At 52.0% G+C, this 70,867-nt stretch overlaps 1 long non-coding RNA gene across 3 annotated transcripts; it reads left to right on the top strand.

Moving 5' to 3' along the window:
• Positions 1-14,758: 14,758 nt before the first annotated feature.
• LOC131482260 (uncharacterized) lies at positions 14,759-58,335 on the top strand. 3 transcript variants are annotated; one of them, XR_009246837.1, is made up of 3 exons: positions 14,759-14,997; positions 49,292-49,378; positions 58,056-58,335. It is a non-coding gene; the product is annotated as an uncharacterized LOC131482260 (long non-coding RNA). The 3 variants fall into 3 exon arrangements; XR_009246836.1 differs by having other exon boundaries at positions 57,984-58,335; XR_009246838.1 differs by having other exon boundaries at positions 49,292-49,416.
• Positions 58,336-70,867: the final 12,532 nt, after the last annotated feature.

Genomic DNA, 70,867 nt, shown 5'->3' with positions numbered 1-70,867 from the left:
CTGCTCAATCGGCCTCAGGGCTGATTTAATTAGATGGCTGGATTAAAAAGAAATGTATGTGTTTGAAAATCAGTAACGCAGAGAGGGAGATGACAGAGAGAGTGATCGTCCCATCACTGATCCACTGCCCAAATGATCACAACAGCGTGGACTGAGCCAGTCTGAAGCCAGGAACCAGGAACTCCACCCTGCTCTCCTACATGGGTGGCAGAGGGCACAGACACTTAGGCTGTCTTCTACTGCTTTTCCCAGCCTATCAGTAGGGAGCTGGATTGGAAGAGGAGTAGCCAAGACTCGAACCGGGGCCCCTACAGGATACAGGCAGGGATTTAACTCACTATGCCGTGATACTGTCCCCCAAGTTCTGGATTTTAAAAAAAGTATTAAAAAGTCTGAAACCGCAGCCCACAAGCCTGTTTTGGTGTCACTGCTGGGATGGTTTTTTATATTTTCAAGTAGCAGAGGGGGGAAAAAAAAAGGTAAAAGAAGAATATTTCATGACTTGTAGAAAGTTTGGAAATTCAGGGGCTGGCATGGTGGCTCAGAAGGCTAATCCTCTGCCCTGTGGCACCCATATCCCCTCTGGGTACCTGTTCATGTCCCGGCTGCTCCAATATTTATTCACTGCATATCTGCCAAGTGGATGCACTAAAAAACGAACATATGAACAGGTTGCTTGGTGGAGGTTCAGTGCCCTCATTCCCCAGATCCTAACTGCACCAGAGCCAAGACCTGAGAGGGGACGTGGTGGTTACAGCCCACTGGGAGCCCAGGCACTTCTGGACCATTGCTGCACAAGACAGGCTCAGACATCAGGAAGTGACCGTCACCAGGCTGGCTCAGCTGGGATACATGCACACCTCATGGAAACATCACTGCCTGATTCTCAGAGCTCGAGATGTCGGGTCACCTGGCCGGCCTGCTAGGGCTGCCCCTCCGACAGTTCTGCAGATTGTGGGGGCTTATTCTCTGCAAACTTATGTCTTAGGGTCCCAGAGGCTGGAGGTCTGAGGGACTGGTTTCTGGCGAAGGCCATCTGGGCTCGCAGGTGGCTGTCTTCTGCCTGAGACTGCATGTGGCTGGGACTGGACGTGGACAGTGGTCTTACTAATTAAGGCCCCGCCCATATGGCCTCATTCCCTCTTCTTGTTGGGGACCCACCTGGCACCAGCGATGGGCGGGTCTTTCCTCCCCAGCCTGGTACTCCCCAACCCCTCAGCCCGAGTGAGCCCTTGCGCATCTTGCTTTTGCTTTTCAGCAAACGTCTCCATTTCAGAATCATGTTGGATTTACACAAAGGTTGCAAAGACAATTGGCGGGTGCTATTGTTCAATTCTGTCAGTTTTCCATTGTTTACGCCTGACCATGGCTGTTTGTTACATCCAGGGACCCAGCGTCCCCTCAGTTAGTGCTTTGGACACATCTCCATAGGCTGTGCCTGCTGGGGTCCATGCAGTAGGTGTGGATGGCTCGAAGGTGTGAAGAGAACAGCTCCCCTGTTTGGCAGGGCCAGGGGAGCTTCCAGCTGTTTGGCAGGGCCCGGCGGATTTCTCTCTGAGCACCTTGATGCTGTTTCACCCCGTTTGCATGGACACTCAAGCACCCCACTAAGAATTCGCATTGTTGTTTGCCCCTGTGAGATGGCTTTTGCAACCGATGTGAGCTTGAGAGTTATGTCACTGATGTCTTGGTGAGTGGGCCTTTGACAATTTACAAACAGGAGCACAATTAAGCCCACGCCATTTCTGGACACCTTATTGTGTGCTAACCATTGCCTCAGTATCTGGCCCAGACATGTAGCTCAGCTTCTGGGAAAGGGCTTGATAAATATCCTAAATATTAATACAAGTGATGGGAGTGAGAGCTGAAACTACTATGGCAATAAATATAGTTATTGTTATCTCAAAGGCTAGCCTGTCTTTGCAATTTTTTTGGAGCATAGGAAATAAAACTGTTTTAGCTGCCTTTATAATATTTAGCTAGAGGAATTAAGGATGCTTTTATTAAGGAAATATTCTTTTAATTATTGTTTTATTGTTTATGGGGTTGTAGAGCCTAGAGTTGTAGGGGGATTTAATATTTGAAACTTTTGTCTTGGATTTTACATTTTTTTCCCTTGTAACCTATTTTCCCATTCAATAATGGTAAATTGTAGAAATAGAAATGTAGTAGGAATGTAATACTGATTAGCAGGTAATCAGTATTGGAGTATTGGAGTCCTGGCTGTTGCTCCATGACTACTACTGAAGAATGAATAATGGCTTGCTTTGGAGAATAACAATATAGTATTTTGCAGAATTATCTTTAGGGGTACCTGCTTAGCCCTGAAGTGCAGACGGAATGACCAAATGTCTGCACATGTCCCCTTAGTTTGAAGCAAAAAATAGAACAATTAGTTGTTCATGTAGAAGCTTGTAATGTGTCTGAGTAAATAAGAAGGACAGTCTTCTTCTTGAGCTATGGCAAGAGGGCACCAAGTGACAGTGTCCGTGTCTTTCTTTATCGCTGACCCCACACACCCTTCCCGAGCTCCGAACTCAGCTGGAGCTGGACTCCGGCATGTGCCGAAGGTCCTTTTTCTGCCCAGGACATCGGATAGCATCCACTGGCTGTCATCTTCTTGGACTCCTCCCGGCTGGGGCTTCTCGTGTTTGGAGGAAGGCTGGCTGGGCTTCTGTTGGGTGTCCCTTACGGGGATCCCATGACAGTCATGACAGAACGACCTTGAGGTGCAGTGCCCTTCCTGCCCAGCACATCGAGGGCATCTACCGCAGGGTGGCTTATCACCAAGGACGCTCACCTCTGTTGCCTGGCCTAACAGTTCCTCTTGTCCTCTGTTCCCCTTTGCACACTGCCCATGCAGCCCACACGCATGGGGTAGGGAGACGAGATTCCTCCTAGAAGTGTCCCTGTGTGTACAAATGCTCGGGACTCCCTTGGGAGGGTGCATGTATACACACTCAGTCCTGCCTGTCAGTGTGGACCCACGGAGGAGGATTCTGTGCCTCCGGTTGCTGCCTGCCATTACACTGCTTATCTTGTCACTCACCTTGGCCCGTGTGAGGCCCATGGAAGTGTGTGCAGCTGGTCAGGTGTCTCTTTGTTACTGTCCATCATTGTGTGCTCCGGCCAGCAGAGCCAATGACATGGACATGGAGAGGGTCTGGGGATGAAGCACCGACAGGAGACCAGTGAGGGTGGAAGTCTCTGCAAAGTCTCACTCTATTACTTCTTCACCTCTCCTTATATTCTCTTCCCCCCACATCCCCATTTAGCAGGGTATTGGCTACAGATAAGTCCAACCAGTCTAGGTGTTTTTAGCCATAAACCCAGTTCCCATTCCTGCCCAGGCCAACCAGCACTAATCAACTCCTTAGCCCGCAACAGGTCCCACTTTTTTGTTTTAAAGCAGACTTAAATGCACCTGTCTTAGGTTGTGGACTCTCAGGTCATCAGCCTTACCCGTCATCGGGAATCTCCGTAGCATGATGGAGCCCCTGTCTTAGATTGGTCAGTGCCCAGTCCATCTTACACATCACTGGCTGCCATTCAATGCGTTGTCTGCTGCAGCTGCTCGAACCATACTTGGGGAGGCTGGTAACCATGTTCCACGGCTAGGAGTATCTTTAGCTTGGTAGCAATGAGCAGACAGCAGTTCCCGGGCTTAGGAAACATTTTGCACTTGCACAGGTGTCACACACATAAAGACATATGATGGGGAACAAGAGGCCCTGACCAAATCCCACAGCATGTGTCACTCCTCTGCCAACAAATCAACCCACTGTTACAACATAAACATGTCCACCCACACGTGTTCATTAATATAGTTCGATTGTTCCATAGCTCAGATGGTCAGTTCTGCAAGCTTGTTCATGGTCTCAGTGTCCTAGGGTCACTGCTGCTGTGGTGGTGGCTGCCGATGCCACAGCAATGCTGGCTATGATGATCGATGTTAGGCCAAGTCTCTTTTACGCCTTATCGGGCCAACAGAGGCCTCTCCGTTAGCCCCGACAGGCACAGGCAGGATTCCAGGCAGCCACATGATAACAGTAGTATCACCATTGCCATTCCAACATGCTGTTAGAGAGCAGCTAACCTCAGAGCAATTCACTTCAGAGACATTTTCTGTATGTAAGAGAAAAGCAGGGGGATAACACAGGCAGATACAGGCTTAAAATTCAAGGAGCTGAGGTTCACCCATGTGAGCGAGTCCTCAAATCCAGAGGAGTGATTGAACTAATAATTTGCATAGGAATAATTGCCTCCCTTAATAAGAAAAAGGGGGGGTATACAGTGCATACCCATTACCCACAAAACTGCCACTTAGAAAAGGCGGGAAATATCGGGACCTTGGTGCTCATAGGAGGAAGAAAAAAAGAGGGCTGCTTAACAATATACTAATATATAATATATAAAGGCCTAATATACTTGCTTGTCCCGTCGATCTTCCGACTCAAATGCCATCACCATGGCCAGACCCAAGCTTCCACAAGACTCCACAGCAGGAGCTTGCTGGACAAGCCTCTCAGGAATCCACCGTGGGCCATTTTCGTTTTCTGGGAAAACACAAACCGATCCTCGCCCCCATATGAGGCCGGGATCTGGGCCTTGCCGCTGACCAGTCAAGGGATCCTTCCACATCACGTAACCCTTCTGCTCCCGAGACGGATTCCAATGATGATCTGCAGCAGACTGTCCTTCAGCATCCAATGTTAGAAAATTTAAGATAAATAATACAAGGTTCAACTGATCTCGGGGAGTGTTATACTTCCCCCCTTTTTAAAATAAGGTAATCCTTAATAGTACGGTTGGCGCGTTCCACAGTGCCTTGTCCTTGAGGATTATAAGGAATGCCTGCAATTAGTTGTATATGGCGGGAGGCAGCAAAATCACAAAACTTACTCCTGCCACAGCAGGAGCCATTATCAGTTTTAATAAGTTTGGGAGTTCCCAAGATGGAAAAGCATGCACAGCAATGGGCTAGAGCGTGCCTGACTTGTTCCCGTCTGAGGAGTGGCCAGAACAAATCCAGAGCAAGTATCGACGGGAACATGCACATGCTTTAGTGTCCCAAACTCTGGGATGTGTGTCACGTCCATTGGCAAATAATCTTAATATGATTCAATCAAACCTGATTAACTGTCTCCACAAAACGGGAGATAAATCCGTTGGCATTCTTGAGGCCTCGTAAGAATATCAAGGGAAGTCCTAAAATTTGAAACTTGAATTCTTGGATGCCTTTTTAAAGATGGCTAAAAATATCTGAAACAAGATTTTTTGTTGTTGAAGTTAGCATAACACATTATAGATTAGACCACGTTATTGACGTGAACTCACTCAAATACCTTTAAAACAAATACAAAACCTTTACCAATTTAAATCAATGAGATATTTGATAAGCAGCTGAAAAGACCGGAATCATGTTAACATGTAAAAATGCTTTGTATACAATGAATACCACATTAATTTAACTTATACATTGAAATAATTTAATAGTGCATTAGTGTTTAATTCTATGCCAAGTTATTTATGATAAAATTTCACATTTTTAAAAATATCACAAATGAAACCTTAAGCGTTACAAGAGACAAAAATCTTCTTTGCGCAGTTTCTCCAGACTTTGTCTGGCCTGGGGTTCCTTTTCCTTTTTTACCCTGGTTTGGGGTCCCCTCTGTCATCTTATTCTGGTTTGGGGTTCTTTCTTTCTTACCCTGCTTTGGGGTTCCCTTCCCCTTCTTATGGGTAATTTTTCCAGGAAGGGTTGCACCACCACTTGAGGGGATGACACAGCATGTTTTACCAAGCACCAGAGGAAAAAGGTGGCTACAAGGAGAGCAGACCATGGGGATACATCACAGACCGTTTCAACGAACTTCGGCAAGGCCTTAAGCTTAGTGTCGGTGCCTTGTGAGTGGAGCAGATCTCAGGTTTCCTTAATCATCTGCACTTTTATGAGTTGTTGCCTCATGATAAATTTTACTTATGCCCCTGCGAAATTTTTAAACTTGCCCTCGGATTTCCAGGGTCCCTCGGATTGTCCATCGTGCCCCAGGACAGGGAGAGGGTCTGGGGATGAAGCACCGACAGGAGACCAGTGAGGGTGGAAGTCTCTGCAAAGTCTCACTCTATTACTTCTTCACCTCTCCTTATATTCTCTTCCCCCACATCCTCATTTAGCAGGGTATTGGCTACAGATAAGTCCAACCAGTCTAGGTGTTTTTAGCCATAAACCCAGTTCCCATTCCTGCCCAGGCCAACCAGCACTAATTAACTCCTTAGTCCACAATAATTGTGTTTCTTCCTTTTTTTTTTCTTTAAAGGATTTAGTTTTTTTTGAAGGGCAGAGTTACAGAAAAAGGAGAGACAGGTAGATAGATAGACAGATAATCTTTTGTTCACTGGCTTACTCCCCAAATGGCTGTAACAGCCGGAGCTGGGCTGATTTGAAGCCAAGGAGCCAGGAACCTCTTGTGGGTCTCCCACAAATGTGTCTGAGTTCAAGCACTTGGGTCATGTGCTGCTGCCTTCCTGGGCCATTAGCAGAATGCTCAATTGGAAGTGGAGCTGCTGGGACTCAAAACAGAGCTCATGAGGGATGCTGGTGCAGCAGGCAGGAGCTTAGCCTTGTATGTCACAGTACCAACACCCATTGGTTTGTGTCTTGGGAGCCTCCTGACTCCCTGGTGCATCCTTCCTATGCCCTGGAATAAGCATTATTCAAGAGAATCCTGTTTCCCTCTAGTGGGAGAAGAAGGGGTAAGGGGAGGATAGGAAGCAATTGCTACCCATGTGGGAGACCAGGATTGGGTTCTTGCCCCTGTCATTTGGGGAATGAGCTAACAAATGGGAACTCTCTCTGTCCTCCTCTCGAATCAATAAACTTAAAAACAAGTGTTTGGAGTCCAGGTAAGTGCTCAGAAGTGCAGGTGACTGAATCTCCTAGCTATGTGGCTGTGGCTGGGAGAACCCATGCCAGGCCAAGCTTCCTACAGGGGATCCCAGCTCCTTGTTCACCGCTGCCAAGCAGTGCGTGAATCCTGGGCTTGCGGGTGGCCAGAGCGACAATGGAGTTGGCTGTGCCTGCTGGCCACCCAGTGGTGAGCTCTGAGGTCTTGGGGGTCTGGAATTACTGCCTAGGAACATCCATGGGTAAGGCCGCAGTACGTGTAGATGAGGAATGAATCCTGAGGGACACTCAATAACAGGGCCACTGCACTTGCTGGTAAGCGAGGGGCTGAGACCTGGTGGTTTGGAGGGGAGGGACCGGAAGATCTTCTGGGTTAGATTCATGCATCAGCCCACATAGGAGTCCTGAGTAGGACTTGTTAGCATGGAACATTGGTGATCACCACACACCGGTCCATGTGAAAACTGGGGCTGGGGGCCTGTCTAGCAGGACTAGATCCCAGTACCTGACTGAATGTCAGAACAGGGGATGGGTCACATTAGGCAGGGCCATGACACTAACCAGCATGCAAGAGAACCAGGTCCAAGGGTAGAATCTGTTGGGGATATGTGGGCGGCCAAACCCTGTGGAAATGCAAGTCCCACTGATTAGCTCAAGAGTTGGGGTGGTAATGGGCTGAGCTAGGTGTGACCATGGAACCTGCCACACTCACAGGTACAGGGACTGAGAATAGTCTGTGCAGGTCCAGGCTGCAGCACCCACATGTGCATCCTAAAATGGGGTGTGGGGCAGGCCGGGCTGCAACATTTACCAGCTCATACGAGGCCAAGATGGAGGAGCAGACTGCCAGGCAAGGGCCTAACACCCGCTGGCATGCAAAAGATCTAGGTCTGGGAGTGGGCTGAGTGGGGGTACTTGGGAAACTCCCTTAGTGGGTCATACATAGCTCCTGCTGGTGAGCACATGGTCCAGGCCTGGGAGTCAGGCAGGCTGGGCAAGGTCGCTCCAACTGTTGGCTAATGTGTGGGTTGGTTTTGGAAGGGGGCAGACCGGGCAGGGCTAAGCAAACCTAAGCTCACCAGCAAGTGCCAAAACCAGGCTGGAGCATAGGTCATGCTGGGTTAGGCTGTCACACCTACTGGTTTACATGAGCCAGGGATGGGAACAGATCGAGTAGGTCCAGGTTCCAGCACCCACCAGTGAGAGTTAGGACTGGGGGCTGGTTAGGTCAGGCCAGGCTACAGCATCCAAAGGCAAAGGCCAAGACAGGTGGGAGGTAATGCCGAACTGGGTCAGAGCAACCACTGGCATGTGCGCGATCTATGGCTGGAAACAGGCCCGGTTGGGGAGTTAAGGGGACGCCCTGGCTGTGTTGTGGTTCCACTGGTGAGTGTAAAGGCCAGAGTGGGCACTGTTGTCTAGTCTAGACATGGCTGCAGTGTCCCTTGGTAGAAGTGTGGTCTGGGTCTGGGGTGTGCCAGACTGGGCTAGATTTCAGCACCCACTGGTGCTGCTTGTGAGAGCCGGGGTAGGTGTAGGACAGGCTAGATCTTTGCCCTTGCTGAGCCAGGTGTGAGCAGTGTCTGGGTGTGGACCAGGCTTGGCTTGGCTGTAACACCCAACAGTAAAAAACTGGGATGGGTGAAGACCAGCCAGGAAAGCCAATGTTCTTGCTAGGACAGGAGGTGGACTAAGTAGGGCTGGCCCATGAACCCACTAGTGTGCACAAGTTCTGGCATTGGGAGAGGTTCTGAAGAGCCTGGGCAACTCCTCTGACACAGTCCCAGCAGGCGAGCGCATGAACCACGATAGGGAGCAGTGTAGACCAGGACAGGGAATGGTACCCACGGCATACATTTGGAGTAGGTCAGGGGTGAACCAAGCTGAGCCAATTCATATCACCTGCTGGCGAATCTGAGCACCAAACAGAGTGTGGGTTGGGCCGGATTGGTCTGTAATACAAGCCAGTTCACGTGAGGGCCAGGATTGGGGGCTGAATGGGCTGGGCTAGGTTATAGCCCCCACCAATGTGAGTTAGAATTGGGGGTGGGCTGGGCCCAGCCTGTCTACAGTACCCACTGGCAAATGTCGAGGAGAGGCGGGCCACACCAGATTGTGCCGCATTGCCCAACCAGCACACATGAGACCCAGTGGGGGAGAGGGCGAAGCTGGTAAGTGGGATGCGAAGGGATCTCCTGCTGAACCATCACTCCCACTGGACAGCGTGAGTTGAGATGGAGGCAGACCAAGCCAGGCAGGGCTACAACACCTGTGGGCCTCATGTGGGCTGGATCAGGCGAGAGTCAGGCTGGGTTGACTGTTCCTACTGGTGTATGCATAAGTCAAAGTGAGTGTGGGTTGGTTGGGCTTTGCTGCAGCATTAGCTGGAAGATGCCAGCACGGGCGGGGGGGGGAGCAAATTCTGTCAAGTTAAACTGCAGAGCCTCCTGAGGAGTGCAAGATTCAGGAGTGGGTCCAACAGGGAAACAGTAGGCATCTCCCTCTTAGGTTGCCACTCTGACTGGTAAGAACCAGGACTGGGGCTTGGCTAGAGAGATAGTGGCACCCACCAGCAAGTGTGTGGGCTGGATAGTGGGGCTGGTTGGGTTGAACTAGGCTTCAATGCCCATTGACATGTATGAGAACTAAATGGGATGTGGGACAGACAGGACCAGTTTGCTGTACTTACTGGCAAGCATGGGAACCAGGACAGGGGGCGGGCCTTGGGGGTTATTGTGGATCATTCTAACTAGGCTATGGCTCCCACTAGTGTCCGTGAAGGCTAGGTATGTGGTACGCAGGATTGCGCTGGGCAGCAACATCCATTGGTTTGGGTAAAAGACTGTTTAGACAGAACTGACCCAGCAATTGCAACCACTAGCACGTATATGCACTGACTGCGGGCGACGAACTGTGCTGGATCCTGTACTGGTAAGCACAGAATGAGGTCTGGGGTCACCCCAGATGAAGTTTTTCTGGGGACACCCCCAACTGAGTTGCTGGACTCAGAACCCCAAACATGGACAGAATTACAGGTTCTATGATCTGAATGTGGTGTGCATGTGTCAGAGCTGGCCTCCCCAGAGGTTCAGACACAAAAGTGGACAGCATACCCAGGTGCACATGGAGGAGATGGCAGACACTGGAGCCTGCAGAGGACACCTGGTACCACAACAGAGGGTGGAGGACAGAACAAACTGATCAACTAAACTAACCGAGCCAATTGTTGGCAGTGAGTGGGCAAACAGAGACTCAAAGGTGGACTATGTCAGCCAGTGGATTCTGGAGAGATTTCATTGTGCTTGGAGTGGCGAGACTGACAGTAATTTAGAACTGTTGAACTACCGAAACCTCATGAGCAGTGCCCTCAGAGCATTCCCCACATCGACACCTTGGGGTGGCGTTGGATGGCTGTCCTCCATCCCAGGGTACAGAGGCATTTGGGAGGCTGGGTGATGCTTCTCTCCTTGTCTCTCCCCTTCGCCCAGATACAGGAAGGAAAAAAGAGAATGTGGAAATGGTGATCTCACCCACTTTCCTGTAGCCCTTGACCCTAATCACCCTAATAAACTATGTAAAAACCATCACAAATAAAAATAATTAAATAATTAAAAAAAGAAAGTTTTACATCTCTGTGAGTATTACGACTACTTCCAGCTACAGCCTTCCTAGGGCACTTCAAGAAGTCTGTAGGAAACGGAATTAAAGGTAAGTTTACTTCAGTCCAATAATTTTGAAGTCAAGGCATAGTTTTTTTCAAAATACACATTTTCTATGAACATTTTAAAAAGGATTTATTTGTTTTTATTGGAAAGTCAGATTTCCAGAGAGGAGAGACAGAAAGATCTTCCATCTGCTGATTCATTCTCCAAGTGACTGCAACAGTTGGAGCTGAACTGATCCAAAGCCAGGGGCCAGGAACTTCCTCCAGGTCTCCCACGTAGGTGCAGGGTCCCAAGGCTTTGGGCCATCCTCAACTGCCTTCCCAGGCCACAAGCAGGGAGCTGGATGGGAAGCGGAGCAGCTGGGACATGAACTGGTGCCGCTAGGGGATCCTGGAGCTTAAAAGATGAGGATTTAGCCACTGAGCCATCACAATGGGCCCAGTCTTTTCTGTTTCATAGCCAAACTTTTGTTCTCATCCCTGGGGACCCTGTCCCTGCCACTGTCAGCTTGGCTCCAGACCCGCTCCAGGATCCCTGAGTGATACGGAGGGGCTGCAGGAGGGGCCCTTCCAGCACCTTCCTTTCCTGGTTTCCCTCCTCTCTCCTGTGCCCCTATGGGCAGTGCCACCACAGCGCTGTGGGTAATCACCAGGAGTACAGACCTCAGCCTCAGGCTGACTGTCTCCCTGGGCAGGATGCTTCTGCTGACTCATCCAGGATTTAATAGGCACCTATGATTGGTGCAAGATGTAACAGGCACTGGGCACCTGTGCCCCAAGCTGTGGTTTCTACCCAGGCTTCCTTTCAAGCGCACCTGCCACTCCCACCAGGCTGTCGTCAGTGCCTCCACACAAGCACTCAGCCCAGCCTTGTTCTCTGGCCGCCCACTGTGTTTACAGACCAGGAAATGCTAAGGAACTTTCCTTGAATATAGGAAAAAAAAAAAAAAAAAAAAAAAAAAAGAATCAGCAACCTGGCAGTGTCCTGGTGTGTTTTTATCTAAACCTGGCTGTGCGCTGTCTGGCTCTGTGCTGTTATGACAACATGGGCTTGGGGGAGAGCTGCCGTAGGTGGCAGGGGCGCTTCCGGAAGCTTCTTCTAACTTAACATACAGACTTGACACAAGCTGTGTAATACACACCATCAGACCCAGTTGCTTCCCCCCTTCAGGTCCCGGATGCAGACCACAAAGAGGGGTGAAGAAACCAGTGTGGGCGGAGCGGGGTTGAACCGGCTGCAGCCAGCATCTCACCTCTGCAGAATCTGCAGGAATATTCAACCTGGATACCCACCGCTGTGGTCTCACCCGTGTCCCCAAGGACACCTGATATCCCCTCATGCTAGGGCCAGAGGGTGCCAGGGTCCTCTCGCAAAAGGAGAGCAGTGCTTTGAAAACCCACTATGGGGACCTGGTGGGATAGGGTGGTGGTTAAAGTCCTCGCCTTGAACACACCGGGATCCCATATGGGTACTGGTTCTAATCCCGGCAGCCCCGCTTCCCATCCAGCTCCCTGCCTGTGGCCTGGGAAAACAGTCAAGGACAGCTCAAAACTTTGGGACCCTGCACCTGTGTGGAAGATCTAGAAGCTCCTGGCTCCTGGCTTTGGATTGGCTTAACTCCAGACATTGTGGCCGCTTGGGGAGTGAACCATCAGATGGAAGATCTTCCTCTTTGTCTCTCCTCCTCTCTGTATATCTGACTTTCCAATAAAATAATTTTTTTTTTTAAAAAGGAAGAAAGTAAAAGAAAAAGAAAAAGAAAGAAAACCCACTATGGGGTGCCTGCTGCAGCATTATGGGTAATTGCCAAGAGCACACGACCCTAAGGCTGGCAGCTGATGAGTGGATAAGCCAAGTATACGTATCACTGCCCACGGCGTGTTGCTCAGCATGAAAGTTGTGGGGCAGAGACGTCCAACGCAGTGTGCCAGGGTGGATGGGTGCTGGGTGAGTGTCCCAGACACCCCTCGGACGCCCACACCCCACATCAGGGAGTCCATGTTTGAGTGCAAGTTCCGCTCCTGAATTCAACTTCCTGTTGATGTGCACCTGAGAGGTGGTGGCCCAAGTAACCAGGTCCTTGCCACCCATGAGGGAGACCATGGGCTCCTGGCTGTGGCCTGGCCCAATCCCACTGCTGTGGGTACTTGGATGGTGAATCGGACAAGTGGAAGAATTCCTTCTCTCTCTCTTCCTCTCCCATTTGAATAGGTGAAATAAAGCGATTTAAAAATAAAAGATTATAATAAGTGAACAAAGTCAGGCACTAAAGCCTGCATACTATATGACTGCATACAAAATGCCTGGAATAGTCCAACTTAGAGAGACAAACAGCAGATTGTTAACTGCTGGGAACTCTGGAGCGGGGGTGGGGGGGGGAGCACTGGAGGAAAACAGCTAAGGGACAAGGCTTCTTATTTATTTACTTGAAAAGCAGAACTACAGGGAGAGAGAGAGAGAGAGAGAGAGAGAGAGAGAGAGAGAGAGAGAGAAATAGCAAGATCTTCCCCGCACTGGCTCACTCCCACACAGCTGCAGTGGCCAGACCAGGGCCAGGAGCCTGCAGCTCCATCCAGACCTCCCACATGGTGGTAGGTGAGCTGTGTTACACTGCTTCCCAGGTGTATTATCAGGGAGCTGCACCAGAAGTGGAACCACTGGGACTTGAACCAGCACTCATTATGTGTTGTTGTTATAGGCGGGTTAACCCGCTGACCCACCACACCCCAGGCAGACCCTGGGATACAGTGTCCTTCAGCGCTGATGGAAATGTTCTAAAATTGCCTCTGGTGATGAGTCACAACTCAACGGATAAACCTCCCTTGCCATGCAGGCAAGCGGTCGATTTGTTTGGTATGTGAACAATGGCTCAGCAATGCCAGAAACAAACACCACCCCAGATCAAAACCCTGTCATGTGGCATCTTGGGTAGACTTGGAGTTCAGGGCTGCTCCCATGGAAACCCCCACGTGGGTGGAGCAGCTTATGGCCAAAGCAGGACCAACCTAAGCAGCTTGCACAGGGTAAGGGTTCAAAGCCATGGTGTCTAGCAGGTGTCCAGCAGGTGTCCAGTGCAATGGCTCAGCTGTCACTTGGGATGCTTGCAGTTCAATTCCAGCTTCCTGCCAATGCACAGGGAAATGGCAGGTGATGGCTCAAATACTGGGATTCCTAACATTCATGTGGGAGACTTGAGTGGAGTTCTGGGCTCCTGGCATTAGTTTGGCTACTCTGCTTCTGATCTACTCCCAGCCAATGTGCCTGGGAAAGCAGCAGAGGACAGCCCAAGAGCTTGGGCCCTGTACCCTCAGGAGAGACCTACCTGGATGAAGCTCCTGGCTCCTGGCTTTGGACCAGCCCAGCTTTGGCTGTTGCAGCCATCTGGGGAGTGAACTAGTGGATGGAAGGTCTCTCTCTCTCCTTATCCCTCTATAACTCTGCTTTTCAAATAAATAAATATTAAAAAATGGAAACAAATCAGAACTGCATTCCGCAGGGAGCTAGGCACATATGTCCCCGCAGTCTCCGGCTGTAGGTGACTGGGGAGTGAGTGGGAATACAAAGGGACAGGCTGTCCACAAAGCAGGAGTGGTCACTCCTGTATGCCTCCTGCTGTCATCTTTCCCCCAGGACACCAGATTTTCCATGTGCTGATTCACTTTCTAGTAGCCTCAATAGCTGGAGCTGGGTCCATCAGAAGCCAGGAGCTTCCTCCAGGACTCCCACCCGGGTTCAGGGGCCACAGGCTTTGCAGCAGGCTCCACTGCTTTTCAAGGTGATAAGCAGGGAGTTGGACTGAAAGTAGAACGGCTGCCTATAGGCAATGCCACAGGTGCCAGAGGTGAAAGCTTAGCTGGTCCCAAGGATAAACTTACTTAAAAAGGTGTGGTTTTTTTTTTGTTTTTTTTTTTTTTTTGTTTTTTTAGAATAATAAAGTGTGTTGGAAAGAAGAGGTGAAGGCAGGCACTTGGGCCTTGCTCAGGGATGGAGTGGGCCAGTAGGACAGGGCCGTGCATTCTGTGTTCACAGGAAGAGAGAGCGCCTCCGTGTTGCCACATCCCGCATTAGCCCGCCCTAGTTCATCCCCCCTCAGAGATTTCCGACCATTAGTCTCAAAGGTTGCTGAAGGGTGCAGGTTAGGGCTCTGGGGCTCGCCAGCCCAGGTTTGCAAATCTCTCCCGAGCCAGGGAACTCCCGCTCAGAGCCAGTGGCTGTCTCCTGCAGCTTCATCGTTGCCGCCACAGGTTGTCGACTTCTTTGCACAGGAATCAGCCACGGAGGTAGCCACATCATGAACATGTGCATCGAGGCCAGACCACACGCCCACAGGTTCTGGCTCCTGAGATCTCTGATGTTGGAGACCCTGATGTGTCTGAGGATAACCTGAGACAAAGTCATGGGCTGCTTGCTGACGCCAAAAGCCACGTACGTACCTCCAGTCCACACCTGCAGTGGCTGCTGTGGCCTGGTCTGGGGAGGCCTGCGGTGCCGACTCTGCCAACTAAAAACCCTCAGTGGGTCCCAGCCCAGCCTGCCGCCAGCACAGCACACCACGCCCAAGGCAGGTGCCAGTGCAAGGATCTCAGCCTGCCATGGCGTGTGCCGGCAGGCCCCTCAGCCTACCCCTCGCCCGCTGGCAGCCTGGGCAGCAACAGGTGCTAGCATAAGCAGAAAACATCCTTCAAATGTTTAAATGAACATTTATTTGCAGGGTCATTTCCATAAACCTGTGCAGCCTGGGCAGTTCCACCCCAGGTCATTGGCATTTCCATTTCCTGATCTTTGCTGTTAGGAGTGTTCATGTCACTCTTGAGTGGCTCTCCATAAAATAAAGTGCATCTGTGTAGACCCCCAGTGTGTGGTCCCCTGCATGGAGGCTGCAGGATGCTGGCAGGGTCCTCTGGGCCGCGGTGCCTGGCCAGTGACCTGTTCAGACTGTCCCTACACTAGGGACAGGTGCATGGAGCGTTTTACCCACTCGCACCTCCTGCTGTTGGGTGACACCCCTCTGTTCCTGTTTGCCCATGGGGAGAGGAAACTCAGATGTGGCTGGCTGAGAGGTGATCAGGCAGAGTCATGCTGTGTGGCTAGCACCCTGCAGAGCTCTCACCCTTGGCCACCCAATACAGTAGCACAGGGAAGATGACAGTGGAGCCAGAAGACTGTGGTGGGGATGGAAGGGTAGGATGCAAAGTTCTACAGCGATAAGGTCTGGACACTTGGCTGCAAGTCTGCTGGGCCTGGCCTGAAAGGGCCTTCTTCATGGCCACACCTCCTACAGCAGCCGAGATGGGACAGGGAAGCTTAGCTGTACCTGGAGGCAGTGACCTCAGCTGGAAATCACCCGAGAGAGCTTTCCGCTGCCTGGACCTGCTGGCCAAGTTCCTTTCCCTTTGGTGCCTGCCAACAGGGGTGATGGCTTGGCAGGTACAGACACAGCCCTGTCAGAAGGGACCCTGGTCACCGGGAGTGGGCCTGGCTAGACAGGCAGTGGCACCTGCTGGCATGGGTGAGGGCTAGAGGGTGGAATAAGTTGAGTTGAGTTAGGCTTCAATGCCCAGTGGTATGTTCAAGAGATGGATGGGATGTGGGACAGACCGGATCAGTCCGCTACACTTGCTGGCAGGCATAGGAACCAGGGCTGGGAGCTGGTCCAGCGGGGGGTTATTGGGAGTCGCTCTGGCATGCAGCTCCCGTGGTGTACATGGTGGGCTGGGTTGGGCAGGGCTGTAGCATCCATTGGTTTGCATTAAGAGATGGGGCTGGAGATAGATCTGACCTAGCAATTGAACTATCAGTGCGTGTGTGTAGGCTGAAGTGAGTGACAGAATGAGCCAGACCCCATGCTGGTGGGAGCACATGGGAGTCAGCTCTGGGATCCTTTCGGATGTGATTTCTTTGAGGATCCCCCCAACTGAACCGCTGGACTCAGAAGTCCAACCATGGGGAGAGTGGCAGGACCCGTGGTCTGACAGTGCAGTGCGTGTGTCTGAACGGGGCCTCCTTAGTTACTGAAGATGGAGCAGTGGACAGCACGCCCAGATGCACACGGAGGATTTGGCAGTCCACTGGAGCCTGCGGAGGACATCTGGTACCACAACAGAGCAAGGAGGGCAGAACAAATTGGTCAATTACCCCAGAGAAGTTTGACAGCAAATTTCTGGGTGAATGGAGACTCTAAGGTGGACTGTGTCAGCCAATGGACCTTGGAAGGAATTCTTTATTCTGAGATCTGTGAGATCAACAGTATGTCAGAACTATCGAAACCACCTGAACAGAACCCTCAGAACATGCGCCACATCAGGGACCCTGGGTTCCTGACATGGTTGGGAGGCTGGGTGTGGCTTCTCCCGTTCTCTCCCCTCCCCCCCCCATATGGAAGAAGATAAGGAAGGTGGGAATATTGCTCTCACCTGCTTTTCCCTGCCCTTGATCCTTCCCGCTTCGATCAACTGTACAAACATCATCAAAAACAAACAAGCAAAAAATAAGTAAAAATTTAAAAGAGGGTCCCTGGTCAACAGCAGGGGCTCAATGAGACTCCTCTGTGGACAGGGAGCCCCTCTCTGCTTAGCACCCAGCCCACCCTGCCCATGGCCAAAGTCCCTGAGGATGGCTGTTGTCCCTAGGCTGCCTTGTGTCCCCTCACCCTCGCACCCCAGCAGAAAGTCATATGGGTTGTTGAAAATTGTTTAATAAGGGCAGGAAGAGGTGTGCTCTGGGTTGCAGGCTCTGAGAGGCGGGGGTTCCCGGGCAGCGACTGTAGCCAGTGACCTTTCCCCTGCCTGCTGGGAAGCTTGTCTGGCTGTCCAGCCAGCACAGGTGATTGCCAGGTACTGGGACCGTCGCTGGAGCCAGCTCTCTGGTTCCCGCTCTCCTGGCAGCGTAGCAGCCTGGCTGATGCCACTGGGTGAAATCACGGCTTAGAGCTCCTGGCCCTCTGGGGCCACCCGGGCAACATGGGCCTCTGGGGCGGGCTGGGCAGTTACTCACCCCGTTCCCCAGGCCTGCAACACACTGGCTTGTTTTTCTTCTTTCCCCCTCTCTCTTCCTCCTGAGAATGTGTGAAAACAGCCAGGTAAAACCAAAATCCGGAATCAGATCACTGGATCAGCACCTGCTGGTTGTCCCCAGCAAGACTCCAACCGTGAAGCTCTTCCCCCACATTCCCTCAAGGGGTGCAGCTTCATTTAAGTTTGCCAGGTCGGCTGAAAGCCCCCACCCCACTGCCCCATTGGGACACAGCCTCGAAAAGGTGTCCTGCAGGGCTCAGGGCCAGGCTGCGGGTTTCATGGGGCCTGGGAGTTTTGTTTTGTGGTCTCTTTCCCTCAGTAAAACAAAATTAAAAACTAGATGAACTACACTGGTAGAACCAGGGTGCAATAATTATACGATATATTTATACGATATATATATATATATATATATATATATATATATATATATATATATATGATTTATTGATTTATTCAAAAGGCAGAGCAATGTAGGAGAGTGAAAGAAAGAAGAGGAGAGAGAGAGAGAAAGGTCTTCCGTCCTCTGATTCCTTCCCCCAAATGGGTGCGACAGCCCAGGTCAGTCTAGGATGAAGCCAGGAGCCTGGAACTCCATCCAGTTGGGCTGCAGGGGCCCAGGCACTTTGTCCATCCTCCACTGCTATCGCGCATTAGCAGGGTGCTGGATCAGAGCAGCCAGGACCCATACTGGTTTTCTGATATGGGATACAGGTGCCAGGAACAGCTGCCTAACTTGGCTCGCTGCCCCTGCGGCCCTGGGATCTGTTTGTGGTAATGATATCCTAATTTAATCAAGAAACTGAAGCCTGTTTGTGGGGTCTTGGCAGCACACGGCTCTGTGCCCCTGGCTGGCAGCAGCCAGGCTGGCGCTGCAGGTGCCTGCCTCTGCAGGATGCTTTGTTCCTGGCTAGTGTCCCGTGCCAGGGCTTCCTGTGCTGTTCATTCATATGTGAAATTGTGTTTCTTTTCCTCACAGACCTTGGGTGGGTGTCCTTGCCACCCCCAACCCACAGAGGGGGAAACAGAGAAAACAGTTGACTCGTGGGCGTGAACTTGGAGTCCGCCACGCCCTACAAGCCCTGCTTGCATGCTAGATGCCTCTTCACCCAGATTTAAAAGGCTTTCCTGCCCACAGGTCATTGTCAAAGTCATACAAAGCTGCCGGGAGGCCTCTGTTAATCAGTAGCTGGTGGCGCTGGGCCCAGTGGGCACTGCTGGGAGCAGTAATCCCAGGAGAGCCAGGCTTGGCCTACCAGCCCCTCCCATGACCCCACCCCGGTTCCCCTACCTTGCTCACTCCGGCCCTGGCTGCATCCGGCCAGGACCTGCTCTGGACTGGAAGCCCCCCACCCCCGTGTCCCTTCCTTGAAACCCTGGTGCCATAAATGTACAGATCAATCTTGTGGCACCCCCTTAAATGTCTGATGAACACGCCCTGCCTCTCACTCTCTGACACAGGATGGCTCTAGCCAGGCCTTCACCAGGCCCAGCCCCACACCTGCTCTCATGGACTCTGGAACTAGCTTGGCACAGAAAGGAGGGATGTTCTAGGCTGGCCCTGGGGAGGGGTGGCTGTCTCTGCAGCCAGAAGTCCAGGCTGCTTGGGAGGACACGGTGTCCACAGAGGGACCCAGGGTGCAGGTAGCATTCTGTTCCAGGAAGCACGCTGAGGGCCAGTGACACCTGGCGTGCTGTACACAAGAGGCAACGCTTGGAGCGTGGACCAAGTGCTACAAAAGCAAAGATGCAGAGGCAATGATGTCCTCTTGACCTTCCGATGCAGGAACGCCTGACAGAGGAGACCAAGCAAAGAGGATTATTCGAGCTGGCTTTTGTGGCATGAAGAGGAGTTTGCTGGGCCAAGAACTGGGGTGCAATGGTGTGTTAGGGACAGAGAACAGAAGGAATCAAGATGCGGGAGCCCAAGATGGCACCTGTTCTGTCCCAGTCCACTAGGGTGCATTCACATCTCTTTCTCACAGCTCTGTAGCCTACCCCCAGGTCTGTGTCCCCAGGGTTAGGGTCAGGCCTGACACATCAGGACTCTTAGAAGGTATTGATAGAGTGCAGTGCCTGTGGAGCTGTCTGTGCAGCTGGAGAGAGGAGCTGAGGCCAGAGAGCTGAGGAGGCAGTGTGCAGGACTGGGGGGCTCAGCAAAGGGGCTGCACCAGGCTGGTGATGCACGCCTCCTGGGCCATGGTGCCCCTCGGCTGCACCAGGCCTGTGCCTGCGGGCGGATCAAGGACAGCAGAGGAGAGGAAGGAAGGGTCGGGTTGGCAGTCCGGGCTGGTGGGCCTCGCCCCCGAAGGCACGAGGCAGCCGCCCCCACCCTGGGTGCAGGAAATCATTCACTCGGTGGGATCAAGGAGGAAACTCACCTAATCCTGTTCGGAGGTGGGGAAGAGTCTCCTGTTTGTAACAGTCTATTTTTCATGACAGTCACAGCTGCATGCTTCTGGAAAAAAGGGTTTATTGTGTTCTCAGTTCTGGAGGGCGTGGCATCAGCACTGGGATCGGTGGATGACATCACCTCCGGGGAGCCCCCAAGGCAGGGGTGTGGCCAGGTTTGCTCAGGAACTGTTCCCACCCCTGCAGAGAGCAGAACCCCCGGGGGTTAAGGCAGCCCATATCTCAAAGGTCCCACACCTCTAATGCATGCACCGTTGGGGCCAGTCCACCTCTAAACCACCAAGGCAGTCGATCTCTTCAGGGACAGCAGGGTGGGTGTCCGCCCTGGCCCCTCCCCTGCTCGTCCAAATGCCCCCAGTGCTGGGTGTAAGAGTCGCCGACCAACAGGGAAAGAACACCTCAGCTGAATATATAAAAAAGAATGTAAATGGCCTTTTTTCCAGGGAACCACAGTCATGGGCTTTCCTTCCCCGTGTAGCAGAGAGATGTGAAGGGGAGGGCTACAGATGGAGAAGAGCCAGGGAGAGAGGTGCAAGGGGATTTTGAAACCCCCCCCCCGACACGGAAGCTGAAATGAGAGTCACTTCAACTTTGGCCCTTCATTGGTGGAGCAATGATTTCACGGCCTTAAGCAGCTGCCACCAGAATTCCATCCTTCTGGGTTGGGCTCGAAGCAAGCTCTGCCCTCCTCCAGTTACCGGGGCAACCATCACTGGACAGCAGAGTAGAGCCCTGCTTGGGACTGACACTGTCCAGGCAGTACAGAGCCCTCCTGTGGAGGACTCGGTGAGTGGGTCCGACTGTGGCTTTGTGGGGCTTGGAAGGACATGCCGAGTGAAGCCCACTGGGGCTGGCACTTAGACACCAACATCCCACACTGGCAGGGCTCCTGGGTCCCAGGCCCGGCTCCTGATCCAAGGGGTCCTGATCCCAGCTCCTGAGTCCCTGTCACACAGTTGGGGGATTGGTTGGGAGCGCTCTTAAGAAGTATTTTTAAAAATGTTTATGTATTTATTCAAAAGGTAGAATGTAAGAGAGAGAGAGAGAACTTCCATATGATGGTTCAATGGCTGGGGCTGGCCCAGGTAGAAGTTAGGAGCTTGGAACTCCACCATGGGTCTTCCACGTGGGTGCAGGGCCCAAGCTCTGTGTCGTCTTCCACTACCTTCCCAAGCGCATTACCAGGAAGCACTGGTGCTGGGACATAAACCTGCATTCTGATATGGGGTGCCAGGATCACGGATGGTGTCTTAATGCGCTGTGCTACAATGCCGGCTCCTTTCTATTAAATGCATTTGGAAACTTCAAAAATAAAATCAGCTAACAATGAATTATTCCCTCAACCAAAAACCAAGCTGCGAACCCCCTTGTGTCCCAATCGGAACTGGGAGTGGAAGGAAAGGACGCACCCGCGGAGGGGACACTTGTGGCTAAAGAACTAGGCAGAGCTGGGTGGGCAGGGACTTAGTGTGAGCGGCAGCAGCGTCCCGACCGCGCGCCCTCTGGTGGTCACCGGGGAGCAGCTGCTTGTGGCGGCTGCCTAGGGCTGGGTCCTTCGGCCTCCCTGCCTTGGGTGCTAGGATTCCCCAAATAGGTGTCCTCTGATCCTGCACTCTCCGGGAACTGGGAAGGTCCCAGAACTGGAGTGGGGAAAGATGGGGTCACTGGGCAGGATTGTACCCCTGACCCCTCCTTTGCCCATGGCCACAGTTAGCACAGGATGGAGACCCAGTCCTTCCCCGGCCCTACTGGCCCCCTGGGCTCTCCCAGGACACATCCAAGAAAGGGAAGGAGATTGACAGCCCCACACTAGCCTGGAGTGGCGCTCCTGCTAGGGCCTTGCTGCTGGGGTTAGGTTCAGAGGGATCATCTCTGTCCGCCCCCTTCTCCCCCAAGCAGAGGCATGAAGCTCAAGATCCTGCCCTAGGGTGGACGCTGTCTCCTCCCCGGACCTTCAGGTGCCTCTGGGAAGAAAATTAAGAGAGACCTACAGTCCCTCAGTGCACTACTGAAGATTCCACTTTGTGATGGGTCTGGCAGGTTAACATGGCCATTTGGCCGCCTGGCTTCGGATCCCGCGCCCTGCTTATGGGCCTGGGAAAACAGCAAAAGATGGCCAAAGTGCTTGGACCCCTACCACTCTGACGGGAGGCCCAAAGGAAGTTCCTGGCTCTTGGCTTAACCCTGGCTTAGCCCTGGCCATTGTGACTATCTGGGGATTCAACCAGCAGGTGGGAGATCTCTGCCTCCACCCTCCCCCTCTGTCACTCTGCTTTTCAAATAACTGTTAAAAGCCAAAAAATCTTTAAAAATCTGAGGCCGAGCCCTGGCTGCCATCATCTTTCTGGATTATCTTCTGCTGCCCTGCCGGTCTGTAAAGCAGTGGCTCCCAGCCCCAACCTGGACAACAGCCTGCTCTTAGTGTAAAGCCGTGCACAGTGTAAAGGCATGGATTAGGGGACTGCAGCCCCTGGCAAGGCAGCCGGTGAGGCGAGACCCTCAGGCGGGAGAGCAGCAGGAATCATGCTGCCCCCAAGCCAGGGATGAGTACTTGCCTGCACTGTCCGTGGTTTTAGGGTGAGCCTGCCCAGGGCTGTGAGGTCAGAGCGTTTGAGCCGCGCTTGTCTGGGGTTTGAAGGCTCCAGTGGCCCAGCGTGATGTCTGAGTCGGTCCTGATGCTCCCGCTTCATGCCATGATGTCCCCTGGGGAAGGGACGTGTTGACAGCACACAGGTTGTGCGGGGGGCCATGGGGCCTTGAGGCCGGCAGAATGTGCCAATGGGACAGCATAGGGCATCTGAGCTCAGGGAGGGCGCTGACCAAGAGAGGGCCCTGGGGCTGCCAGGACAGAAGCAGAGTGGAGGCAAGGGACCTCGCATAGCCTTCCCTGTGCCCGGCCTTAGAAGGACTTGAGTGAATTGTAGGTTCTGGTCTCGTGGAAGATTGCCATGCCAGTGTGCAGTATTTCCTGTTTTTCTCTGAAATATCTCAGCCATATTTTCTGTTTTAAAAAGAGTGATATATCTAGGCATGGCATAGAAGGCCAATCGACCCGCAGGGCCAGCATCTCATACGGGTGCCCATTTGTGTCCCAGCAGCTCTACCTCTCGTCTAGCTCCCTGCTCACGGCCTGGGAAAGCCGTCAAGGATGACCAAAGTGCTTGGGCCTCTATATGGGAGACCCAGAAGAAGCTCCTGGCTTTGGATTGGCTCAGCTCTGGCTGTTGTGGACATTTGGGCAGTGAACCAGCAGATGGAAGATCTTTCTCTCTGTAGATCTGCCTTTCCAATAAATCAATACGTCTTTATAGATAAGTAAATCTATCTCAAAACCACTTTGTCTCAGAGGTAACATAAAGAGCCTGGGAACTGGGATTCAAGGACAGAGTGCCCTCACTGCGCTCACAACGAGCATGCACGCGGCTCAGCTCCCGGTTCTTACTGTTTATCAAGTATTTTTTTTTTAATTCTTTGATTTTATTTATTTGAGAGGTGTGGTAGGGGAAGAAGAGGGAAGAAAAAGCCTACCCAGTGGTTTAGTCCCCAGACGAGGTGGGACAATCCTGGTATGCGTTAGCAGGAAGCTGGGAGCTCGGGCTGTGCGTTGAACCCAGGCTCTCTGACACAGGATGTGGGTGTCACCACTGGGTGGAGCCCTCATCCCATTATATTTTTTATGTGTTTGAAATTCCCCATACTCAAGTTTTGGGAGGGGAGCAGCCTTGTGCATCAGCTGAGGCTGCTGGTGCAGCCTTTTAACAGACTGAAAATTCTCCTTCACTCTGCCTTTCAAATAAATACATTTTTTAGAAAAATTTAAATTAAGGGGATTATCTTCTTCTTCTTCCCTTCCCCTCCCCTCCCCTCTCCTCACCTCTCTTTTCTTCTCGTCTCCCCTCCCCTCTTCTCCCCTCCCCTCCCCTCTTCTCCCCTCCCCTCCCCTCTCCTCGCCTCTCCTCTTTTCCTCTCCTCTCCTCTCCTCTCCCCTCTCCCCCTCCCCTCTCCTGTCCTGTCTCCTCTGCTCTCCTCTTCCCTCCTCTCCTCCCCTCCCCTCTCCTCCCTTCCCCTCCCCTCTCCTCGCCTCTCCTCTTTTCCTCTCCTCTCCTCTCCTCTCCCCTCTCCCCCTCCCCTCTCCTGTCCTGTCTCCTCTGCTCTCCTCTTCCCTCCTCTCCTCCCCTCCCCTCTCCTCCCTTCCCCTCCCCTCTCCTCACCTCTCTTTTCTTCTCGTCTCCCCTCCCCTCTTCTCCCCTCCCCTCCCCTCTCCTCGCCTCTCCTCTTTTCTTCTCCACTCCCCTCCCCTCCCTTCTCCTCTCCTCTTCTTTTCTCCCCTCCCCTCTCCTCCCCTCCTCTCCTCTCCTCTCCCCTCCCCTCTCCTCCCCTCCTCTCTCCTCCCCTCCCCCTTCTCCTCCCATCTCTTCTCCCTTCCCCTCCCCTCCCTCCTCCCCTCCTCTGCCCTCTCTAGAGGGGTCTGAATGACTAAGGGGGCAGCGCGAATGGGTTCCAGGCTGGGGCCTTCAATCTGGCCAGTGAAACTGTGGGGTCTCTTCACATAGCACCGTGGCTCCTCACATAGCATTTGGTTGCTGCTTGGTGTTCAGAGCAACCTGCTGTGGCCTCCTCTGGAGAAGGTTGGGCCCTCAGGCCTGTTCCCCAAGGCAGTGCCCAACATCCACTTCAGCTTCTGTTACTCTGGACCTGCTGGTATATATGGCCCCAGCAGCCTAACCTCCCTTTTCCGCTCTTTTAAAGCTCCAGAAGCAGGGACCAGTATGGTCGAAAGAGAATGGTTAGGGGCCAGCATTCTGGCATAGCAGGTTAAAACCATTGCCTGCAATGTCAGCGTCTCATATGGGCCCGGTTCGAGTCCCAGCTGCTCCACTTCCAAGCTGGTGTCCTTGAAAAGCGGCAGTGCTTGGGTCCCCCTTGTAAGACCTAGAAGAAGCTTCAGCCTGGCTCAGCCTTGACCATTGTGGACACTTGGAAGTGAACCATAAGATGGAAATTTTCTCTCTATCTTTCTCAATCTCACTCTGTTTCTAAGTTTTCCAAACAGAAATAAATTCTTAAGAGAGAGAGAGAGAGAGAGAGAGAGAGAGAGAGAGAGAGAGAGAACGGCCAGGCCAGAGGATCAGCCTTACTTCCTTGGCTGGCCCAGGGACACTGCTGGGAAGAAGGAATTCTGCATGGCCCTGCCCACCGGCCTCCCAGAGCAGACTGTGACAGTGGCTTCTTAGAGGCTAGAGTCCTCGCCTTGCGTGCACCAGGATCCCATATGGGTGCCAGTTCGTATCCCAGCTACTCCACTTCCCTTCCGGCTCACTGCTTGTGGCCTGAGAAAGCAGTCGAGGACGGCCCAAAGCCTTGGGACCCTGCACCCATGTGGGAGACCCATAAGAAACTTCTGGCTTTGGATTGGCTTAGCTTTGGCCATTGCAGCTACTTGGGTAGCAAACCAGCAGATGGAATATCTTTCTCTGTTTGTCTTTCACTGTATAAATCTGACTTTCTAATAAAAGTAAATAAATCTTAAAAAAAAAAACAGAAAAAGAAAGTGGCCTGTTAGGGCAGCATTGGGCAGACTCCAGAGGGCAGTTCAAGGTCTCGTCCAATGCACCCAGCCGGGGGAGAACCAGACTCCATCAATGACAGTCGGTGTTAGAGGTCTCCTATGTGGCTTGTCTCTGCCAGTCTCCCAACAAGGCTGGGCAGGGGCAAGACTGACTGCTACAACCAAATACAGGCTGGGTGCTTGCCAGGGTCAAGGTGCTGGCATTCAGGGAAATTGGAAAATAGGGTCTCTCATTTATCTATTCAAGATTTATATGTTTATTTATAAGGCAGAGTTATACAGAGAGAGGCGGAAACAGAGATTTTCTATACTGGAATGGCTGGTTCAGGTTGCAACCAGGAGCTGGGGGCTCCATGTGGGTTTCCCACGGGAGTCCAGGGACCTCAGCACCTGGGCCGTCCGCTGTTGCCTTCCCAGGCACATTAGCAGGAAGCTGGACTGGAAGTAGAGCAGCCTTGACACAAACTGATAGTAGGTTCTCTTTTTCTTTAAAACACTTATTTTTATTTGAAAGACAGAGTTAGAGAAGGAGACAGAGAGATCTTTCATCCACTGGTTTACTCCCCCCCGACCAGTGACTGGAGCTGGGCTTATCCGAAGCCAGGAACCAGGAGTTTCTTCCAGGTCTCCCACATGGGTGCAGGAGCCCATGGCTTTGGCTCATGCTCTGTTGCCTTTCCAGACCATTAGCAGGCAGGACCTTGATGGGAAATAGAGCAGGTGGGACTCAAACCACACCTGCTTGGGATGCTGGTGCTTCAGGCAGCTCTGTGTGTTATGCCAAGGTGCCGGCTCAGTAAGTTCTCTGTTGAAGCAGTGTTTTGCTGCATTTTATTTGTTTGTTCATTGATTCATTCGACAAACATGTATTATGGTCTTAGCTCTGTCCCAAGCATCGTACTTGTCAGTGATTGGCCAGGCACAAACGATGCCCTGCAGGATCCCAGTCTGGGTGTGTGTGGGGCTGACGGAAGACACCCATTGATCAGCAATGCACAGTCAGGGCAAAGAGGGACCCGTGCGCAGGACTGTGGGCTCCCGCTGGAGGCTTTGGAGGAGGAGGGGGTCCCTGAGTCGAGTGGCGAAGGATGAGGAAGGGGCCAGTGTTGTGGCGCAGAGGATTAAGCCTTGGCCTGCACTGCTGGCATTTCGTATGAGCACCCATCTGAGGCCTGGCTTCTCTCCTTCTGGTCCCGTTCCCTGCTAGTGCCCCTGAGAAAGCAGCAGCAGATGGCCCGAGGGCTTGGGCACTGGTACTCATGGGAGAGACCGGTTGGATTTCCTGATTCCTGGAGCTGGCAACTGTGGTCATTGGGGAAGCGAACTAGCAGACGGAAGCTCTCTCTCTCCCTTTGAAACTTTGCCATTCAAATAAACAAAAATAAAGACTGTGTGAGCACTGGGGGGTGGATGAGGCCGACAGTCTGGGTGGAGGAGAGAGCAAGAGCAGAGTCGGGGCAGGAAGAAGTGTGTGTGTGTGTGTGTGTGTGTGTGTTAGGAGAAACGAGGGTTACCAGGTGACGCAGGACAGGGAGTCAGGCTGCATCAGGAAGATGTGTGCACCCTGTGAGGGGAAGTTGAGTTTTACTCTAAGGAATGGGAAGATGCTGAAGAGAAGAGTCAACTTGAGTCACTTTGGCCCCGAGTATTAACTGGGTCTGAATTTGTTGCAAATCACAGTTGGGGCCAACTCCGGTGCCTAGCCTGCGACTGACTTCCCAAAGGGAAACACCTCGGCTGGCCCTGCTTGCAGGCAAGGCTGTGGCCTGCAGCTCAGAGGATGGTGAAGGCTGCATGGGCCCCCTCTGAATGTTTTTCTGGGTTGGGTGGAGGTGGCACGGCAGGGGAGGAGGTGGCAGCAGCTCCAGGTCCCCCTCTTTGCTCTGTGAGTCCCGCTCACAGAGCAGTCCCAGCAGAGCCCAGGTTGCTCTCACTGGTTGGAGTTGAGTCCCTAGCTCATCCCTGGAAGGTGCTTGATGGGGTCATGCGCCTGCTCCCAGCAGGCAGATGTGGGGGGTCAGCCATGTGGATTAAGGGGAGTGGGTTAATTTCCCACAATAAACCCAGGATGCTGGGACCAGGGGAAGGGAAGAGGCTGCTGGGCTGGAGACAATGGCCGCCGATGGCTCCATGTGCGTGAGACGGGCAGAGTGCGTGACTCTACAGACACAGTGCTGCTTGTGGGCATGAAGGCAGGCTGGGGCAGGCAATGATGCTCAGTGTGTCAGCACTGTCCTTCAGGAAGGTGGCAGTGTTTGGGGCTGGGCAGAGGTGATGGTTGTGCAATATTGGGAATATACTCAATGCACCTAATTATTTACTATTATTATAAACACTACACGTCTTTTTCCAAAAAGAGTTACTAATTTATTTGAAAGGCAGAGTGACAGAAAGAGTGAGGAAGAAATAGAAAGAAATCTTCCACCCGCTGGTTCATTCCCCAAGTGGTCACAATAGCTAGATCTGGGCCAGGCTAAAGCCAGGGGCCAGGAACTCCATCCTGATCTCCCCCCACCATCATGTGTTGCCTTTCCAGGCGCATTAGCAGGAAGCGAGATTGGAAGTGGAGCAACCGGGACTCGAACTGGCATTCTGGTATTGGATTTCAGCATCCTAGGGCGTGGTCCAATGTACTGTGTCATGCACGGGCTCCAAGCTGTTCGTTTTAAAGTGGTGACTTTTATTTCCTGCAGATCTTACCTTCATAAAGAATGAAAACTGCTGTCATTGCCTTCACACCTTCCCACCCATCAGCACCCCAGGATGCTGTCTCGTCCGCCGGGGCTGCCAGGCCATGTGACTCTTCCTTCCATCCTCTTTCCTCCTGAAGTCTCAGAGGGCTGAAGCTTGGAGAGGATGTAAGAGCCAGGTGATGCTGTGCAGGGGGCAGCTGCCAGCAGGGACCGCCTCGGCCGTGGCAATGACCCAGTGCTCTTGTAGCTTCCTGGCAGTTGGTGTGAGATACCAGGGATGTCTTGTTCAGGGAGAGCTTGTGGAGGATTTTGCTGGGCTCCCTTAGAGCCACTGCACTTGTTCTCCTGCTTTGGGCAAATTGGGAGTGTCCGCTCCTTGGGGTCCAAGCTACTGCTCCAGCCAGCCGGAAAGACTCGGAGAGCCAGATTTCCGTCATTGCTTGGCACCGGGGTGCTCAGTGACACCACTGTCAGAGGGCTGGTCCAGGGAAGAGCCGTTCATTCACCCTGGGGCTGCCAAGGGGAGGAGGGTTTGGCTCACTCTCTGAGTCTTCCCAGAGCCTCCAGGCTGTGCTGGGGCCGAGCCTCGTGCTGCCCAAGGCGCCCAGGTAAGCCCACCCTGGCCGCGTCGGGCAGTAGACCTTCTACCTAAACTCTCTCTCCTGAGCACTCAGCTAAGCTGGCTGTGGCTAGCTGGGGGCATCTGCGAACTGGTGCTGGGAACGTCTGGTATGGATGTGGGTCCAGTTGCTTTGCCCATGCAATGCTCTTGGCTACTATTCTGGGCTGGCCTTGGGCTGACCATGGTCCTGCAGCCAGGTGCATCGGGTCACTGGGCTAGGCTCTCTGCCCCCACCAGATCCTCATGGGCAGTCTGCTGCAGAACCGCAGAGGCTCTATGGCTGCTTTCTGAGTTTCACCTACATGCTGAAGGTCCGGAATGTCCTGTGAAAGAGCCCGCATTCTGCTCCTGATGGCTGAGGATCCACCTCTCACCTGTGTGCTGCTCAGTCTCCACGCTGTATGGTGGATACCTAGCAGGGCATGGCAGGGCCAGTTGGGAGGATTCCAGGTGGTAGCCTGGGTTCAAACCCTGACCACCAGGCCCAGGGAGTCGAACAAACCCCTGCGCTGCACAGGCTGCCAGGGTTCCCATCTGTGACAAGGGGTGTTGACACTACCCCTTGGCAGTGGCCCCCATGGTCCAAGTCCACCCAGACCCTCAGAACACCATTTTATCTGGACAGAAGAGATATTTGCAAATGTCCTTCCAGATCTCCAGGTGACATGTGCCAGAGACCAGAGTCCTTCGAGGAAGAGGAAGGGATGTGGAGAGAGACAGGGCAAGGATCCCAGGATGAGCGGGGCCGCCAGGGGCTGGCTGTGTCCAGGAAGGGCCTTCCCAGCGCCCGTGGAGGAAGTAAGACTTGCCCACACCTTGACTTTGGATGTCCAGACTCCTAAACTGCGGAGAATGAGCCTACGTTGCTTTAATGCGACCTTGTTGGTCCTGCGCTTTTGTGGTGGTCGTATCATTTTGGGGAAGTACTACACCCTCTGCTAGGTTGGTCATTCCTGCCATGTCGGACACACAGCGGCACACAGCACGCGCACCATCAACAACACTGTACCCTGAGCCACCTTCCCGGGGGCCCCCGTGGCCTCCACGCTGGCGTTCTTACCCTGACCAGCTGCCAGTAAGGGAAAGCAGGGAGGAGAGAGGAGGCTGGAGAGTGCTCGCCCGGCTGGAAACACAACGTGCAGACCAGCTGACATGCTAACAGGTCCCGCCCAGGAGGGAGGCCGCTGGTGACCTCATGCTCAGCAAAGGCCCCTCCCGGCACTGCCCAGCCCAGCGATCCCAGCTGCCTGCAAGCACATGGCAGGACAGCCAAGGCTGGCCTGGCCAGATGAGCATCTGGAGGCTTCTGGGGCAAGGCAAAGGGTTCTGGTTCTCTCCACCCTCCCCTCTCCTCCACTCGATGAACACACTGAACATGTGCTACAGCTGTGTGGGGAGAGCTGGGTCAGCTTTCAGAACACCTGGCTGTACAAGGGACTTGGTGCAGATGGGGAAACTGAGGCACAGAGGGGCTAAGGGCTTACTTGAAGCTCCGCAAGAACTGGTCCTGGGCCACGTCCTGGACAGGGTCAGCTCCCTTGCTCCAAGTTCCTGCAGGTGGGCGTGGCGAGAGGCGGGCTCTGTGCCTCTGGGCCTGCAGGGACAGCTGTCTTTTCCTTTCCTTACTTTGTTTTTCTTTCTTTTTAAAGATTTTATTTATTTTATTGGAAAGACAGATGTACAGAGAGGAGGAGAGACAGAGAGGAAGATCTTTCGTTCAATGATTCACTCCCCAAGTGGCCGCAACGGCTGGTGCTGCGCCGATCCGAAGCCAGGAGCCAGGAGTTTCTTTCCGGGTCTCCCACATGGGTACAGGGTCCCAAGGCTTTGGGCCATCTTTGACTGCTTTCTCAGACCACGAGCAGGGAGCTGGATGGGAAGTGGAGCTGCCGGGATTAGAACTGGTGCCCATATGGGATCCCGGGGCGTTCCAGGTGAGGACCTTAACCATTACGCTATCACGCCGGGCCCTCCCTTACTTTCTGAAAGCAAGCACACCTCCCTACAACACGATTTTTGCTCCACTGGCTCCCTCCACCGCAGAGGAAGCTTTCCCAGGCTTTGGGTCTGGGCTCGTGCTGTGGAGGACTGTGGAGCTGATGGGGACAGCGTGTTTGGCATTGAGCTGGACCTTCTGAGGGTCTGGCCCATGCCAGTCCCTGACCTGCCCCCAATCTTCTATTGCAGGCTCTGTCCACATGAGCCAACTTGGCCTCAGGCCTTGACTCAGGCCCTGGAGCAGCGGGCAGGGCTGGTTGGAGCTCCCTAAGGCTTCTGCTGGTTTATTTTACCATCCTTGCTTGAAGCCAATGTTTAAGCATCACCAAGGCAACAGCCCAAATCTCCAGGCCCTCGGCCCCATCCAGCCACACACATGGGGCGGGGCCGGGCAGTGAGGAGAGGGGAGAGCAAGGAAAATGAGTCAACCACTCCCCACCCTCCCCAACCACCTGGGAAAACAGTGACCAGAAAAACAAAGCGGCTTCTCTTGCAGTGTGACGGGGTGCTTCTGCCGCAGCACCGCAGAGCCGGCACGACCCCTGCGCTCCTGTTTTATTTTTGCTGTTGGAACCCTTGGATTTTCAAGGACCTTAAAGTTTGATACACATAAGGGAAGCATGCAAGTGTCGGTGTGCGACTCTGGCACACATACAATTGCCCCAGTGGAGTATGCCCTTTGTGGCACCCAGGACCAGGAGCAGCCCTGCCCCTGCCCAGCAGCCCCTGCACCTTGAAGGGGAGCAGCACCCCAGTGTCTCCCATGTTGGGTAGTTTTGTCTGTCTCTGTATCTGATGTAGTCTTTGTGTTCTGTATTCTCTTTGGGGGTGAAAACCAATCACAGTAAAAAATTTTTTTTTCTTGTTTAAAGAGCTATTTATTTTATTTGAAAGGTAGAGTTACAGAGAGAGAGAGAGGACTTTCATTTGCTCATTCACTGCTCGGAAGGGCACAGTTGCTGGGGCTGGACCAGGCCCAAACTAGAAACCAGGAACTTTGTGCGGGTCTCCCACATGGGTGGCAGAGGCCCAGCTGCTTGGGCCATCAGCTGCTGCCCCCCAGGCACAGCAGCAGGGAGGTGGGACAGTGGAGGAGCAGTGGGCTCACGAGGCTCCATCCCAGCCTCCTGTGTGGGTGGCAGGAACCCAGGTACGCCCTCACCTGCTGCTTCCCAGGCACAGCAGCAGGGAGGTGGGACAGTGGAGGAGCAGTGGGCTCACGAGGCTCTATCCCAGCCTCCTGTGTGGGTGGCAGGAACCCAGGTACGCCCTCTCCTGCTGCTTCCCAGGCACAGCAGCAGGCAGCTGGAGCAGAAGCAGAAGGGTTGTGGGATCGTACGTAGCTTTGTCACTTCACAGTGTTAGACCTCTGAGCATCATTTTGACTGGGGTGTCTCCAGAAGCATAACTTTATGCACTCCCCCAGAGGCTCTCACATCTCCTGCAGGATGCCTGTGGCAGCCCACTCTCTCCACAGCCCCTCCATCCCATTTTGGTGCCTCACTGGGCCATGGCAAGGTTTCCAGCTGCTCTGGCCTGATGGTGACCGTGTCCCCGGGCCTAGCGCTGCTGGCTCAGCACCCTGTGCCCTAGGTTCCCAGGCCTGCTGAGGTGTCTGCTGCTGCACAGGGTGGTGGTCCTGGTAATTCCCAGGCACTGGTTCTTACAATTTCCAGTTCTGTGTGGACCGCTGCTTTGGACGGAGAAAAACACCTGCTTGAGGAAGCAAAGCGAGGGACGCACCACCCAAGCCTGATGCAGGATTCTCATCACCATGGTAGTACACTCAGGATGAACAGAGCGAGGCAAGGAAACATCGAGCATTGCTGCACTTCTGCCTGCCATGCAGGTGACAGGGCCTCGCCTGGGGAGCTCCACCTGAGACCACAGCCTTGCCCATGGGGGGCCGGTCAGGGGGTCTGCCTCATGTCTCCTCCGTGGCCCTCTTCCCTGTGAAGCTTGTCCCTGTCAGTTTAGTTGCGGTGAGAACAGAAGCCGTGCCCACTCCCTGCAGACCTTTGTTCCAGTCCCAGGTATGTGAGCCGGGTCTCTTTATGATTATTTCTAAAGTATTTACTCATTTATTTGGAAGGCAGAGTGAATGAGCAAGCGTGTGAGAATCTTCCATCTGCTGGTTCATTCCCCCAAATGCCAGGGCGAGGCTGAGCCAAAACCGGGAGCCAGGTGCTCTGTCCAGGTCTCCTGCATGGGTGGCAGGGGCCCTCGTGCTTGTCCATCTTGAGCCATCTTCCACCGCCTTCCCCGGTGCATCAGCAGGAGGCTGGATTGCAAGCAGAGCAGGGACCTGAGCCCATGCTGGTGCTGGAAGTGGCGACCCGGTTCCCTCTGCCACGACACTGGCCCTCTCTGGTGTTTCTTCATCCTCTGTGTGCACCTGTGTTGCACTTGGCCTTTGGGCCTCTCAGAGGGAGAGGGCACCTTTCCCTCTGCATGGACCTCTTGCCTCAGGCAGGGGTGAGTGTGTGGTTAGGGGCTGCCCCTAGAGCTTAAGTGCTGCGACCTGGAGTGCAGCCCTGAGCCCACCCTCTCAGGAAGCCCTGGGGACTCCTGGGAGCAGTCAGCAGCCCACTTCCAGCTCCTGGGCCAAGCCCCTGCCCTCTGCCATAGTCCTCTCTGTACCTGACACTTCAGCTCTCCGTGCCTCTTACTCCAGAGAGCCCTCCCAGGTTGTTCATCCTGCCTCCCCTGACCTGTGTGGAGTGGTGGCCACTGCTTGGTGGAGGCCTCCCCCAGGGACACGGGCACCTGCCTCTTCCAGTCCTGAACTCGGTTTCCAGGGTGTCACAACATGCGTGGGACGGGAGCCAGCAAGGGGCCCGTGCAGGGTGGTGTTTTTCTACAGGAGATTGGGTTAGTCTAACCTGCAGGGTGGGGTTGTTGCCACCTCCTGCAGAGCTCTGTAGATACGGGCAAGGGGTGAGGGGTGGTGTCCCAGCCCCTTGTTTGCACCCCTGAGTGAGGGGTGTGTGTGTGGGTGGGTGGGTGCTGTCCCACCCTGTGTCTCTGCTCCTCTCCTTTGTCTTTTGCTTGCTTTCTTCCTTTATTGCTTCTTTTTAATAAGCTTGGCTTCATATTTTCTCTAAACCAAACCATCTGTGCACAGGCTCTGATACCTGATGGGGAAGAAAGCAGAAAGCTAGCAGCCAGGGGAGGCAGGGGTTAAATGTCACACAGTGGGGCCTGGGGTGGCAGTCCTCGCCTGGTGCTCTGAGGTGGCTGCCCCTCTTCCTGCAGCTGCCTTGGCGGGTCTCCGGATCACCTGCCTATGGCTCCAGGCCTGCTGGCGGGGGGCTGGCGTGGAGGAGCGGGAGAATGAGATGGCTGAGTGAATTCTGGCTAGAAAGTGGCCAAGTGATGGCTGCGAGGGAATATTCTGAGCTGGGAATGCTCTGAGCCCAGAAAAACAATCCAACAACAATGTGAGTGCCTAGGTGACAGGGAAAAAAAAGGAAAGAGAAGTCTGCCTGGGAACAGATTTCTTCCTCCACGGCCAAGGTATTCGTAATTCCCGCAGTAGGGAGCAGAATGTTTCCTCAGGAAACTGGGAAAAGCTGTTACCAGTGCCTTCTGCGGGGCTTGTAGCGGCTGCTTGTTCAGTGCCGAGGACCAGGGCCACTGGGCGGTGGGCGGCGGGGCTGCCATGGCTGTGACCCCGGCTGTCCCTCTGTATCCCGGCCCAGGAGGGGGGAGGCTCGGAGTCCAGGCAGTGTGCAGCCCAGACAGAGGCCAGAACTCAACAGAGACTCTCACAGTGGTAATTTTCTTCTTACCTAAAGAATCAAACTTTTAAAAAAAATCCAAATGCAGTCGGCAATGAAATTGGAATGAATTTGTGCTTCTGTGGGTTGTAGCTTCTTTCTCCGGGAAGTGCATGCCTGCTTTCCTGGTTCACTCAGGACTGGGCTCAAGCTGGGAGTCAGAGCTCCACCCAGGTCTCCCATGGGGTGCAGGGCCTCAAACACGTTGGCCTCTTCTGTTGCCTTCCCCGTGCGTCAGCAGAGAGCTGGGTCAGAAGCGGAGCAGCTGGACTCAAGCCTGCTCTCTGATATGGGCTGCCAGAGCTTAATCTGCCGTGCCACAACGCCGATCCCTGGTGTTACCTTGTCTTAGCTTGCTTTCGTGCACACTGTTTTTTAAGTGGGGAGGAGGGTAGGCAGGGAGTGTGACCTGTTGTGGGGTGTGAGCAAGATCACACCAGACAAACCTAGGGTTTATTACGGAGTCTTTATTAACCAAGCCTGGTGATAACAGGACCCACTAGAAATAGCAAATCACAAGTCCATAAAGCAATCAAGTCATTCAGAAACCCAAGAGGAATAAATGGTCATTACCTTGCAGTCCATCAGTTAAAAACTGCAGACCTATATCCCAGCTTCCCCAGCAATATAAGTTATCCTAAGAGACTTGCAACGAATAACCTGGACACACTCACAAAGCTGCAGACATTCACCTTGCCCTGGCTTCTCTGCCCACACTCCATCACTGCCAGGCCTCACCCCTCCTGGAACTCCTGATAGTACACACATTAGAGATACAAAGCATCTTAGCATTGGCATCTTCACTGTCCCACCCAAGCAGTGAACACAGGGTGAGGAATACATTCACACAGGGGCCGTGCTCAGGGCCGCCTGTCCTCAGTCTGTGCTTGGGAAGCCAGAGAGCAAGCAGGTACCAGGGAGGCCAAGAGTCAGAGTGCTGGAGCGACGGAAGCACGTGACCCTCCCTGTCATGCGGGGGCTTGCGAAGGGAGTGGTTACACACAATTCAGTACCGCCCCCTCTCGGGTTCCAGGTGAGGATAGGTGAGCGTCACAGGCCGGCAGGAGGGAACACCTAGGTGATGGGGGAGTGACCCTGAATCAGCTGCCTACCCTGCCACGTGACCCAGCATCCCAGCTTACCGGGCAGCACTGTGAGACTGTCTATGCTGAAACCGAAAAAAGTCCCAAGTAAACCAGGCAGGAGTTAGTCACCTTGGGGGCGGGGGCAGCCAGAGAGAGAGAGGGCACAGTTCCTCTGGGAATCCCAGGTGAGCACCCCAGGGCTTATCCAGAAAGGATTGGAGGTGGGGGAAAGCAAACAGATAACCTGGAGGGACAGGGATCAGAGCCATGGCTATATGGAGGTGGTAGACAAGGCGGGGCGCTGTCAGGAGTCGGCAGGGCGACCAGAGGACAGTTCTACCCCACTTCGCCTTGACCTCTGGCATCCACTGTATGGCTGGAGGCCTCCGCCGAGGACACTGACCTCTGCTGCTTCTGATGCATCAGTGCATCTTGCCGGGTCATGCAGACACCAGATGGGTTGGCCAGCCAGCCCAGGGGTGGGAAAAGGGGCTATTTGCAGCCTCCAGACCTACCCGTCTCTAAGTTTCCAGTCAGTTCTGGTTACGCTGGCTCCAGCCAGCCGGCCCCACGCAGCTTCTAGAAGCTGACCTCCGGAATTTCTGTCTAGCATGCTGTTTCTGCAGTGTCTCGGGTGGGGTAGCTCTCCATTTGTTTCAGCGCTTTAAATTCAGTATTGCTAAGATGCCTGAGATGACCTAGGAGAACCTTGAGAGCATCACCGGAAGCAAGAGGCTACCTGTTGGACGATTCCATTTCCATGAGTTGTCCAGAAAACGTAACTCCCAGGAGGCAGAGGGCAGAGTGGTGTCTGCCAAGGCCTGGGGGGGAGGGGGAAGGAGGGCAGTAGTGACGTCAGTGGGCATGGGGGGTGTTGATGAAAATATCCTGATATTTATGTAACCCAGAGAATGTACAAAAAGCCAGGGAGCTGTGCCCTTTACAGTGGTAAATTTTAGGTACGTAAATTCTACCTCAATTTTAAAACTACTGTTTAGGGTATTGAGTCTCTCTGACAGTAACATGTAGATTTTATGGAATCCCAATCAGAATCACAGCAAGCCTTTTTTTGGGGGAGGGGGTGGGCGAAGATGGGGGAGGGGTAGACCTTGACAAACATTCTAAAATGCTAATGGACAATGCAGAGGACCAAGTCAATGGCTCTGGACTGGAGGAGCCACACCACGATGAAGACTTCAGCCCTCCAGATTTCAAGACTGGATGCAAAGCTACAGGGCTGTGACACTGGCCTGAAGACAAATAGATCAATGGAATGAAACGGAAAGCCTGGAAATACACCCAAGCTAATGTGAATGACAGATTCTTTTTTTATGATTTTACATATTTTTATTCTTATCATTTTATGATACAGTTCCATAAGTCCTGGGATTTTCCTTATCCCCTTCCTAGTCCCTCTCCTCAACACTGAGTTCCACTCTATCATTGCTATGGTATAGTTCTCCATACACAGTCACATGTCCATCATTGCGGGCATGCACAATGGCAGAGTTCAACATACTCTTGTGAAGATATAGTTAACAGAGTGGGTCTCAGGATGGGGTGTCTCAAGCCTGGATGCCAGAAGACAGCCACCATGTGCACATGGTGAGCTGTCCCCGGGCAGCCGGTGCTCCATTTGGTGCCAGGCTCCGCCTGCTGGCCGCCTGGCCTGGACCTCTTGGCTTTTGCTTCTTTGAATTGCTGCCTAGGTAGCTCCAGGTTGAACCCACTATGTTTCTGGGACGTGAATCAATCCTAAAGACAGTAACTCTTCCTTTGTAGAACCTGTAATCATTGAACAATGCTGACCACCAAATACCAGTCCATGCAAAAGCTATGGCTTGGGGCTTGTCCATCAGAATCATATCCTGTTACCTGACATGATGATGGATCAGGAGATGGGTCACATTAAGCAGGGCCATTACATTAACTAGCACTCGAGAACCGTATCTGGGGGTAGATTCTGTGGGGTATTTGTGGGCCAAACCCTGTAGAAATTCTAGCCCCATTGGTTAGCTCAGAAGTTGGAATGGTGACAGACTAAGCTAGGTGTGACCAAGGAGCCTGCCATCAATCACAGGTAAAGGAACCCACAACAGTCTGGACTGGTCAAGGCAGCAGCACCCAAATGTGCATCCTGAATAGGGTGTGGGGTGGGCTGGGCTGCAACGTTCACCAGCTCATACAAGGTCAAATGGAAGGCCAGACTTTGCCAGAACCTGGCCTAAACCCAATGGCATGTATGAGAACTGGGTCTGGGAGTGGATCAAGTGGAGGAACTTGGGAAACTCTTTTGCCGAGTCATAGCTCCCGCTGGTGAACATGTGGTCCAGACCTGGGAGTTGGACGAGCTGGGCAAAGTAGCTCCAACAGCTGGCTAATGTGTCAATTGGTAATGGAACAGGGTGGACCGGGCAGGACTGAGCAAACCTTAGCCCACAAGCAAAACTAGAGACCAGGATGGAGCACAGGTAATGCTGAGCTAGGCTCATATACCTACTGGTCTGCGGGAGCCAGGAACGCTAAGCCACAGTGTCTAAGGCAGAGGTCGGGACAGGTGAGGGGCTGAGCCAAGCTGAGTCAGAGCAACCACTGGCATGCACGTGATCTATGGCTGGGAACAGCCCTGGTTGGGAGCTCAGGGGACAACCCCAGCTGGGTTGAGGTTCCCACCAAGGGGCGCGTGTGCTGGAACCGGGGCTGTGTTCTGATTAGGATATGGTTGTAGTCTCCCTTGGCACAAGTGTGGACTGGGATTGGATGCACTGAGCCGGGCCAGACTCCAACATCCTCTGGTGTCCTGGAGGACCAGGGTAGATGTGGGATGGACTAGGCAAGGTCTCAACTCCTACTGAGCCATGTGTGAGCCATATGTGGGTATGGACGAGCCATGGCTGGGCTGAAACATCCAACAGCAAGGACCAGTTTGGGTTGAAGGCCAGTCAGGAAAAGCCACTGTTCCTGCTAGGACAAGAGGTGAGCTGAATAGGGCTGGCTCATGGACCCACTGGTATGCGCAAAATCTGGCATTGAGAGAGGTTCTGATGGAGGAGCCTGGGCAACTCCGCTGGCAGGACACAGACCTGGCAGGTAAGCGCAAGAAGCATGATAGGAAACAGCCCAGAACAGGCCATGGGAAGTTACCCACTGGCATACATTTGGCATGGGTTGGGGGCAGACCAGGCTGAATCAGTTCATGTCATCCACTGGCAAATCCAAGCACCAGAACAGTATGGGTTGAGCCAGGTTCAGTCGCAACAAAAACTAGTGCACAATACAGAATGCCAAGGTGAGGTTGGCTGTACCGGATGTGACCACAACACCCAACCAGCATGCATGAGAACCAGGAATGGAGGGGGCAGAGCCAGCCGAGGGAATATGGCAGGGTTCCCTTGCTGGACAGCTACTCCCACTGGAGAGCACGAGCTGGGATGGGGGCAGACCAGACTGAGCAGGGCTGCAACACCTGTGTGCCTCATGTGGACTAGATCAGGGAAAAGCCAGGCTGGGCTGATTGTTCCTACTGGTGCAAACAAAATTAGAGTGGGTGAGTGTTGTTTGGGCATAGCCACAGCATCAGCTGGCAGAAGCTGGCACTGGGTTCTAATTCTATCAAGTCAAACCACAGAACCACCTGGAGAGTGCATAATCTGGGAGTGGGAGAGGCCTAGGGGGGAAATAATGGGCTCCTCCCTCTTGGGTTACCACTCCCACGGGAGGGCATGAAAACTAGGACAGGGGCTGGGGTGGCTAGACAGATACCCAGCAGCATCTGTGTGGGCTGCATAGTGGAGCTGGTTAGATGGAACAAAGCTTTAATACCCATTGACATGTACGAGAGCCGAATGGGGTGTGGGATAGACTGGACTAGACTGCTACACATACTGGCAAACCAGGGTAGAGGGTAGGCCTGGTGTGGGTTATTGTGGATCGCTCCAACTAGGCTGCAGCTTCCACTGGTTTATGCGAGGGCCAAATATGTGCTGGGCAGAACCAGGCTGGATTGCAACACCCATTGGTTCCAGTGGAAGTCGGGGCTGAAAACAGAACCAACCCAACGATTGCAACCACCAGCTAGCTGATCAGGGCGATGGACTGTGCCGGGCCCTGTACTTGCTAGTACATGCAAGAATCTGGTCTGGAATCACCTCAGACAAAGTTTCTTTGGGGACCTCCCCAATCAAAATGCTGGACTCAGAACTCTAACCATGAGAGACAGAAGACAAAACAGGTCAATCAACCACCTTAGCTATATGTTGGCAGCGAAATACTGGGAAAATGGAGACTCTATGATGGACTATGTCAACCAGCGGATTCTTCAAAGACCTCATAGTACTTGGAGTGGCGAGATTGGCAGTGATTCATAACTGGTGAACTATCAAAACCACTTGAGCAAGAACCTCGGAGCATGCCTTACATCTGGGACCTGGGGAGGGTGGGAAATTGGGTGGGCCTTTGCCCTAAATACCTCCCTTTACACATGAAGGAAACAATATGGAAATGATGGTCTTACCTGCTTTTCTGTAGCCCTTGGACCTTTTTACCCTGATTAACTGTGTAAAGATTGTCAAAAATAAAGGAAAAATAAATTAAAGAAAAAGAAAATATCAGGGAAACTCTGAAAAAAAAAAAGATATAGTTAACAGATTCACTGAGAATCCATCTTTGTCTGGAAGTGGAGATGCACACTGCATTGTATCCTCACATCTGGATGTGATAGTCTCTATAACACAGTTACTGTACATCCCTTTAAAAGAAAAGCCACAATACAAAATAAACAACAGGAAGAAAAAAAAGAAATTTACAATGCCATGAAGTTAAATAACATGCTACTGAATGACTAATGTGTCACTGAAGAAATGAAAAAGAAAATCAAGAACCTTCTTGAAGAAAATGATGCTACTGCAAGACTTATGAGTCATCGAAGAGTTTAATCAGAAGAAAGTGTTTTGATGAGATGAAACTAAGAAACAAAAACATTAAAATCCAAGAGATATAGTTTCCGTTGATCTTTCTTGGTGAAATATGTCTCCCGTAGGTGACAAATCGATGAGTTTTGTTTTTTTTTAATCTAGTCTGCTAATCCATGAAGTTTGATTGATGAATTTAAGCCATTTACATTCAGGATCATTATGAATGGGTGATAATTTGGTCCTGTCATTCTAGCAATGAGTCGTTCATTGATTTAGTCTGTTGTTATTTTACTGGGATGTTCTTCACATTTGCTTTGGTTTTGGTGGGCACTAATTCCTCTTCTCTGTCAAGAGAACATGTGTAAGTACCATTTGTAGGGCAGCTTTGGAAGAGGCATATTCTTTTAACTTTTCTTGACTGTAGAAGAATTTTGTTTTATTTTCAAAGACAAAGGAAAGTTTTGCTGGGTACGCTATCCTGGGTCGACATTTTTTTGCTCTTAGAATCTGGAATATGTCACTCCATTTCCTTCTGGCCTGTAGAGTTTCCTGTGAGAGGTCTCCTATAAATATAATTGGCATTCCTTTATGTGTCGATTGATTTTTTTCTCACATACACATTTAAGGATGTTTTCCTTATGTTCGATTGAAGAGAGCTTGATGATCATGTGTTGTGGTGAAGATTGCTTTTGGTTGGGAGTTCTGTGTCCCTCCTGGATGTTGTTTCCCAATTCTTTCTCTAGATTAGGGAAAATTTCCCTTATTATTTCAATGAATACACCTTTAATCCCAGCTTCTCCTTCTGCACCTACTGGGAATCCCATAACTCCTATATTTGGCCTTCCATATTATCTTTCATTTATTTATTTTTTAATAGTGTCTTTCAATTCTTGAACACATTTTTTAGCTTGACCCAGCTCTGCTTCCAGCTTTTTTTTTTAAAGATTTATTATTTTTATTGGAAAGGCAGGTTATATATAGAGGAGGAGAGATAGAGAGGAAGATCTTCCATCCAATGATTCACTCCCCAAGTGAGCGCAATGGCTGGTACTGCGCCAATCCGAAGCCAGGAGCCAGGAGTTTCTTTCCCGGTCTCCCACATGGGTGCAGGGTCCCAAGGCTTTGGGCTGTCTTTGACTGCTTTCCCAGACCACAAGCAGGGAGCTGGATGGGAAGTGGAGCAGCCGGGATTAGAACCGGCGCCCATATGGGATCCTGGCGCGTTCAGGGCGAGGACTTTAGCCACTAGGCCATGCTGCCGGGGCCCTGCTTCCAGCTTTTTGTTTGTTTCCCCCTGGTGACAGAAAATATCTTCCAATTCTGAGATTCTTTCTTCTGCCTCCTTCATTCTATTTTGGAGTCTCTCCACTGTACTTTTAGTTTGCTCCACTGTATTCTTAGTTTCTGATATATCAGCTTTCATTTGTGACATATTCCTGTGTGACATATTCCTTGAATTTCTTGAACTCCTGTATCACATGCTTCTCGTTGTTGATAAGAAGCTTTATAACAAGTGTTTTGAATTCTGTGTCCCCCATTTTCTCAATGTCTTCCTCAGTTAACTGTGAGGTTGGCAAAGGCTTTTGTTCCTTTGCTGGGAAGTCTTCAGTAATATTCATTGTGCCTCTGTCTCTTCTTTTGCTCTTGGTCATTGCACTTCTGGTTAGCAGATTCTTCTCTTTGGGGCAGGTTTCTAAGCTCTGTCACCCACAGGTCTACAGTTCAATTTTACTTATTGTGGTTGGTACACAGCTCTTTGTTTGCAGTCACTTGTGCCACTGCCTCCAGTGAGTTCCAGGTCTGGGTTCTTATGTTAGATTTCCACCATGGTCTCTGTAGCCCCAACTCCTGGCTCACCAGTCTCCACCTCCTGTGATACTGTGCTGAGGCTGTACCATTGTCTGTACAACCTTTCTTCCACTTTTGGTTGGAGCAGGTCCCAGGATTAGGGAGCCACCAGGTGTCCTATATAGCTAGGTTGTTGATGGTGCTGATCTTGTTGAAACCTGTTGATTGTTAGTTCTGAGGGCCACATGGACCTCTTTTGACCCGTACAATGCCACAGTCGGTACTATTTTCCCTGTGGGACCAGTGCAATGCAATGCAATGAGCTCATTGAGTTCTTGCTGAGCTCAGCGTATGAACAGCTCACTGTTGTCCCCTGCAGTCTTAAATTATTTGCCACACTGTAAGAAATGGTGCCTGATGTGCCACTACTAGAGTTTTTGATCTGCTGACTGTCAGGTCTGAGGGTTACCTGGACCCATCTTGGGTGGAACCTGTAGGGTGCCATGTTGTTGCAGTCCACTGAGCCTGAAATGAGTTCACACCCAGCTCAGTGCATGTGCAGTACTGTCCATAGCCCTTGCTTCCTTAAACGAATACAGCACATTTGGAGATTCTTGGGGCTACGACTTCAACAGATGGATTTTCTGGAGGGAGTGGCACAATTCAGCTTATACCAATCCTGGATAATTGCATTTGCCTGAAATTTTAGAAATTGCACAATAACCCATGGTGACTAAAAGAGACCACAGTTGCCTGGGGATGGGCAAACATGAATGTGTGCTGCTGGTGTATCAGTCGCTGCAACACCACACCATTGTTTTTGCTGCTTTCCTGTGTCTGTCAGCCTCCAGGTACCCCTCTGCTGTCATTCTATCCTCTCCTATTTCCTGGAATGTGCCCTCTCTGCTTCACACTGGCCAATGTGTCTCTGTCTTTTTAAATGTGCCCTTAACGTATTCCGCTGTCTTGATTCTCCCCAAATTTTCTCCTTATTTTTTTAAAGCGGGAGTTGCATTGGAAGTTAAGCACCTACATCTAGAACTGGCACCCATTTGGGATGCTGGCATCGCAGACTTAAACTTGTACAGATTGCCATACATGGTTCAAAGGCAGTTTGGTGGGAAAGGGATGGTCATTTCACTCAACAGAGTCCCCGATTGTAAAACCCTTGACTCAATCCTTTGAAAATAGAAAAATGACTATTACTCAAAAAATCCTGAATGGAAAACTGAAAATGTGAGCCTTCTAGAAACAACAAAAAAAAACTTAAGGTAGGCAAAAATTTCTTAGCTATGGCACTAAAAGAATGGCAGATGAACAAATAGAAAAAAATCAGACTCAATCAAAATTTAAAGCTTCTATTTTTTATGAAGGATACTGTTAAGAGACCAAGAGCATTGGTAGAAAATATTTGTAATATTGTATTGCAATACTGTATTGTAATATTGTATGTACTAATCCAATGTATTAGGAAAACTCTCAACAGTTATTTCTAAGATGGGGCAGGCATTGCGACAATAGGTTAGACCATTGTTTGTGTTACCCAGTGTCCCCTACGGGAGCTGGGAGCTGATTTCAGTCTTGTGCTATCTCTGATATAGATTCCTTCCTGTCTGGAAATCAGCCCTTGGGCTCCAGACACCCTTGTGGGAGACCTGGATTGGGTCCTGGTTCCTGGACCAATACTTTGATCTGGCTATTGGCTATTTGGAAATGAGCCAGTGAATGGAAGATCTCGCTCTCCCTCTGTCACTACACCTTTCATTTAAATGGATAAATATTTCTAAAATTATTGCCAGCACGATAGCCTAGCGGCTAAAGTCCTTGCCTTGAATGTGCCAGGTTCCCATATGAGCACTGCTTCTAATCCCAGCAGCTCCACTTCCCATCCAGCTCCCTGCATGTGGTCTGGGAAAACAGTCGAGGATGGCTCAAAGCCTTGGGACCCTGTACCAATGTGGGAGACCTGGAAGAAGTGCTGGGCTCCTGGCTTTGGACTGTCTCAGCACTGTCGTTGTGGCCGCTTAGCAAGTGAACCATCAGATGGAAGATTTTCCTCTCTGTCTCCTGCTGTCTGTTTATCTGTCTTTTCAATAAAAGTAAGTACATCTTTAAAAAATATTACTAAAAAAATTCCTTTAAAAGTGAGCAGAGGGATTTGAACTTTACTTTTGTTATGTTAACGGTTTCAATGAAAGTGGCGTCTGAGGTGCGATCCCTCTGCCTGCATCTTCTTCCTGGGGCTTGTGCGTCTCCTCTCCTGCTTGGCAAAGTTCGACTTTCTGCGCTCGCTGGCCAGTGTAGCCTAGTGAGAACCCCTCCTGGGGTGAAAATCCTGTGGCCAGTTGAGCCACTGGCCTTGCTTGCCTGGCTGTGCCTGCTGGTTGAGGGATTCTTCATGAACCTGGATGCCTCTGCTGGTTTGCCAGCCTCGACTCTGCCCTCACACTTGTGTGCTTCCTCACCTTTCTGAGTGAGAGCCCTGTACTTGCTCTTCCGCCTGTACCCTTCTGCCCCCCTCAGCCCCTGCCTCGGTTGGAAGTCACAAGGGAAAAGCTGCGAAAGGGCCTTGCACAGCACATGAAGTTTTTATTTTGCTTAGAGGGTGACCAGTATGCTCACGAAAAAAATCCTAAGTTATTAGTTTGTTAGGGGAGTGCCAATTGAAACCATGGTGAGGGGCTGGCATTGTGGCATGGTGGGTAAAGCCACCACATAATAAACGAGTCCTGGATCCTGGCTCAGCTGCTCCATTTCCCATTTAGCTCCTTGCTTATGGCCTGGGAAACTGAGGAAGGTGGCCCTACTGTATAGGTCCATGTGGGAGACCAGGATGGAGCTCCAGGCTCCTGGCTTCAGCCTGGCTCAGGTTTGGCCATTGCAGCCCATTTGGGGAATGAACCAGCAGTTGGAAGATACTATTCTCTGTCTCTCCCTATACTTTCATCTTTCAATAAATAAATAAGTCTGGGCCCACAGTGATGGCTCAATTAGCTAATCTTCTACTTCCAGTACCGGGATCCCACACAGGCACTGGTTCATGTCCCAACTGCTCCACTTCCCATGCAGCTCCCTGCTTGTGGCCTGGGAAAGCAGTCGAGGACGGCCCAAAGCCTTGGGACCCTGCACCTGTGTGGAAGAAGCTCCTGGCTGTTGGCTTCGGACTGGCTCAGTGCCAGCCGTTGTGGCTATTTGAGGAGTGAAGATTGAGTAAAAGATTGAGTGCTCTTTCTCTCTGTCTCTCCTCTTTAAATCTGCCTTTCCAATAAAAATAAATCTTTCTTTAAAATTAAAGACCCTATTTTCAAATCAAATACAGCACATTTGGGGATTCCTGGGCTACGACTTCAACAGATGGATTTTCTGGAGGGAGTGGCACAATTCAGCTTATACCAATCCTGGATAATTGCATTTGCCTGAAATTCTAGAAATTGCACAATAACCCATGGTGACAAAAAGAGACCACAGTTGCCTGGGGATGGGCAAACATGAGTATGTAAGAAGAATGATCTTTGGGTGTGGCAGATATGTTCATTTTCCTGACTCTAGAGATCATTTCATGCATGCACACGCATATCAAAAGTTATACTTTGCGGAGAGAGATGAGGCATGAGCCACAAAGCCCACGATGAAGAGGGCTGGAGCTCCTCCTTTAGCTGAGCTTTTAAGGGTCTTGAAATGGGAGTGGTTATGCAAACCTTCCCTCCTGCCCACCTGCTCACCCTGCCCCAGTTTCCAGGTAAGCCTCATTTGACTCACAGGTAGGCAGAAAGTATTACACAGGCAGGTGAGTTGTAACTTCCAAACTCATGACGTTGAGCTAGCTTCCTAAGACCATCTCATTCCCCACTTAGGGATTTCTGATCCTTACTCTCAGGTTTGCTGAAGGATGCAGATTCTTATCTTCCTGCTGCTTAGGGGCACAGGTTCTGATGATGGGTTCAGAACTCTCTTCCTATCTCATTTAATGGATCTGTCTTTATGAGGTGGAGAATGTTTTTAGTCACTGCCAATAGCTGTGTTCCCCGTAGGGTCTTATTACTTTGAAAGGTTGTTGGATTCTGAAACAGAGGCGTTTATTAATCAGCAGGAACAAAATTGGAATTGCAAGTGGAGAGCTATGTAAGAAGGAAATATAACTTATTACTTCCCAAATGTTGGGTGTTGATGGGTTGTCCTTGTGCAGGTTGTAAAACCAGCTGGCCTGAGTATAAAGATTTTCAATGTTTCTTTTCAGCGAAGATGCCGGCAGGTGGCAGATTCCATGAACCCCTGCACAGGTTCTTCCTTGTTCTGTGAGTAAATGCTTGAAGGCCTATTTGTTAGCCATTACTACTTTAAACACAGTGTCCACAGACTTGAGTGCTTGCTGTAAAACTGGAGTGTAAGCCAAGTTACCTAAAGCAACAGCGAGGTTTTTAAAAGTAGCTTCATGCAACATGCCAGGAGCTTCTAATATTGTAAAAGATCTCACTAAGAAAAGCAGCTCCCACAGAAGATCAAGGAGAAGTAGGTAAAACATGTCTGCCTGAAAGTGCAGCAGCCTTAGGAGTGAGAAAGCAAAGACTTTATCTTTTTGCCTTTTGAAGAGGTATTTGAGATTTTACTCATCTTGCATGTAAACCTGTGAAGACTCAGAAGGTGGAGGTTTCATTCTTGATAAATCTAACTCCCGCTTGGGATGCCCTGTAATTTCACTAAGTAGGTGTATTCAACACCACCTGGCAGGGCCCCTGCCATTGAGCTCCAACTAATTTGAGGTGGAATCCCCCCTTTCACGTATGTGAATAAACTTGGTGTCCTGGAGAGCTGGCTGCTCATGAACATTGAGATTTGACACTGAGAAAATTACCATATTCTACCAGAGCCTTTTGTATTTGATCAAAATTAATAATATACTTTATCCGGTCTTGAGTCTCTGAGTCAAAAGGGGTGTCAGAGGTTTTGGTTATTAACCCAAATGCTGGAATCCTATTCTACAAGTCCCAACCAGCCCCAGAAATGTCTTTAGCTGCTTTCTTGTCTGTGGTGGCCTGCTTCATGAAGTAGCTTCTTTTTCTTAGTTGAAAGAGTGCAGTAGCATCATTTTTTTCGAGAAGGTTCTTGATTTTCTTTTTCATTTCTTCAGTGACACATTAGTTATTCAGTAACATGTTATTGTAAATTTCTATGTTTCTTCATGTTGTTGATTTTGTATTGTGGCTTTTCATTTAAGGGGATGTACAGTAACTGTGCAATGAGCCTGTCATATCCAGATGTGAGGATACAATGCAGTGTGCATCTCTACTTCCAAAGACGGATTCTCAGTGAAGCTGTTAACTATATCTTGACAACAGTGTGCTGGACTCTCTGCCAATGTGCGTGCCCACAATGATGGACATGAGACTGTGTATGGAGAACTAAATCATAGCAATGATAGAGTGGGACTCAGTTGGGGGAGGGCAAGGGACTTGGGAAGGGGATAGGGGAAATCCCAGGGCCTATAGAACTACATCCTAAAGTAATAATAATGATAATAACAAAGAAGTAAAAATTTAGCAACTAATGAGATAAGAGTATCTTTTACTTAATACACTAAAGCAAAGTCTCTGAGAGCCAGATTCACTATTAATTCTAATAACACAACTTTGAAGACAAAGGTTTTGTTTTTTAAAAGTCTTATTTACTTTTATTGGAAAGTCAGGTTACAGAGAGTAGGAGAGACAGAGGGGAAGTTCTTCCATGTGCTGCTTCACTTCCCAAGAGCTGCATTGGCTGGAGCTGTGTCGGTCCAAAGCCAGGAACCCAGAGCCTTTTCCTGGTCTCCCATGTGGGTGCAGAGTCCCAAGGCTTTGGGCCGTCCTCGACTGCTTTCCCAGGCCACAAGCAGGGAGCTGGATGGGAAGCAGAGCTGCTGGAATTAGAATCAGTGTCCATACGGATCTCGGTGCTTGCAAGGTGAGAGCTTTAGCTGCTAGGCTACCGTGCCATGCCCACAGGTCCTTCTGATTTAACAAATCAACTCTGTGTGTGACATGTGATGTCCGTGATCACCTGAGGCTCTCAATATGTGATGCCTAGGCTGTGGAAGCCTCTTGAATCTTCAACATCTTCAGTCATTTGACCAAGCCACCAGGCACAAGGTGGAAGTTCTCTCCTCCCTTAGGAGAAGAGCACAGCCTCTTTGAGGTCTGCCTCTTTGCCCTGGGCCATGGACCACAGAGGTCCTTCACGGAGGGACACTCTGCATAGCAAAGTTCTGCCTTTCCACAGCTGAAATGCTTTCTCATGGCTTTTTGGCTGGACCACAATGCCTTTTGGGCCAATCCTGAGACCAGTGAATGCCCTTAGGCTTGCCATTCGACGAATCTGCTACAAGGACTACTACCTATGTTGGAGAATTTTCTTTAACATTCTGTAAAATTGTCATTCTCACTAGCCACCTTTATTTCTCATATACATGCACACACATTTCACCATCTAGCTCATGGGGATTTGTGATCCTTAGGAATGCATGCACAACTACACAGCTGAGCAGTCTCTCTGCAGAATGAGAACACAAATAGCAATGGCAGACATGGCAGACAGGCGAGGCGAAAAAAAAAAAAGCAGACATGGCTCTCCAGAAGCCCAGTTATGCTTACACATTTGACTTGGATTCAATGTATCACCTGTAATTTTGGCAGCTTTTATACCCAAACTGGGATTTGTTGTTTTACCCAGCCTGCTAGGAGACTGTATTTTGACCTGCCTGCTGAGGGTTTTCTTATTTCAACAAGCCACTGTGCCCAAGGTGGGCACCACCATTACAAAGAAAACTCTAACATATGTGAAAACACACGCATGTATTCTCAGGGCTTTTTTACAGCACTTTGAATGAGCTTAAACCGTTGCCAGCATCGCTGGACATGGGCATGCAGGAGATCACACCTCATGTTGGGAAGTGAGTTCTCAGGTGAGAAAACCAACTGATGGAAGCCTGTGCTGCTCTTTGTGAGTGATACAGGGGCTTCAAGAAGTTCATGGAGCATTTTAAAAGAGATGCCTTTGTTGTCTGAAATGCAGAGTTCCAGAGAAAGCAAGCAAGAGAGAGTTCTGCCACCCATTGCTTCACTCCACTAATGACCACAACAACTGGGGCAGGGCCAGACTGAAGCCAAGAGCCTGCAGCTCCATTTGGGTTTCCCATAAGGGTGGCAGGGCCCAAGCACCGAGGCCATGTTCTGCTGCTTTCCTAGGCTCATTAGCAGGGAGCTGGATCAGAACACTTAAAAATCAGACCAGAGCTGGTCTTGAATGTTTAAGAAAAGTATTTGGGCAAGAAGGTGAAGAAGAAGCGGACAGAGGGGAATGAGCACTGTTATTCATCTTCCCAGTGCCAGCAATGGCCTGTGTCATGGGAGATGGGCTGCAGCCCGGAGCTGGAAACTCAGTTCAAGTCTCCTGTGGGGGTGACAGGGACCCAATTACTTGATCCATCACTGCTGTCCCCCCGGACCTACATTAATAAAATCCTGAAAACAAGACTTGGGGTCAGGGATTTGGACCTGGGGGCTCTGATGTGAGATGGAGGTGTCTTGACCGTACAGCCAAATGGTGACTTGAAGCTTTGGAGCTGAGTCCAGACGGCCCTGAAGCTTCCTGGAGGCCGCCTTGTCAGTACGGGAGAACAGAGGCCACCTTGTCCCTGTTGCTCGACTTTTCCCCAGTGTTTCCATCAGACCCAGAGGGACGTCTTTGCGCTGCGTTGCCCAGAGAGCATCCTCTCTTACACAGCTGGGCATGGTTCCTGGTCCCCTTGGGCCACTCTGTGCTCCTGTTTCGGCAAGCACCGTGAACCTGTCGCACAGATGTTTGGTTCAAGGCTTCCTGACGTCGGCTCTGTGTTTGTGTGGAGTGAAGCTGGAGTAGGGCTGCGTCATGGCTACTTTCCCAGGGCCCTTAGGTGCCATCTGGGCCTCTGAGGTCTAAGCCCCTTGGTCTCCTGGGTCTCCCTTGATCTTCACGCTTGGGATCTGTGCATCTCCCCCTGGAACAAGCTGTTCCCTCCCAAGTTGGCAGGGGTCTAGCTGAGGCCTGAGACTGAGCCTGTGCATGCCACAGGCGTGGGATATACAGTTGCTAAAAGGCCAGGTGCAAAGCTGAGCACTTTGGGTCTGGCCAGAGAATGGGGAGCTGGAGGCTCAGAGCTGCAGAGGGTTGGCCGCCCTGGGCGCCCCAGAGGGGCTCAGCCCACTCTTGCTAGAGGGTGCCACACTCCTTCGCCAGCGCTGGGTCAGCCCCACTCCACCCCATCCCCAGCCAGAGGTGAGAAGCTTAGCTGCGGTGGGCGGGGTATGCCTGCCAGGAAAGATTCTCCCAAGTGTGTAACCTCTGAACCCACTGTTTCCCACGCATAGCCAGTGGGGCAGCCCGAGCATGACAATCTGAATCCACCATCAGCGCCAGCAGACCACACCCTGGCTTTGCTCCTTGGTTTGCAGCTTGTGGGGGGACAGGGGAAGGAAGGGAGAGGGGACAGGAAGGTAGGGAGGCCGATGGCCTTGGCAGGTGAGGAGGAGGGGCTGGGAGGTTGGGCTACAAAACAGGGTGAGTGTACATGTGTGTCCTGTGAGGCTGCACTGAGTGTGAGACGTGAGGACACAGGAGTGACTGCGGCAGAGTGGAAATGAGGGTAGAAGCCCCCGGGCCTGGCCGGGGGTCCTGGCTCGCCAAAGCCCCAGTGTCTGTCTGTGCACAACATGTTCCATGCTGGTCTAAGAAAGTTTCTGCCCTTTCAGCTTCATAACTGAGATTTCATGGGAGCGGTGGGAACAAGTTGGGCAGAGAAGCCGAGAGAGGATGAGACGCAGGATCCTTCTCAGAGAGAAGGCAGAGAATGCTTCGGTGCCCAACGCAGACCTTGCTTCTGGAGCCTTCTCTGCAGAGTGCTGCGTCCCCAGGGGTCATTGGCAAGTACAGACTGTATGTGAACCTCAAGTTCAAGGCTTCTCAGGCCATTGTTTCCTCCTTTGTAGTTAGAAAGACTCATCAATGTTGCTGCCTTCCGATTTTGCCAAGGAGGTACAGCAAGGACCACAGCTAAACCAGGTACTGTTTCTTTTGTTAAAGCGAGGCTTCCTTAGCTTCTCCCAGGGCGTTGCTTAATCTCAGAGTGAACAGCCCACGAATGGCCTTCAATCAGACTGTTTCAATTTCAATGAAAATCCCGCCACCTTTGGGGGTTCACCCCACCTCATGAAAGATCTGTGACTGCCATCTTCGGGCCCAGCGTGTCCTGCACTCCTGGGGTCCCTGTCTCACACCTTCTGGCCCCTGGACCTCTGTCCACCTGCAGTGGAATTTGACATTGCTGTTTGGTGAGGAGACCTTGGCCCCGTCTCTGTGTGGCACCTCTGTGGTGTCCCACGGAGTGCCTGCCTCTAGGGACACCCAGCTCTGCCGACCAGCTTCCTCCATGAAACTCAGCCCGGCCGAGCAGACCCACAGCAGAGGATGTATCAAACCCACAGGAGCAGGCTGGATTTCATCAAAAGCCTCAGTGGCACCTCCGAAGGAAGCGAGTTCCTGAACCTGACCCCGGGAGCCGCAGACATAGGCTTTTCCTCAGGCTTTGCTTCTCGGGGCGACGAGGCCCACAGAGAGCTAGCTGGAGCTAGGTGGGTGGAGGTCACTGCGGGTGGTGATGCTGGCTGACCACTAGGCTGGCGGCCTTTTCTGGTCCACAGGCTCCAGACCTTGCAGGTGGCTTCTTGAACACACCACCTGCTCAGCAAGTAAGCAAGGTCTTTTGTGAAGTTAAACATTTTGGGATGGGTTGGGGGTCAGCTTGATAGCTCAATTGAGTAACCACCCTGCTTGCAAGCACCAACATTCTATATGGGCACAGATTTGTGTCCTGGCTGATCTACTTCCCATCCAGCTCATTGCTTGTGGCCTAGGAAAGCAGTGGAGAATGGCCCAAATGCTTAACCCCCCAAAAAAACAAGCTTTTTTTTTTTTTTAAGCAGAGAGGGAGAGCGAGGTTGATATTGCATCCTATGGGTCAATCCTGCACCAGCCAGGCTGAAGCCAAGATGCAGGAGCTCAGCCCAGGTTTCCCACATGGCTGGCAGGAGCCACGTGCCTGAGTCATCACTGTTGCTTCCCAGGATGTGCATTAGCAGGAGTGGGAATTGTGAGTGGAGCTGGGACTTGAACCCAAGCATGCCAAAGTATGATGGGAGACGCAAAGGGCATCCTCATTACTGGGCCAAGTCCACCCTCAGGTGAGCAAAGTCCAACTTGCTCACATTTTTCCAAGGCCAGCCTTTTCTCCACTGACGGAGCCTGTGACAGTATGGGGTTCTCCGGTCCACTCTGGTGCAGACCTGGGCATCAGCCACTCCAAGCTGTTCCTTACTGCTGCTACTGGTGTGTGTGTGTGTGTGTGTGTGTGTGTGTGTGTGTGTGTGTGTGTGTGTGTGTGGGCAGGGATGGGAAATGATGCCTTACTTAGAAGACATAAATCAAGTCCTCAGGGGGTCAGGGTTGTGGCATAGCCAGTCAAGCCGCCTGGGAGGTTAGCATCCCCTATGGGAGCCAGCTCAAGTCCCAGATTCCCCACTTCCCATCCAACTTCCTGCTAACACACCGGGCAAAGCAATGGAGGCTGTGGCCCAAGTGTTTGGGCCCCTGCACCCACATGGGAGCACTTTCTCTTTCTATAACTTTGCCTTTCAAATAAATCCTTTTGAAAACATCAAGATCTCTGTGAAGTGTTTTATCTAAGAGAAGAACAGGTGTTTGGGAGCGGAGATAATCAGGGAAGCAGAGCCTGGGGGATTCAGTGTGGTGAGGCCAGAACTGAGATGGGGACCTGGATGGCTGAGATGGGAGAACGCAAGGGTGACCTTGACCTGAAATTCTTTGCAAAGTCCCTCCTTGGCAAGCTCTGCCATCCACTTATGTCGACATCACTGTTACCACTTTGTCATCACATGGAGGTCAAGTGCTTGGGTGGGTGCTGAGGGTGAAAATGCAAGCACACGCACGGCAGACTTACAGGGGAGGAGGGCAGGACAGGGGTAGGGCAATCTGTGGCCCGGGGAAGAAATCTTGGGGAGGTGAGAGGCTGGCGTTGTAGAGTAGCACATAAAGCTGCTGTCTGTGATATCAGCATCCCACGTGGGTTCCAGGTTGGTTTTTGGCTGCTCTGCTTCTGATCCAGCTCCCTGCTAATGCACCTGGGAAAGCAGTGGAGGATGGCCCAAATCAATGGACCTCTGAAGACACATGGGAGACCTGGAAGAAGCTGTTGGCTTTGGATTGGCCCAGTTTCAACTGTTACAGCCACTTGGGGAGTGAATCAGCAGATGAAAGATATCTCTCTCTCGGTCTCTCCTCTTATCTTTCAAATAAATCATCTTTAAAAATTTTTTTAAAAGAAATATTGAAGGAGGGCATGGGCCCACCAATGGGTCTGGGGTGGAGCTGGACTCCTCTGGAAGGAGCTGGTGCCCATAGCTGCCACCTGACTCTCGGCCACTCTGCCTAGATGGGGCCTGGGGTCAGGCTGGGGCGGGGGCAGGGGCCAGCTGGTGTGACTCAGTGACAGCCTCATGACGTGGATGTGTGTACCACCACGAGACAGCTCATGTTGAGTTCGACTGTGTGCTGGGAGTGATCTTGAAGCCCCTGCACAGGGGTGGGACTTGCCCACCCAGCTGCCACTCCCACGGCTTCCCTTGCTCAGCTAGAGCTGTGGCCAGAGCTGCCACCACATTTGTAGCTCACCCTGACCTCTCCTTCCTCTCCTGCGTCCCTCCTCCCCTCCACTCCCTGGGTCCAGCAACTCCTACCACTTGGGGTGAGCGGAGTGGTGCTGTATCCCCAGTGCAGCCATGGGTGGCATCGTCATCCACTGTCTTCCTATTGTCGTTCCTGTTAGCAATCACCAGGCAGTGCCAGGCACCCAGTCGGCCTCACTGAACTGAGTACCTGGGCTGTGGGTTCGAGAGCATTGTCACTGGGCTGTGCAGTCCCTTCCAAACATTGGGGGCACGGGGAGGAATTGAGCCTAGGGCTTCCTCGTGGCTCATTTTCACCTAGTTCCCTGTGTTCACTGCTGCTCCTGCCCCGTTCCTGCCTGGGGCTGCACCAGCCTCATAAACGGTGTGGTTGGGCCCCCCGGCCTTGGCACAGGAGTTGGGTAATTGGAGAGGGTGAGCTCCCAGTGAGATGGGCTGCTAGGGGTACAGGATCAGAGAAGCTCCCCACCTCAGGGACTCAGCCTGCCTGTACTGCCCACGCAGGCTTGGAAACCCCCACAGTGATTTTGGGAATTCTGCTGTAGCCCCTCCTGGTTTGGTGGTTTTCAACCTGCAGCCCAGCCAGCCACCTGCAGCCGTGACCCTCTCGGCCTTGGAATGCAGGAGCAGGGTGCTGGGAGCGGGGGTGGGAGGGTCTTTCCCATCCATCAGCAGGATTCTTGTGGGACAGGATTCTGAGCAAGTGTAGGAGAAGTTGCTTCTCAAGGAAGTTAAAAGAGGGATGGGATATTCTGTGCTCCTGCGAACTGCTTTTTACATGAACTAAACCCAAGGTGCAAATTCCACTCCCACCCTTCCCAGGCCTTGTGTGCTAGAACCTGTGGAGGTTTCTGAAGAGGCAAGCCTTGGGCAGTGGTGCCAGGAAAGACCCAGGTGCCCCTTGGAAATGCAGACCTGTGCAGGTGCGCCTCCCGCACCTGACACAGACAGCGGTTTGGAGTGCACTGAGGAGGAGCCTCCTTGTTACTCCCCAGGCCAGCTCACACTCCCTGCGCCCTGGTTTACCTCCATCCCTGGGCAAAGCCTCTGGCAGCTGGTGACCTGGCAGCAACTGTTGGGTAGCAAGAGCTATTACGGTCACTTCAAGTCCATGTTGACTTCTCTGCATTAGGCAATGGAGTGGATGGAGGTCAAGGCCTTTCCAGGCAGACCCTGTGGAGGAGTCAGAACACCCTGTATTCCTCCACATTTGTCATTTATATATTTTTAAGGATTATTTACTTGAAAGGCAGAGAGAGAAGGGGGAAGAAAGAGAGAGAAACCTCTCAATCTGCTGGGTCCTTCTCCAACTGCTCACACTGTGCGGGCTGGGGCCTGGTCCAAGCCAGGAGCTAGTTGCTCCGTCTGATTCTCCCACATGTGGCCAGCAAGGACCCAAGGACCTGAGCAACCACATGGTACCTAGCAGGGTACGTGCCAGCAGGAAGTGAGACTCTGAAGTAGAGCCTGGATACAAACCCAGGTGCTCCAACATGGGATGTGGGTATCCCAGGTGGCAGCCTGACAGGTGCACCAAATGCCACCCTTCCTGCATTTTCAGCCCTTTCTTCCTGCTCTCTGGTGGCCTGGGATTCTGGACAGTGGAGAGGAGGAGGGGTAGTGCTCACGTCACCCACTCTCTCCCGTGCGGGATTTGGGGCTCCCTGGGAACGCCCTGCAAGCTGGGTAGTTGTTTCCCTTTTAGGGGCTGGGACACAGGGACACATCTTCACAGGTGTTCCAGCTTCTGTGCCCAGCCCTGTCCCCTGACAGTGCACCCCCTTTTAAAAAAATTCTTTTATTGGAAAAGCAGATATATAGAGATAAGGAAAAATTGAGAGAAAGCTCTTCCATCCACCGATTTACTCTCCAAGTGGCCACAACGGCCAGAACTGGGGTCGATCTGAATCCAGGAGCCAGGAATTGCCTCTAGGTTTCCCGTGTGGGTGCAGGGACTCAAGGCTTTGTGCCATCCTCCACTGCTTTCCCAGGCCACAGGCAGGGAGCTGGATGGGAAGTGGAATAGCTGGGACATAAACTGACACCTATATAGGATCCCAGTACATGCACGATGAGGATTTAGCAACTAGGCTGGACCCAGAGACAATCCTTTTTAAATTTATTTATTTGGAAGTCAGAGAGAGAGAGAGAGAGAGAGATCACCCATACACTGCTTCGCTCCCTAGATGTCCACAATGACTGGTGCTGGCCTGGGCTGGGCCAGAGCCAGGAGTGTTTTCTGGGTCTCCCATGACTGCAGGACCCCAAGCACTTAGACCATCATCTGCTGTCTTTCCATATGCATTAGCAGGGAGTTACATTGGAAATGGAGCAGCTAGGACATGAACTGGTGCCCATATGGGTTACTGGCACTGCAGGTGTTAGCTTTATTTGCTCTGCCACAGCGCTGAGCCCCACTCGTACCCCTTTTGTCCCCCAAGGAACTTGGTTGGTAAGGCAGTGTCCTTCCCTCATTCGGACGTATTTCTCGTGCGTGGTGGACAGACCCCAGGGCTGGCCTTGCCTTCTTGCTCTGTGGAGTCCCGGAGGTCCTTGTCTTAGGCAAGGGAGTGCTACAGCCCCAGAGATCCTCTCTCCAGAAAAATCGTCCCTCAGCCTGGACAGCCTGGACCCTGCAGGCCCAAGGGCTGCTTTCACGCCTCACATCGGAATGTGGGAGCACTTGGCTCCCACTGCTTTGTTCTCTGCCTCAGGACCTTTGTTAGAGTTTAGAGGGGTCAGTGACAGCAGTATCTTTGGGTCTTTGGGTGGCCACTGTGCGGCTGGACACATAAACATTTCCCATTTCCTGTGGGGGGAATTCCAACCCCAGGTCCAGGAAATCCAGAGGTTATGAATGACCCGGGTGGGCCTGGGACAGGCATGAAGCTGGGACCATGGGCCTGAGACCACCAGGACGGAGGGTGATGGCTGCTGGCAGCACTTGGCCACAGTGTCCAATGTTTATTTTCTAAGACAATCCTATGACTTGGGCCGTTGTCTCTCTGCGAACCCCTCAGGCCAGAACTGAGCAGTTGTAGGTAGCTGTGTGCCTGGGCTGAAGTCACTGTTCAAGTCACATTTCTCCATGGGACCAAATGATTGCCAGAAAGTAGGGGGAAGGTTCTGGGCTCCTCATGTGACTGCTTCAGCTCCCCAGCTCCTGTCCTGCATGGACATTTTGGCACTGGAAGCAACCTAGCTGACAACAGCCAGGGTCATGGAGGACTCAGGCAAGCTCTTGGTTGTCAGGGATGGGAGGGTCTCCCGGCCTCCCCTGCAGCAGGCATCAGAGCAGAGGTCAGAGGGCATGCTGGGTCCCTGCTTTTATACAGCTGTTGGCAGACACAGTGCCAAGCGGGCAGTTTGCTAACCTCAGCCTCGAGTGTGCTGCTAGGTGTCCAGGTCGACAGCTGCTCCACCTGCCTTCTGCCGGCAGGGAGGGCAGGAGAGAGGGAGAGAGGGCTCTGTCCATCTCACCCATTCTGGAAGAGGCTGTCTGGGAGAGCAAATGACAAAGAAGCAAGAAGGGACAGGGGAGGGGAGAGAGGAACGGGAGGTGTAAGCTCCCCTATGTAACCCTGAAACATTACTGCAGGGGCCAGTGCTTCGTGTTCTGACCTCCAGAACCCGGGATCAGGGACTCTCCTTCGCATGCCACCCCTCTGGTTTGTCTGCCAGCATGGGCAGGCTCTTCCCGTGCCTCAGTTACCTTAGCTTACTAGGTTTGATTGACAGCATAAGTCCAATATTGCTTTTATTTTTTCATAGGCTCGATTGTAATACTAGTTATCAAGAAAGTATGTCACCCTATTTAAACAAGAACAACCTGGCTTCTTAAAGGTGCGTAAGAATGGCCACAGCTGGTACAGGGCTAAGCAGCAAGGAGCTTGGAGGAAACCCACATTGTCTCCAGAAGGAACACATCTGGAAAGGCTCCGTCCACTGCCATGGCCATCTGGACGGGGCGAGATGATGGACAGTGCAGAAGGATACTGGAGGGGTGAAGCCAGGATGTTTCGAGGACTTGCACAGCAGTGAGACAAAGGCAGCTCGATCTCGTCACACGCCAGGCAGAGGCCCTGGATGGGCCGGCCTGGACGCTCCATTTCTCGCAGAGCTCCTGTGAATGCACCTGGAAGGCCGCAGGGGATGTTCTGAGTGCCTTGGCTGCAGCCTGGTTCAGCCCCAGCTATTGCAGCCATTTGGAGAGTGAACCGGAGGATGGAAGATCTCTCTGTTTCTGTCTCTGTGTCATTCTGCCTTGCCAATAAACCCTATATTTTTGGAAAGCCCAGTGAATGTAGACACCATGGCGGACCTGAGTGGCATTGGGACAAGGCACACATTGTGAAAAGTATGAACTCCTTCACTGGGTATTGAGTATGGGGGACGCTGTGTGTGTTGTGGGGGATATATAAAGTCTAGGGGAACTCTCTATTTTCCACTCGATTTTTCCATCAACTAAAACCACTCTAAAAAAAACAAAGTCCAGGCACTGATGCTGCGATACAGTTAAGCCGCCTGTGATGCCAGTGTCGCATGCAGATACAAGTTGTTCCACTTCTGATTCAACTCCCTGCTAATGTGCCGGGGAAAGCACAAGAGCATGGCCCAAGTGCTTGGGCGCTTGCCACTCATGTGGGACACTGGGATGGAATTCTAGGCTCCTAGCTTTGGCCTGGCCCAGTTCTGGGTATTGTAACCATTCGGGGAGGGAACCAGCAGATGGAAGATCTTGCTTTCTGCCTCTCCCCACCCCACTCCCAATTCTGACTTTCAATTAAACAAATGACAACCAAATAAAATCTGTTTAGCCATGTTCATGAGTAGGTATGAGTGAAATGAGTTAACGTAGAGGCCTGGGACAGCTCTTTGGAGAAGCCTGGACCATTTTCCCCCCTGTTTCCCCACAGGTTCTTCCTCAGCAGGCAAAGGGGACAGCAGTGGAACTTCTGCAGCGAGGACATTGGTCTAGTCCCTGCCTCTTCCCCGGCTCCCTTCTGGCACAGGGTGGGGGATGGGAGAGGCTCCTGTGCCCACCCTGCATGCAGAGAACCCAGCCAGGTCAGCCGTCTACCCCGTCCCCTCCGCCACAAGGACTGTTATTTAGTCTAGAAACTCGCAAAGGAAATATCTGCTCGCACATAAAGAATCTCTGGAATTTCTCTGTCCAGCGTCCCTGAGGCAGCAAGCAAAGCTGGGGCTCACAGTGGCTGCCTTGTCTGGGCCGAGTACCTTCAGGGCGCGACTCGAGTGACCTTCTGTGCCTGTCCTCTTGAGACCTGTGGCGCCCACAGGGTCTCAGGCCCAAAGGGGAGGAGCACTTGTAGAGGCCAGAAAGGAGACTGCACGGAAACATGGGAGGAGAACGTGCAATCCGGGACCCTGGCACTTGAGGACCTCAGCCCTTCTCTACATTCAGGCAGGGAAGACAGGCTAGCCACTGGACGCCAGAGACTTTTCCATCTGCTGGTTCATTCCCCAAATGGCTGGGCCAAGCTGAAGCCAGGAACCAGGAGCTCCATCCAGGGCTCCCACGTGGGTGGCAGGCAGGGAGCCAAGCACTTGGGCATCTTCTACCTTCCCAGGTGTATTGGCAGAGAGCTGGGAAGCAAAGCAGCAACATTCAGACCAGTGCCCAATGTGGGATGTGGGTACCCTGCTGTACCACACGCCAGCCCGCACCCTTTCTCTTGGAAGACTCCTACTTAACTTCCAGACAACTCCCAGTTTTCGCAAATGGGGTGGAGGGCATGATCCAGAATGTGTGCTGGCCGAGTCTTGGCACGGCACGTGGCCTCTCTGGTCTGGGAATGTTTTTCCCTTCAAGCTGACATAGAGCGGTGACATCAGGGTCACTAGCAAGGTCACAAAAGGAGGGATCGTGGATGAGTTCCGATTTGTTGGGAGAAGCCCCGCCCCACCGGGGAGCTGCCAGCTCATGGCGAAGCTGCGTCCCTGGGAGGAGGCTGGCGAGCACCCAGGGCAGCTGAGCGGAGCCCATGGGGCCCCAGGCAGCGGGGGAGGGAGGGAGGCCCTGCTTCCTCCAGGTGTCCCTTACGCAGACTTTCCAGTTGGGCTGTTGGCTGCAGAGAGCCATCCCCTTTCCTGTGGCTTGGCCATCAGCTTTCCAGAGAACTCTCTTTCCAGCTCTCTCTGGAAAGCCTGGGTGATGGCCGCCTGCTGGCTCGTGGTTGCCTCACTGGCCACTGACAGCTGCGCTAGGAAATGACCCTGTTAGCAGCCAGCAGGGTGGGTGACAGCGTTTAAAGATGTGTTTCCTCCTGAAGCAGTGGGAGCCAGGCCCTGGTAGAACAGACACCTGCACCCTGAGCTTACAGCGCTGACTTAGCTCCTTAGGGCATGCGTCTCCTCCTGAGTCCTGGAGAGATGTTTGCAAAGGCACCAGGGGCCTGGTGTGGAGGTGACGCTGAGTGTGGCAGAGGGAATGTGGAGGCATCACGCTGGGCGCGCCAGGTTGTGCAGTCCCAAATCCCTGGCTGCACAGACCTGCAGCCGCTTCTAGCAGCGGAAGCAGAGAAGGAATAAGACAAATTGTGCATTATGTCAGATGAGGATAAAAAGGAGGTGGGGATTTCACATGTAGGGGGTCACCTCTGGAAGCATGGCTGAGAAGGTCTCACACTGGAAAAGGGGCCTATGGGGGAAGGCTGGGAGGGAGGGTGGGAGCTATGTACATGAGCCGGGAAGGGAGCGTTCCAGGTGGAGGGAATGCCTCGTGCTGAGGCAGACGTGTGCAGCACGTATGGTGGTCAGTGTGGCTGCACACAAGCAGGCAGAGTGCAGGCTCTGAGGTTAGAGTGGGGTGGGCATGAGAGACTCACCTTGATTAGTTTGCTGTGGCCTGGATGTGGCCTCATAGTTCATGTGCTGGACTCTTGATTCCCAGCACAGAGGTGCAGGGAGGCGGGGCCTGTAAGGGAGTCCAGGGCTGTTCCCAAGGAGACAGTTTCTTAGGAAAGGCTGAGTTTGGTTTCTTTGTCTTCCTTTTCTTGCGCTTGCTCTTCTGCCATGCAGTGACCTTGTGTCAAGGCCCTCCAGAATGTCCCCATCTGCAGAATGGTAAAAGAACAATTTCAGTGCATTGTAAATTACCTGGTTACAGAACCAGAGAGTGGATAAAGATGGAAGTCCCATCTTCAAAACTGTCCAGAAGTGCCTTCATGGGGAAAGACCTCTGGTGGAGGTCCTAAGGTGATCACACCGTGACAGTATTGGCCAAAACAGGTCCCAGAATGGATGGCAGGCCACCTGTGCTTAGGTAATCACGTGACAGGAGCAGGCAAGCCTCTAGGTTGGTGGAGTTAAGATGGGTGCAATGCATGGTGGACTGTTTGTACTCTGTGGGGAAGGCACACGCTCCAGCAGGGAGAGCCATCCTCTGGCTGGGCAAGAGAGGGGTCTCCATCCTGTGCAGCCAGGGCCTCCTGGTGTGCAGGTACAAGAGAGAGCTCATCTCGTTTCCTGTTTCTGGGGGCTGCAGCTCCCTGCACCTCCCTGTCCTTGTGCCTGCATCTACCCAACATGGTGGCCAAACCCCAGTTTGTCCATGTGGAGGAAGATCTCCCCTCAGCTTCTGGGTCCTAACCTGTGTCCTTCTCCCGGTCCATCCCAGCCTCACAGGTTTTCTTAAGCAGTGGGTTGACCCAAAGCTGAATCGCTTCACTTCCTGCTACTTTGTTTCGTGAAGACAAAGCAAAGGTTGTGCTGTTCTCCCTTCGCCACCCCCACCCCCGGCAGCACCTCAAGCCTCAGACGTACAGTGGTGACATCCCACCTCCTGCTGTGTCTGTCGCGGCCATCTTTCTCAGGGAAGACACTGAATGGCACGCCACACGTGGGGCCTGAGCCCATGTGAACTTTTCCTGCTGTTTCCACCAGGCAGGGGAACTGGCTCACAGGAGATTGTCACCAACAGAGGTGGCTTCTGAGGCTCATTGAGTCACTCTCCTACCACACAAGTGGAGCCATCCTGGAACAAAACACAACAAAAACAAAAACAAAAAAAAACCCCAACTCCCCAAACCTCCACCCTACTCCGCTTCCTGGCAATTCCATAGCTCCTGAGGGGGTGGTCAGAAGCTAGATGTTGCAACAGCAAAGAGGCAGGTTCTGAAAGGAACTGCTGTGCTGGGAGAAACAAAGCTGTGGCTCCATTGCAACGAAGCTGATGACAGGCCAGTCTCTCTCTGAGAGGGCAGTGAGGGCAGCCGGACTCTGGCCAAAGCCGGGGCGGCGGCCAGCCTGAGTATGCTGCGAGAAGGTGGCTTAGATGTGGACACCCAAAGGTGGAACCCAACCCCGAGCTGGGCCCTGCCACGGGCCAGCAGCTCTGATTCCTCGGCTGAAACTCCAGCTGTGCTGGGAACTGACGTCATCTGTGAAGTAAACATTGAATCAGAGACCAGTGGACCTGAGCCTGGTGGCCTGGGAGCATGTGGACCATTCTGTAATTATCCAGCTGCCAACCGCATTTGGCAAGAGAGCCTCCAAGTGCGTCGGAGTGAGTTCATTACCTTTTCTTGCCAACTTTGTCAGAAGCCAATGGCCTTGTTGCGGTTGACAGTGTTTGTGTGAAAACGTTTTCCTTACATTCTGGTTTTGGGATTCCAAAAGCAGCGTAGTCTAGCAACTGGAAGACAATATTGGAAATCTGCTGATGGGCGCCGGACCTGGCCCCATTTGCGGAACTTTGAGACTGCCAGTGCTAACCACACTGGGCCTGGGGACTGTTGCTGGAGGCGGGGTGGTGCAGTCTGCTCCCAGGTTGAGATCCCATCTTGGCGGTGTCCGTGTAGGTATTCCTGTGGGGTCCCACGGTGCACAGGGGCTGTCCTGGGGTTGTGTGCCCACGCCACAACTGCTGCATGCTCTGGTTTCCCTTTCCCACCTCCCTCCTTCCTTTTTTTAATGGGTCACTCAGGAGCTGAAAGTCAGCTTGTGATTTTGATGTAGTTAGGGCTGCTGGTGGCAAGGTGGTTCCTGGGGACAGATTCGCTTCCAACACTCCTGAACCAGCTCTACCTCTGATAGGTAGGGGACCTTGGGCAGGTTCTTGCACCTGCCTTGGCTTCCTTGTTGGTGGAACATGGAGCAGGGAATGCAAGGACAGCACCTGCCTTCAGAGGAGTTGTCAGCATGTGGGACTAAACTGCCTAAAACCCTGGGGCCGGGCCTGCACCTGCACACAGCGAGAGCCCAGTATATGCTGGCATTCCCTTCTGTGACCATGGTCAGCGGACACGGGCTACCCACAGTCCTGGAAGCTCTGCATGGCTGGGGAGGGCAGCCTTCCCTTGGGTCTCCAGGGTGGAGCTTCCTCCCTCATGCCCCTTCCAACGGCACCTAACCCCACTCACGGCGGGAGGAGGGGGCCAGCCCAAAACCATTGCCACGGGGCTAAGGACACCATGTTCCCCACCACAGCAGCCTGTGTCATCACTGTCACTGTCATCATGGTTTAGCAGAGCCAGAGAAGACTGGACGGAAAGGCCACTTGCCCATCAATGACACATATGCAAGGTATATATCACTGGCTACATTCTTAGACATGGCGACATGAATTCAGGTGCCACGTTATGACTGAGTCACTGTGTCGTTTCACTCAGTTCCCTCATTTTTTTTCTTTTCTTTAAAAATTTTTATATTGATAATGTTTACATAATTGATCAGAGTGGGAGGGATTGAAGGTTAGGGGAAAGTGGGTGAGACCATTGTTTCCACATTTTCTTTTTCTTCTTCCTGTATCTGGGTGAAGGGGGGAGATAAGGGGAGAAGTCATACTCAGCTTCTCAACCTCCCCAGCACCCAGGGATGGGGAATGGTCACCCACTATCAACCCAGGATCCCTGATGTGGAGCATGTTCTAAGAGTTCTACTTTAGTAGTTTCAATAGTTCTGAAACACTGTCAATCTCACCAATCCAAAGATAAGGAAATTCTTCCAACGTCTGTTGGCTGCCATAGTCAACCTTAGCACCTCCATTCGCCCAGATATTCGCTGTAATTACTCGGTTGGTGTAGTTGTCTGATTTGTCCCACCCTCCTTCCTCTGCTGTGGTACCAGATGTCCTCTGCAGGCCCCAATGGGCTGCCATATTCTCCTTGTGCATATGAACCTATCATCCACTGCTCTGATTTTCCACTGAGGAGGGCACCCCGAGCCAACCAACGTGGGTCACGCCAGACCACCCCCATCCCCTGACCCCCGCCCCCGGACCTCATGGACCTAGTACCCACTGTGCAGCCGGGCCTGAGGACCCAGGCCAGGTGAGCTAGACCCTGGATTCTGCTGATCTGCCTGCCCCTGACCCGCCCCGTCCTGGGGCTCACAGAATTGCCATTCACCCCACCCCCACATATCTCCAGGAAAAAAAAATTAGGATAGGTTGGGTGTCTAGGCTGTCATTTGCTAGTCTCACACAACCCTTTGCTAGGGCGGTACAGCATGTTAAGCTGCTGCCTGGGGAATGGTCACCCAATATCAACCCAGGATCCCTGATGTGGAGCATGCTGTAAGAGTTCTATTTAAGTAGTTTCAATAGTTCTGAAATGCTATCTGTGGGCAAGAACTCTCCAACCAGGGGACTTGGTTCTACTCAAGACCCTCCATCCAGAGTCACTTCAGCCTCGGTGGACCGCACCTTACACCACAGTGATCCTCACCACACCCACTGCAGCCAAACTTGTTGGCCACACACCCTGGTACCATCTCTCCTACCTCAGACCTTTCCAAGCCTCTACCTCATCTCAGTGGAAGGTCCAGCAAACTGGGCCTACCACTCTTACCTTTAAACACAAGCATGCTGAAACTCCCCCTACTCCTACTATTGGCTCTCCTCCTCCTCCTCCTCAGTTCTGAACAGACTCCTCTCTATCGATTCACCATCACACAGGCATTAAGCAAGACAGATCACACACAATACCATCCACTTGTGGTTCAGGAATGCCCTTTACCCTGTACAGAACCCCTGGTTTTTCCATTTAGACAGAAAGAGCTTGTAATGGGAGACTCCTTTCATGGAGGTGGTTTCACCAGCTCGCCTACTCATTGAGTGAGGAAACTAATTTGTTTTCCCTGTCAACAGACCAACTTTGCCTGCAGGACTCAATGGCCAGAGAACTACAGCTGTCCCTGGAATTCCTGCATCCTCAATTGGGCTAATGGGGGACTCAAAGATCCTCACACAGGACCTGTTGGATCTGATGCACCACTCTGGTAGGCCTCATGGGCAAAGGGATACCCACTCATAACTCTTTATTGGAGAACCCTCGACCAATATGCTCCTATGCCATTAACTTGGAGTTTGGTTATCCAGGACCCAGACCATCATCGTTGGAGCCAAGGACAGACCAGAGGCCTCTACTGGGATGGTATACATTCTAGTTACCCATCCCAGATCATGACCATAACAAGAACCCTTGTCCTACCCCCTCCATTCATTCCTATAACTTCTCTTTTGAGATACGATCCCTAGATGAGGCCTTAAACCAACAGACTGGTCTGTCATCTGGCTGTTCCTACTCCAAGAAGGGACACCAGGAACTCCCAAAATGGACACAAGGGCTCCATTCTCTTGGCTTAATCTCATTAGACAAGCTCTACTTTTGCTCAGACAGGCCTGCACAACAGTACATATGACTGTTTTCTGTGTGCCTCCCTCCCTCTCCCCCCATTGAGCGCAGTGCCCCTCACTAGCCCACTCCCATATAAGCCACCTCAATTCTCCAATGTCATAATACCCCACATACCATCGCAAGACACAGGGACTCAGAACCTCACTTCTTATGTTTCTAGTCTCAACTGCCCTCCCCACCTACTAAACATGTCAGGCCAAAGGATGGTATGCTCAAACTCCACCAGAGCACCCAAGGCCCAATATTTCTGGTGCAATGGAACACTGTATAAGACCTTTGATAGTTCCCATAATCTTACCTGTCTCCCAGTCCTATTTGTGCCCCAGCTAACACTGCTTTCTTGGTCAGAAGCTAAACAGGAAATTTCAAACTCCCAGGGTCTTGAGAGACCAGATGGGCAGTTTTCATTCCAACTTTGGTAGGCATGTCAGTTGCAACCTCCCTGCTGGTGGTAGGCCTCAGTGCAGGAGCTCTGGGTCACACCGTCATCAAGGTCAACAAGCTCCAAGTGGACCTCAATCAGGCAATAGAAGACTCATCTGGTCCCTGGCATCCTTACAGTGACAAATCACCTCGATGGCTGAAGTGGCACTCCAGAATTGACGAGCTCTGGATCTTCTGACTGCAAGCAAAGGGGGAGCCTGTGTCTTCCTACAGCAACAGTGTTGCTATTATGCTAATGAATCTGGCATAGTAGAAACTGGGATAAAAAAAATCCAGTCATTAAGGGATCAACTAAATAGTTGGCAAAATGTGGGCAAGAACTCAGGTTTTTTTAAAAAGATTTATTCATTTTATTACAGCTAGATATACACAGAGGAGGAGAGACAGAGAGGAAGATCTTCCATCCGATGATTCACTCCCCAAGTGAGCCGCAACGGGCCGATGCTGCGCCAATCCGATGCCGGGAACCTGGAACCTCTTCCGGGTCTCCCATGCGGGTGCAGGGTCCCAATGCATTGGGTCGTCCTCAACTGCTTTCCCAGGCCACAAGCAGGGAGCTGGATGGGAAGTGGAGCTTCCGGGATTAGAACCGGCGCCCATATGGGATCCTGGGGCTTTCAAGGCGAGGACTTTAGCCGCTAGGCCATGCTGCCAGGACCAAGAACTCAGGTTTTAACATCTGAGAATCCCCCCTAGTAACCTGGCTCATGCCTATACTAACCCCATTAATAGTTTTTTTTTTTTTTTAAAGATTTTATTATTACTGAAAAGCCAGATATACAGAGAGGAGGAGAGACAGAGAGGAAGATCTTCCATCCGATGTTTCACTCCCCAAGTGAGCCGCAACGGGCCAGTACGCGCCAAACCGATGCGGGACCAGGAACCTCTTCCAGGTCTCCCACGTGGGTGCAGGGTCCCAAAGCTTTGGGCCGTCCTCTCCTGCTTTCCCAGGCCACAAGCAGGGAGCTGGATGGGAAGTGGAGCTTCCGGGATTAGAACCGGCGCCCATATGGGATCCCGGGGCTTTCAAGGCAAGGACTTTAGCTGCTAGGCCACGCTGCCGGGCCCTAAGCCCATTAATAGTTATAGGCCTTGGTCTTGGCAGCGTGGCCTGGTGGCTAAGGTCCTCGCCTTGATCCCATATGGCCGCTGGTTCTAATCCTGGCAGCTCCACTTCCTCTCTGTCTCTCCTCCTCTCAGTATATCTGACTTTGTAATAAAAATAAAATAAATAATAATAAAAAAAATAGTTATAGGCCTTTTATTAACAATCGTCCCTTGGTTTCTAAGGTTCGCCAAAGAAGAAATCCATGAAGCCTCACGGGTCACTCTCAACCAACTGCTACTCCACCTCTAAGTTTCGGTGCCACTGAGCCCTCTCCAGACCACAATTAGGGACTACGACCCTCTTGAGCAGGAAGTAGCCAGAACGACTTCGTCACCACTTATCCTATTACCAAGAGTCTGGAATGATGGTTGCCCAGGACACTGGAGGTGAGGGGCTGGTCTGCTCCGGACCTGGCATGTCTCCCAGGCTGCAGCCAGGAACAGGAGGGGCCGCAAGGAGCCAGTTACGTCACCAGCCTGGTGGGATTCCAGCCAACCAATGGCACACCTGAATGGACATTCCTTATATAATTGGTTCATAGACCGCCCCTTTGCCAGCCCACGTGTCTAGAGGAATATAAAACTCCTGGACATGTGTCTCAGCTGCCCTTTTTGCCTCCATCTTCCTTCTGCTCTGCACGAAGGGAGCCCAGGAGCGGATTTTCCAATAAAACTTCCATTACAGCTATGGACAACTTGCTGATATTATTCCACCAGCAGGTGGGGAGTCGGCGGTCATCACCTAACACTGTCAATCTCATGTGTCAAAATGCACACACATCCCATAGGGGTACCAGTTCAAGCCCAAGATACTCCATTTTTGATCCAGCTCTCTAGGAAGCACATAGGAAGGCAGCATAAGATGGCCCAGGTGCTTGGGTCCCTGCACCAATGGGGAGATCAGGATGGGGTTCCTGGTTTCAGTCTGGCCTGTTGTGGGCTTTGGGGAGTGCACTGGCATATGGAAAGCACATTTCTGAGAAAGGTGACACAATTGGCTTGAGGTCATACGGCTAACCAATGGTTGGGTTGGGGTCCCTGCTTAGGCCCTGCATCCCTGTGCCTGGGACTCTGGCAGGACTCTCACAGCAGATGGCCCTTCCCGTGGCCTTTTCCAGAGGCGTGCCAAGCAGTTCCACCCTTGACCCTTGACCCCTGACTCTGTAGCATTCTATCAGCAAGTCGGATAAGGTCAAAGATAACTGCTTATCAACTGTGAAAATAACCCCAAGTTGGGAGGGAAGGCCAACGTGCTAGAACTGCAGAATCGGAATCCAAAATTATCTCAACAGGAAGGAATGATCAGTTGAATCCAACAAGATAAAACTTAACTGGAATACATGTGAGGTCCTGCTTGTAGCTCCAAATCTGGACTGTAACAGTATTAGGGTATCTTTGGGAAATGTGTCCAATCTAACCCGTAACCAAAGAAATGCAAATTGAAGCAACCATGAGATAATCCTTTTCCCCTATTAGATGGGCAGTGGTTAAAAGGATGAAAATCCCCCATGTTGGTGGCCAGAAAGTGGGGCAATGGGCTTATAAACTTATAAACTTCTTGTGGGCCTGCAAAGATAGCCACCTTCTGGAAGATGATCTGGAGACGATAAAAAGGCACCATTTGGGGACTGGTATTATGGCCTAGTGGGTTAAGCTGTTGCCTACAACTCTGGGATCCCATATAGGTGCTAGTTCTGGCACTGGCTGCTTTATTTCTGAACTAGCTTCTTGTGAATGTACCCAGGAAACCAGCAGAAGATGGCTCAAATGCTTGGGCACCCACATGGGAGACCTGGAAGAAGTTCCTGGCTTTGGATCAGCTCAATTCCAGCCATTGTGGCTACTTGGGGAGTGAATCAGTGGATGGAAGATCTTTCTGTTTCTCCTTCTCTCTGTAAATCTTCCTTTCCAATAAAAATGAATAAAATTTTAAAAAGGTATTTGCACTGGAAATTACACCTGCTCCTGGCACATGTGTGGAATATGCAGAACTTCTGGATGCTTCTCTGTGTTCTCACCTGTATCCATTAAGCCCTTCCTGGCCTCTTTCATTCTGTCTTCCCATCAATCACCGTGACAGGTGGCCATTCCGAAAAATACTGTGTGCAAGTGAGACACCACATGCCATGATATCAGACCAACTCTGGAGCGAGTGACAGCCTCCCTCCAAGCCATCATTTTCCAAGCCAACTCCTAGTACAGCACTCTAAGGCCCTGTGGGGGTCGCTCCCCCCAGGGTGGCGCCTTATGACACCCGTACTCCGAGCCCAGGCTACGTGAGCCTTTCCCTTCCTGTGTCTTGTCCAGTCCTCCCAAGCAGTGGATTCCTGCACACAGGCTTCCTTGGCCTGGAAGGACCCCCTTGTGCCATGCCTCCTCCCTGTGTGTCCTTTGGGGGCTCAATCAATGCCAGAAGCTGAAGTGTGCTCCACTCCCACCATCCAGGACGGCAGAAATAATGGGAGACTGGGCCTTTGACAACAGGTCATATGACCAGTGGGCATTTGGCTGAGGGATTAAGATGCTGCCTGTGTCAGGTACAGTAGCTAGTGGCTAAAGTCCTCGTCTTGCATGCACTGGGATCCCATATAACTGGTTCTAATCCCAGCGGCCCTGCTTCCCATCCAGCTCTCTGCTTGTGGTCTGGGAAAGCAGCTGAGGATGGCCCAGAGCCTTGGGACCCTGCACCCGTGTGAGAGACCCAGAAGAAGCTCCTGGCTTCGGGTCAGCTCAGCTCCGGCTATTGTGGCCACTTGGGGAGTGAATCTGTGGACTGAAGATCTTTCTGTCTCTCCTCTCTGTATATCTTTCCAATAAAAATAAATAAATCTAAAAAAAAAAAAAAAAGCTGCTGCCTGTTACCCCTGTACCCCATACCAAAGAGCCTACGTTCCAGTCCCCACTCTGCTCTGGCTCCAGCTTCCTGCTACTGTGTACCCTGAGAGGTGGCAGCTGATGGTTCACAGAGCTGGGTCCCTCCCTGACAGCCACATGGGAAGCCCAGATGGAATTCCCAGCTCCTGATCTCAGCCTGGCCCAGCCCTGGCTGTTGCAGCCATTTGGGGGAGTGAACCAGCACATTGAAGAGTTCTCTCTCTGTCTCTTGAATAAATAAAGCTTTTTACAAAACCAGGCCTTCTGAGATGGGATGAGCACGATGGAGTGGCACCAGGGGTGTGCACGCCTGGGAAAACCAGTGAGGACACTCAGACAAGGGGCCAGCTTCTGTGAGTGAAGTAGCCAGTGCACCTGCTCCCCTTGGTATGGGACTTCTGCCTCTGGGACTGGGGGAGCTCCACGCCCACTGCCCCAGTGGCCCCCCGCCTGTGCTCCTTCCTCCTGACAGAGCAGGTCTCTGTATTTCCTCCATCACGTGAGTCATATTTTGGATGATCATTTGGGTTACTGTGTAGCTGTTGCCTGTAGCTCCTGCCAGTGTAGACG

This window comes from Ochotona princeps, chromosome 2, assembly GCF_030435755.1.
Source record: "Ochotona princeps isolate mOchPri1 chromosome 2, mOchPri1.hap1, whole genome shotgun sequence".
Lineage (NCBI taxonomy): Eukaryota > Metazoa > Chordata > Mammalia > Lagomorpha > Ochotonidae > Ochotona > Ochotona princeps.
Note: the sequence above shows the minus strand (reverse complement) of the source record. Positions and strands in the feature narration are given on the sequence as shown.